This window comes from Dioscorea cayenensis, chromosome 19 (assembly GCF_009730915.1).
Source record: "Dioscorea cayenensis subsp. rotundata cultivar TDr96_F1 chromosome 19, TDr96_F1_v2_PseudoChromosome.rev07_lg8_w22 25.fasta, whole genome shotgun sequence".
Classification (NCBI taxonomy): Eukaryota; Viridiplantae; Streptophyta; class Magnoliopsida; order Dioscoreales; family Dioscoreaceae; genus Dioscorea; species Dioscorea cayenensis.
The window spans coordinates 22,995,495-23,049,152 of NC_052489.1; the positions used below are offsets into that span (position 1 = coordinate 22,995,495).

Here is a 53,658-nt window from a genome sequence, read left to right on the forward strand (position 1 = left end):
ACACAAACTAGGGCCGACATGTGCCCTAGTTTCTCTTCAAAGCCAAACAAGAGAGGGACGACGGCTGGGAGCGGCAGCCGGTCTCGGGGGAGGGAAGCGGTGGCCAAGAGCACAGAGCCACACAAGAGAGAGAGACCCACACGAGAGACATGACATGTGCCCTAATGTTTACTTAATATTTTTTTTAATTAAAAAATTAAAAAAAAAATTCCACGTCACCAGCCACATCAGTCGTGTGGCTGGTGTCGTGTGGTTTCTTCGCTCTATGTAGCATTACTCAATTGTTAAATACAAACATATTATTTGGGTTTGAACCGAAGCTTGTATATTCATATCTATATTTTAAAATTTAACCACCTTGAAACATTTAAATATTTTCTATGTAATGAGATGCTAGTTTGTTATTCCTCTTATAGAACATATGGATTAGTGATTTTCGTTAGTTAGATTTGCCTCTTCGTAATCTAATGAAGCTTTTTGCATATTAACAAAGTAAAAAGAGTTACAATAAAATCAACCCAAAATTCAAAGTCAAAAGAGACAATGAAGAGAATTTTGCCAACCCAGCGATTGACGTTTCAGGGGACCTTCACCTCATGCAGCCCCTTTCCTTTCTTCTCCAACCATATCAACAAAGTTGATGTTATGACATTCCGGGGGTGAATTAAATGAATCTTGACCAGAGGTTAACCTTTATTTATTTATTAGTTAATGTTCTCTATTTAACTCTTGAATAAGTAAAATAATAACCAATTTCACACTCTATCATGTAATCATTGTCAGCACGGAAATAATATATAAGTGCATGTTTTCTAATAATCTTATATCTCAATATATTAATTTTCAATGCTTGATATATATATACACACATACATATATTATTATTGTTGTTGGTTGGCCTGAATAAGCAATTCCCAACTAGCATTAGCATGAACGGAAAAACACCTAGCAAGGCCTGTAAAACAATAAAATACACGGAGAAATCACAATGACTCTAGTATTAGCATGGACCAAAAATACACGGAATAATTCAAAAACTAAACAAACTGATGTAAACCAGTATACAAGCCTTTTGTCTAACATAGAACACAGATGCTTCTTAATGAAAGCTTAAATGAGTCCAAAATCAAAAAGCTACATAGCAATCACTCAAACAAAATCTTCGAACATATTTACAAAGGTGTAGCAGATTAAAGCCCAGTGTTGGGATTGTTTCCGGCAAGGATGAGGGAGATCTCCAGACCTCTGCTGAATGCCTGGTTGAACAGAAGACGGGTTTGGAATGTCGATACAAAAGGGAACCAAGACAATAAAGAGACAGGAATAAATATGAATATCCCCATTATCGCATCATAGAGCCGAGCGAGCGAGCGCACTGACTTCCACAAGTGCAACTTCTTCATGAGAGGCTTCCATGTAACTGCAATCTGATTTTCATGAAAAATTTCACATTATAAACATATAAACACGGTGTAAGAGCAATTTAATATAAGCAAAATGGATAAACATGGATTTGATCACAGTTTTCTTTTTTAATTTATTTTGCTGCTTAAGCCTGAATATGTGTGGTCCATGTAGAAGGGGTTTGATCACAGTATGCACATTTTCGCCATTGATGTTTGAAAGTGACGAAAAAGAAAAGTTAACAGAAGTGACTGAAACTTACGGATAAAATTCCCCATCCAGTGGGTATAAATGCTAGGATACAAGCAAAGACGTCGGGCACAGAAAGAGATGTGACTGCAATTGCTACAGCCAAACCAGCCAATACCAGCAAAAATGACATGCTCTGGATGAGGCGGAGAAGCAACTGGAAGTTTACAGATGCCTTCTGACTGAATGTGAATACCTACACATTTTGAAACACAAATTAAAGCATCCAGTAACATTAGCAAATGCAGTTCTTGGAAAGCAAAGGAGTAGCACACAAACCTGGAACAGAAAAAATAGCACAGCTAACACAATCCAAGATAGGCCATACACCTACAAAGTAAATAAAAACATAAATAATAGCATTAATAATATTGCCTTCATAACATTTCAACAAAAGGCTGATAGTTACAAAAACTTCAGTAAATATATATAATAGCACAGTTAATTGAAGGATTTTATAAGCTGGAGTGAAAGAAGCAAAAAATTAGCTAATATCTACAGGGGTAATAATTCTAACATGACGGACTACACAAAAGAGTTGCTAAAAAATTTGACCAGTCAAAAAAATGGTTTTAAAACAGATTCATCATCATTCATGAGGATCATTTACTTTTACTAACAGTCAACAAGCTCAAAATAATCATATTCCATAAAAAGGTAACTAATTTTTCAATATAACCAAGTCTTCGATCAAGAAAGCTAAACAAACATTTCTTGATTTGTCAAGATTATATACATCTTGTTTGGATCATATAAAAATAACCAAAAATCTACTTCAATAAGGTGTGCTATTGAGACTTTCCATCTGTTTCCACAGCATGAATACTCAAAAATATAATAGCCAGCAGATATGAAAACCAATAATCTACTAATAGCTTATTTTTGGGTAGCAGATGAAGTAAAATTTATGCTTAATATTAAACAAGGAATAAGAAGAAATATAAAAATAAACGAAAGGCCAAAATTATGATCTCTTCCATACAATTGGACAAACATGGTAGAAAGTCAGTACCACAATCCTCCAATTTCAATTACCAAGTGGAATTGTAAATGAAATGTTACTTGTCCTGAGACATCTCCACTTCACATGGGGATTGCAGTTTTTACCATTCTGAATTTTTGGGACATCTCAAGAATATATGGTGGTGAAGTAAACAGAGCTCATTGACTGAATATCCACCCTAACAAGGATGGCAATTTTTATAGGTTTGGTGGGTACACAGTTTATCCAAACTTTAATGGACCAGTTTAAAAAACCCTACTAGGATTTGGGACAGACTCAAAATTTAAAATTAAAACCATAATGAACTTGAGATAGGTTTAGGATTTGACCTTCGAATGCCTAAAACCTAAACAGTGTATATTCCATAAATATCCGGCACAGAAACCATAAAACCCAAGACCACACCTGAAAACCAAATGATATATAATATATATATTTACGTATGTCCATATATTTATACACAATTAGAATGTTTACTTAATTACTGTTATTATTTGAAATTTTTTTAACTCTATTATGTTATCATAATTTAAACAATTTTCCTTTTTCCAATTTCCATATTATTGCTTGAAATTTCTTAAGCCAGCTTTTCTCATACTTAAAATCAAGAAATAAATATATTTTCTCAGCTAGCATGTGGCAACACCTTAGTGGACTTAAAATCTTTTGAGCTCTTTTTTCTATATTTCTCATTGTTATATCCAAGATATCTTCGCTTGAAATTTTAAAGACTAAATTTATTTAGTGAGGTTCTGGTTATTCAAAATAAGTGTGCATAGTCTGTGGATAGATGATTGATTTTTATTTTTATTTTTTCTATTTAAAGCATTGACCAGTTTGGGATGGGTTCAGTGGGGTTGGGAATTTAGATAGAGATTACAAACAAGTTTGGGATAGGTTTGGGTTTGAAAATTTTAAACAGATTTGGGCTTAGGAACTATGTTTTTCACTGGAACCGTACATGACCATCCCCACACCCAACTCTAATTGAAACGGACAGATCTTTAAGAAAAACCTTAATGTATGGAATCAATTTCAGCATAATGAACCAAAGCAGAAAACAAGTAACTTGGGCTTCATTTTTAAGATTATTTTTTCTAACATAAAGGATGACAGTTCAAAACAATCAGATTACTATCTTTCAAGAGAAAAACAAGTATATTTTACCGTTAATGATGTGTCATGTCCACTAGCATGCAGTTTATAAACAATGCCGTACTGGAAGACAAAAAATCTTAAGCTCAAAATGGTCTCCAATATCCTTCCCCGCAATGTATGTATATGCACCTGTAAATGCAATAATTAGTTGAATATTCACAACCAAACAAAACAAAAACTGAAAAGCAATCCACAACCAAAACATGGAAATCATGCAAGATTATTGGTTAAATGAACTAAATTTTGACAATAAAAACCCAAGAACAAAAAGGAAGAACTAGAGTTTTAGAAAATAAAACCGAAAAGGAATGATAAGTTCAGCCATGTAATTCAGACATAATGTCTGTTTGTGCCACAATTTAAGTCTATGTTCTATGTTGAATATAATAGCGAACAAAGCAACTACAAAAAGTGTAGTGGCCAGTAACAAAATTAAGACACCAAAAGAAATAAATGTTGTCAACTTCCGTGCATGTTTGAAACACATCAGTAACAACAGATCTCTTCAGTAGGGACCTTATTGAGCACTGAATGTGTATTTGACTTTTCTAACATGCAAATGTCAAATACTAACCTCTGCAAAGTTCCATATACAAAATATAGGTAAAAATAAAGTTCCAAATTAAAAGAAAAATATTCTGAATAAGATCAACTGAAACAATTCAAGGCATTAAGACTGCCCAGGATTTACATTGCATCAAATGTCAGGACAGTCATAACTGGACCAGTACATAAATTAAAAATAAAAAAATAAAAAAATTAAAAAAATTAAAAAAAATTAAAAATTAAAAAACTCATTTTCCTACTATACATGTTTTAGGCTTGATGAACCAAGAAACAAACTGAAACTCTATCGAAAGCATACAACCAATATTGTGACTAATCATAACAATACAATTTTGAATAGCTTGAGAATAAAATTTTCTTCTTACAGCTACAATTAAAATTACACATTTCAAATCGCATATACTAAATTTAAATGCTGTCAGAATTAACATACACTAACCTCGTGATATACAATTTAGATGAGCTTAATAATCAAAATTTCTTATGAGGCCAAAAATAGACCATCCAATTCTAATCAGGGATACCCAGTTAAAACACTGTCAGAAATGATCTACATCGACCCAAGTGATGTACTTGCAGTAGAACTACAGTAACACATTCAATTGTGCAGCAAAATAAGCAAAATCTCAAACTGTTCAGTTAATGAAGTAAATCCTCATCCAAAGGGAAGCATGCAAAACAAACCCACATGTCAGAGCACGGCACCTTTGATTAGATCAGCAACTAAGACAGCTCACACAACTTCAAAATTCAACACCAGAAAATGTACATATCTTTTTTATGCTTTCAACTCATTAGATATAAAACATATAATCATTCCTTTCCAAGATATGAAGTTAAGATCATGGGGTCTTACCAACTCCTCGTCCCACCAGGCTTCCCAGCTTTCCTCTCCTTTTACTCCAATTCCACCTCTATAAAAAAGCCAATTTGTCCAATCTCTAAAGTCCTCCACTGTCCTGGTCAAATGAAAACCAACTTGGTGAGGATGGTTTGCTGTGGATATGTTTCCAGTGCATAGCACTTCATACACCTCCAAACAAACAAGAAAAACTAGAAGATACTCACTTTTGCCACTCAAAACCAGAGGGGTTGAATAGATATGGAGCAAACAGCCATGAGAGTGCCATAAACCAACTGCTAATTGACAGAAGAATGTAGGACAGGGCACCATTATTATACCCATATGCCAAGTATACAATTAATAAGATCACAACCTCAAACCTACAAATCAAAAAGTCAAAATTTTAATAAGGATTTATTTTCACGTTAGATGCACTTGAATGTTAATGACAAAGACAACAAACCCTTTGACAAAGTGACTGCGGGAATAAAGCCGATAATTCTCTGCAAACTTGATGTGACGGACAACAAATCCTCGGCCAGTCGCTCGATACTGATACACAATTTAGAACAGCAATAATAAATTGATATTCTCAGAAAAGATGTGGGCCTAAGGATGAATAGATAAGAGCAAACTGACCTTTGCGCCGCCATGGAGAATCGTTCTACCAAAGTAATGTGTCTTTGTGCCAAGAGAAAAAGTGAAAAATACAGAACAAAGTTGAAACTGCATCGTTGTAAAACTAACAACAGCCTGCACAATAATCCAACAGTGGAAGAGCACATCAGTAAAGATCTCATAGACCTCTAACATTAACAACCTTGAAAAACTCAGAAAATTAGACAAGGAGAAACTAATGACAGGATAGAAGAGCAGATGACTACATTAGTGACAAAAATTCACACATCTACTAGTTGCTGATGATTTTACTAGTAAGAAGTAAGAACACTTGACAAGCAACAAAGGGTTAAAAATTTCTTGATGATATACAGAATGTTTGGGAACTATCATATGACCAAATTTATTCAGAAATTTGTCCCCTCAACTACAAAATTAAAGACTAGCCAAATTGAAGATAATAATTAGCCTTGCTATGCAGGAACTCCAGAATCTACAATTGTTTAACACCCATGGAAAAACAAGAAATTTGCCAGGGAATCTTTTTGGTTAGTTTAGCATAACCAGACATCAAAATCAAAAACATAAACCAAGAAACAACCATGAATGTCAATCCATATGAAACCTAAAATTGGAAAAAATTTCTTTTCAGAGTGGCTTATATTACTGTTAAGCCCAGTCAAGCATGAGGAAATGGAAAAGCCCTGGATTACAGGTGACATCATACAGATCTGTATTTCCGAGATACACAAGTAATTGTAGATTATATTGGTAAGCATGTATCTCACAATCACCGTAACAAACCACAAGCAACCAAATTCAAAAAATGCAATTATTTCAGGAGAGCTGCTATGAAAACAAAAATTACAGAGCATAAACCTTTTTCATTCTGATAATTATCATTATAAAACCAACACAACAAGATCTGATGATGAGATTACCGTTAGAAATCCCTGTTCCAGGATGAAGCCCAAAATCATAGGAACAGCAGTAAATATACCAATTTGGAAAAGAAATTGTGTATTTAGAGCAGCATCTAAAGCAGTATTATGCATTATATTTGCTCTATCTTGAATGGCCTTCCCAAGTCCAGATAGTGCCTAAAACAAGGAAAATAAACAGTGTCAACAATGTTGGGGATATTAGAAACAAGGACAATTACTGTTCGCCAACACCACTAGAATTTTTGCCAAAGAATACTTACAATGACACCATGATTTTAAAACAAAGAATGCAGAATGCGTACCAGATATGTCTTGCCATAAAGGAATATGTACACAGTCAGCGCCGTTAACTGCATAGAGACAAAACATTAGTAATCTATTGGTCAAAAGCTGGTATTAATTCTTCCCATCATGGATTTCGTAAGACATTAGAACTATTTTCAACATGCATTCAATCAGGACAAAAATATAAACTTTTACATTAGCTAAAAGCCACTTCCAACTTACAAACAGCAGGTATGCAGACAATGTTTGATTAAATTTAAAAAAAAAATTATATAAAACTAAATTAAAAAAATAATTATAGCAGTGCAGTAAAACAATAAAAAAAATATGATCCTATCATGTGTGTGACCAGTAAGCATAACCAAATTTATGAAGCACTAATGTGTCTTCATCAAAATGAAACAGACAATCCATGCATTATCAAATTGATAATAACTTCAAACTAGAACCCCCATGAGGAATTCTAGGTTTAATCTGACAAAATTGGCTACAAGAAGATGACATTTGAAAATTTATTCTCTTCATTCCACACCAACAGAGCTCCAAATTTCCCTTGTGCTTGTTTCAATTTCTAAACATGTTTTTAGTACAAATTTCAATACCCTGAAAAAACAAATCTCATGTTTAATAGAAGTTTATCATAATGTCACTAATCTAGGTATCCTGTCGAATTTAATTAGATCTCTCAATAACCTGCCCTAGTAAAGCTCTTCCTAATCTTGATAGAGGCCATTCCAATACTACTTAATAAAAAATTAAAACATTCAGTCTGTTTCAAAACCATTTAGCTCATTTTAACAAAAACAAACCTGAATTTAAGGTAAATAGGTAACTTTTTTTAAGTGTTAAATGATTCATAAGAACTTCTGTGACCACGTGCATAACAAGTTGCAGATAATATTAAACTCACTCTCAAATTGATCAAATTTTCTCCCCGATTACATAAAATAGTGGTAAGAAAACACATGGTCATGTTGGCTGTGTATGCATACTTAATGGAAATAAGAGGAGAAAAACAAGAGCCGCTATTCTACATCAAACACTATAGCTGAATCTCCTGAATCTCCATGAGTCGTCATTCACCATTTAGACTTCCTTTGCTGCCTGTTGCTTATGGTCATATGCCCTAAAATAATCTGCCTAAGGCTTTATATTTTGGTTTTGGTCTTGCTACAGAAAATTCAGATGATTCATCCAGCCTTTTGTCACGATATCTTCCACTAAATGCAAAACCCATAATTTAGCCACATAACATACAACACAGGGGTGCATGTCACAAACAATGCATGCTTGCAGAAGAAATCAAATACTATAAGAAAGCAATCATACACCATGAGATCAAAGGTGTTCTGTTGACAATATATGTTAACAAAAATACAAAACACAATGGCAACCAGAATACTAATTGCCTGGACTTGGTTGATAACTATTTGAAGTATAAATCGTCCAAGTTCAAATAATAGATTTGTGTGCATCGTGCATGTGCGCACACTGACAAAATTAATTGATTCAAAGATAGCAGCCTGCTAAGGAAAATAAAGTAAATTCATAGTACCATCAGCAACTAGCAAAAACCATACCATGGTACAGAAGTAGAATCCAACTGTTGTAAAGTAGAAAGACATCATCCGAAAAAAATCAAATAGTTGGCCCAGTCGGTAGACATCTCTACTAAGGACTTGCTCGCCATTTCCACCAGCTACTTTGCCTTCAAACAATGCAATCTGATTCAACCCAACATCTTTTCCTTTACCAACCTGTGCATGAATGAGAGAGAAAATAGCATTTGCTGTTATGGCCATGTATTGATAACTTTTGCAACATTAGTGCCTCAAGATTGCTGCAAGAAAGAAAGGCAAATTCCATTGGATGATTGCCAAATCACCATTTCACTTCACAAAAGTGCACTGTAATATTTATTTATTTTTTTTTTTTTTTTGGGACAAGCCACAGATTGAACCTTCGACCTCTGATTTGGGACAGGAATAAAGTACCGATTCTCCTATTACAGGCAGGGGTGGTTTTAAAGTAATTAATCCCAATTACATGGTCTAAAAATTATTACCTGAATATATTCATGATGAGTAATATTGCCTTGGCGTAAAGTTGAATTAAAACCTGCAAGATCATAAGTACAAAATTTTCAACTCCCTAGCTAGCAAAGCAACTCGTAAACTACATTATTACTCATGACAATCTCAATGCTTGAGACATTCAGCTAAAATCAGACAAAATACAAAAAGAAAATCAGGAACTCACACAAGTTTGACAATCTCAGGCTTAAGAAAGCTGAGGAAGAACCTCATTAGAGAAACATAAGCCACTAGCTAAGCCTGACTAGGTCCAAGATCATTTTATAAGTCCACCCAAATGGGAACTTTCATTGTCCAATTTTTACTTTAGACTTCACAAAATAAAAATTAAATATTAGTCATAAAGCTCCAATTTAGATCTGAGACAACCTTAAACTAAATTTGTGTTCAAAACATAAGATGAAAAGGCCCCACAAATGGTAACACAAGAGGCATCATCTTGATAGCATATGTGCTAATTAACTTTCTCCAATGATGGTGCTAGCTTTCCAATGAAAACATAAAATCAGACTAGGAAAGCTGGCTGTGATTAGGATTCAACAATTGTTTAATGAACCAAAATAATGAACACACTGGTTCAAGATATGTGGTTTACAGAGTGTATTTACACAATCTAGGTAATGAAGCATAAGCTGGATCTTTACCAAAGAAAGATCAGTTGAAGAAAACTACGTGCTGATGCACATTCTTAGCCATGAATAAACAAACCATTCTTCTACAAATGCAGAAGGTACCTTATCGTACTACATTTACAGGTATAATAAAAATGTAACAATGTAAAATTGTAATTGATCCTGTACAATTTCATATCATGGCTATAATTTCATTCACAAAAATCATCAATCAAAATTATGAGGGGCATCCCACTCATCAGTATATCCTCAAATCAACATCTATAAGCACACAACCGCTTTAATAAAATCCTAGAATTGTCACTAAACATAATGAAGTGAAACTGCAGATTTAAATAAAACTATTAAGTGTACTTTAAAGAATGCATAAATAAGGGAACAAACCTGCATATATATCTTCACTAATGTTTATAACACGGGATGCTTTGCTGACACCACCTCTTGTTATATGAAAAATTCTATCAAAAACATCTGGATGGCCATAATGCATTCGTACCCTGTGTATGAACAGAGTTAAGCATCAATATGTGAGACCATATAGCCTCTCAGAAATGCTGAATATGCAACTTACTTTAGAGGATTTGCTAGAACACGCTGGCCTAAAGTCACGAAGATTGTTTCTTGGTTACCCATAAATGATGCTAGAGAAGAAACACTGCAAATTGCAAAAGAAAATTGTACATGTACTGCCAGTTTAGCAAAAATCTTTAGAAACTGATGCAAACAGTAACAAAATAGAAAGTGAAATATACCTTCCAGTGAAGACATGCTCTCGGACACCTAAAATAGTTGGCTTGCGAAGACCGTGATCAGAATTGAACTCTTCAAGGAGATTTCTCATCTTTAAAGCTTCTTCAAAATAGTTATCCTTTAAGACAAAGTAGGTGGACAAAAAAAAAAAAAAGAAAAAAGAAAAAGAAATCAGCAGAGCACTCTCCAAAACAAAGGTCAGAAAGTGCTGAATTTAGAATAATTTTTAGGGTAAATTATCTAAATAGTCACCCAACTATTCAATTGCTCCTATTTGAGTCACCGAATTATAAAAAATTTCAATTGGGTACCTTGACTTTAAGTTCCTGTTAAATTGGTCATTCGGGCTAACTCCGTTAACGGTGTGCTGTCATGGTATGCCACGTTATGCCCCCTTGCCATATTAGCATGCCAGGCAGGCAAAGAACCAAATTTAACAAGGGACATTGCTACAACCTATCTAACCAAAAATAAAAAATTAAGAATTCAAATTACCTTCTATTTATATGACGTGAAGAACCAGTTATATGAGTTGACAATCTCTAAGGTAAAGAGAGTTTTTTTATCCATGTGGCATGTTGATGTTGTTGGGACGCAGTGGCTCAGGTCCATAGTCCCACATCGCCTGTGGGAGACGCTTCCCTCTAGTTGATATACTACCACCAAACCTTCCCTCTAACTGCGGTTATGGAGAAGTTAGGGTGGTGGGTCCCTGTCTTAACAGATGTGGCATTGGGAAATGACGTAGTATGCCACGTCAGCACGCCGTTAACGGAGTTAGCCCGGGTGACCCAATTGAACGTGAATCCAAAGTTAGAGTACCCAATTGAAATTTTTTATAATTCAGTGACTCAAATAGGAGTGCCTGAATAGTTGGGTGACTATTCAAATAATTTACCCTAATTTTTAACAGATATATAATGCGCGCACACACTTACATATATATATATATATATATACATATATATCCATTTTCAATAGCTTCCACAAGAACAAATATGTGCATTTTCAAGAAATTATACACAGACCATTGAAATCTAGAAGATAGCCACTGCCCATAATCAAGGCATAGGTTTTGCCAAGGTCCCTCCATGCCATTTAATAAAGGAACTTCAATCTTATTTCCATCAAAAGTACACTTATATACTTCAAATATCATGCAGTCCACAAACCCAAACCCAGAAGAAAAATTGCAGATGTTGGTAGTTTCCGGTCCGGGAGAAGCTTGATCTTTATCACATAATTTTTAAATAAAATATGTTTCACCAATCATGACATATGAAGCTTTTATATTATCCAAATAGTTCATTTCACCTCAGCACAAGAAAACTATCAAGACACCATGTGATTGATGTTCCCCAATAGTTTCAAAACAGGCACATGAGACAGAACATCATCAGAATAGCATAAACTACCAAGAATGTCAGACGCAACAAGAACAAGGGATAAGACAAAGCAGAATACCACATGCCATGGTTAACAAATAAACCTTATAATAACAAGTCAAAAATAAAACTTGCAGCAAGTGGAAATTCACCTGATTCATATCTATAGTTTGGACAGCATTTCCACGTGTAAAAATAATAGCATGGTTTTGATTTTCAGGCTTGCCTTCACCAAGCTTTGGATTGCCAGGTAATTTTATCGAATATATTTCCTAAGAAATCAGAGATCAAGACAATGATTATCAAAAGTATAAAAAGTGGTAAATAATTGCTAAAAACAGACAGACTAAAGGTATTTGAGTGAGAGATGCAGACACAGATACTAACCTGATCTTTTCCATGTATGTCTGCTTTAACAAGTTTTGAATAATATTCGGTGTGATTTATACCGTCCTTCATACTCTCAACAGAATGGATAAAAGCAACTCTAAGAGCTTCATTCCTAGGAAGAAGATAAAACTAACACAATAAGCTACATATACCATCTGTGTAATTCTTCCAAAATGTACGTTTTGTGAGGCCTGCCTATCTGACTAGCCAAACACAAACTTAAATATAGGTACTACGAATTCAGGATCAACTACAGACCGTTGCATAAGTAATGCAATATCAGCAGCCTCTGGCTTCTGCTCTTCCTTTTGTTGACCATAAATCTGGCATGTAACAACATAGCTAAACTTCAAATCAGCCTGAGCTCGAGCTTCAGGAGACAGGTCATAACCTTGAGTGTCAGTCAAAGCACTATCAGCAATAGCAGCTTCGGGATCTGGAATTGCAAATACAAGAGTTACTGCAAAATTTTTTATGTATCAGCGATTAAGCACACAACCTTTTAACAAACCTTCCAAAGAAATCCTTTCCAAATAGCTTTGCAGCATAAGTGCTTTACGATAGTACATCATCCCACGAACTGCGAATTTGTTTCAAATTGGTTATTTGAGTTAAGACACAGAATAAATCATGAGTGCAGAGGGAGAGAGAGAGCGAGAGCATAGCTTTCTTTATTCAAAATTCATTTAAAATTTCAAACCATTACCAAAAGACACCGTTTAGTGAACAATCAACTCAAGGGATTTTCTCTTCTTTCCTTCTCCAATTAAAAACATTAAAAGTACTGAATTAGGGTCCATACACCTCAAAAAGGACTTCATAACTGAATGGGCTCTTTCGTTCTGCTGCAACTCAGGCTTGAACCACAAGGCTAAGGTAATAGCCTACCATGATATTTTTCTTTATGAACTTCAAAAACATAAAATGCTTGAAACAGTTCACATCATAGCCATGATCTAGAAAAATTATCATGTCTCAATTTTAGAAACAAGAAATTCTATCTCCTTATAGTTACAGGATATATTTAACCCCATTCCCCAGATTCAAATTTACTTTAAAAGAAGTTCAAAATGGGGAACCGCCCAATGTTAACTTATTCTCTAACAGATGGTTATAGCTTTTTAATAATTTATTGATGGCTGAGAAAAGTCATTGAAAGCAAATGCTAAAGAAAAACTATTATTTACCATTACAGCAATTAGTAGGACAAGATCCAGGAATGAACCCTCCAGAGAAGAATATGTCCAAAAGCATCAATTTTGGGATTTTCACACAGAAGCACAAGATGTTAAACCATGCCTTGTCACTAAAGAACATAATCCAATGTTATTTCCAAGCAGATTAGACTACAAGTGATCAAAACCAGGACAGCAGAATTAATCACCAATGCCAAACCAATAATATTGCTGCCCGGAAGACATGTTAAAGCTCAATCAAGAAGCCTCATCTGTGTTTTTAACAAAAAAATTATTTCCCATAAAATCCAAGTACTAACATCTCCAGTGTTACTAATAAAAACAAATTGGAAAATTAAATAGTAAATAACCAAGAGGATCAATATGCTAAATCCAAGTCAATATGCAGATAATGAAAAGGTAAACAAATTTTAACCACAGACTCTATCAAAGTAATAACTAGACAAAACAGCCTACTGAAAGTATAATATGAGAAACTAGCATTGGCAATAATTATTACAGTGCTCATGAATTTAAAGATGAATGTTAAAACAGTTGGTCCACAATCAAACATGAAAGACATAAGAATAGCATACCAGTCCGCGCCAAGGTTTGCCCACGATAAGAAGCCCAAAATCGAAGCTCAAGCATATCACTTGGATTACCAAAAAGTTCAGAGTCTCGTGCATCTTCCTTTCTGCCAATGCGGGATAGGAAATTCTGCCATTCATCTGATCATCATGACAACAGCATTTTTGTGATGAAGACTTGGTAAATTTCATCTTTAAAACAATAACAAGTACAAAACATGCTCTGCTTATAAATTGTATTCCTGAACTTTCTAGGATATTTTACAGAAAACAAAAATGAAACAAAGATTGTTGCCAAGTGCTAGTTCAGTCATTCTATTTGTGTTTGGACTGTTGGTCTGCCAAACAAGTATAAAATCTGTCTCGAATCAAAGACGATATGCTTTTTGCTGGGAAACCAAGGCTCCATAGCCTCATGGATATAATTAATGTAAAAAGAAAGTTTTATGTTCCTGTGTCTTCCTCTACGCTCAAAACTTTTGAACACGCCTAATTTTACAGCCACTAGTAAGTCCCCAGATGTTATGATAACAACCTTCACAAACCCAGGGCTTATAGATTCAATCATTCAAGACAGATTCCATAAGCTCATGGTGCAACTACAATCATGTAATTTGCTTTAATAGGTCTTCCAGTAATAAAAGAATAAGGGCAAGTGTCTACGAAAGCAGTTTAGTTCGTACCGGCTGAACTAATCAAAATACATAACTAACAAAAAGAAATAAATAAACAAAATAATAATAATAATAATAATAATATTATTATTATTATTATTATTAAAAGAAGAAGATATGAATTAACAATAAATGAAAAAAAAAAGAAGCACAAACAGCACCTCATTAAAGAGCTTCAGAGAATCTATGAGACCTATAGGCACTCGCGGCCATAACAAACAAATTTTGGGGAAAAAATCGCGGCCACACATGGTCTCTTACTCCATTTACACTAGCGGTTTAATAGTTAAAAAATACATTAGATTTCTGCATATGAAAACCAACCAGGGAAAATCTTCTGAAGGTAAAATAGAGTAGATATCCCATCCTCATTCTTCTTTTGAAGTTCAGAATCACTGTAAAGCACAATCTCAGAGTAGTATGGAGTAAAAACACTGCAACAGAAAATGATAGTGTTAGAAAAAGAATGCTTGTCTACAATGGAACTTTCTCCAAAGTACAAATAGCAAAGTGAAGTTAGAAAATCATATAGAATGGCAGCAGCTGGCACCTGAATGACAACATTTCAGAAACAGGCTTTGTTGCTGGCATTTTCATAAAAAGAGAGTTGGTAAAGAATTGTAATCTCCGTCTCGCCTCCAAGTTCCTAGGAACACTTGCAGCAGATTCTTTAATTGTCAAAAGTGAATGCAATCTCTTGATCAATGCTTTCTGCAAAAGTTAATGCATATATAATATAATTTTAAACCATACTAACCGAACATCAAATTAGTGAAAGATGGGAAATGGGGACTTCGAAAATGCTGAGCTGACACAGAAGACATGAAGAAAAAGGGAATTGCCAACAAAAATTAGTATAATACCAACTCAGGATTTGTAGGCCACTTTAGCTTGGTAAAGAGGCGGCCTTCCGCCTTCGCCTTAAAAATCCTACTCCACTCCTCAAAATTTTCTCTTCAAAAGGTACAAATTTGATTAGCCACTATAGAATGTTACATTGATATACAGATAGAAAACATAAGTTATTCGGAGCAGACCTCATATCGAGAGAAAGAAAATCATGGTGAATCACATCATAAAGATCTTGTAACGCTTTCACAGCTCCTTGAGTTTGTTCAGCAGATTCAGCCCCTTTCTGTAAAACGTAAGAAATATATCATAGAAAATTACTGAACCAAGCCGGTCATCATAAGCACGTCGATCCTGAAAAGTTATTAGGCATCCAAATGGGAACGGGAAGGTTAGCCAAAATTGGTTTAGCATTCCCAAGCATCTGCATGGACAATCAAATTACCATGGCACGGAAAGTCATTCCAACAGCGATAGCATGCAATAAACTTGGATTATCATCATGTGGGTATCTCAATAGTATTTCAAAGAACAAAGGGCCCATTCTTATTTTTAGCATGATTTATTATTATTATTATTTATTTTAATTAATTAAAATGAAATATTACAACTAATTAAATATAACGTAACACATGTTTGTTATATTAATTAATAAATAAATAACGTGTTTTATTGTTATTTAATATTTTTAATATGTTATTTATTTCTTCTAATTGCAATTAACTATTTCAACCAATTAATATAATTTAACAATTATTTGTTTATTAGATAAATAAATAAATAAATAATATGGTTTATTATTATAAAGAAAGGGTATAATAGTCATTTCATTACTAAGGAATCCAAAGCCCCCCAATTTTGGGAGGATTGGAAATGCCCCACATGCATGCATCTCATTCCCATGACAACCTACTATTCACTCCTTTCCTAGGTGCCAAACATGGGTTTAAGCATCATGGGTGCATGCCATTCCCACTCCTAAGGCATGAATCCATGAGCCAAACACCCCCAAAGTGTATCCCAGTCTCGGTGTCAAATCCCCATTCTCTCACTATCCCACTCCCGACATTTTTCTTGTCAACCTTACACATTCCTCTTATGTATGACATCCACTTTCCATTTGTACCTTTTCATACCACATTCTTTTTCTAAATCATGTGAGCTCTCTTATAATTACATCATACCATCTTTCTCTCTCAACCCCATAAACTCTTTTCTTTAATCACCTCATACCAGCTTTTTCTCTCAACCTCAAACAAGGATAGATCTAGCATAGAGCAGTGGGGCCAATTGCCCCCACTAAAACTTGAGAAGCCTATTATGCATTGGGTAAAAAAAATTTTATTTTTTTAGTATGCCCCCACTAAAATTGAAAAATAAAACATACTTATGAGTAATTAGAGAATTTTCAAAGGTAATACGAGAAAACATTATTTTAAAAAGTTTAATTTAACAAAAGCTAATTAAATCTTGTATTGACCTATAATAATAGAGAAATAACTTTTTACTCAAAGGTTTTTATAAAAAAAACAAAACATTCGCCCCCGTTCTTTAATCGTCCAAATCCATCACTTTTGCCCTTTTTCGTCTTTAAGACTTGTACACCTTAGTCCTGAGTCTCCTGACCTTGGTTGTTGGATCCGGTGATTGAACAATAGCCGCATGCTTATTGAGCCTATTAGTTGAAAAAGCTTTTTTCTACTACAAAGATTGTGAAAAATCGCTTGCACAACCAAATAGGAAATTCATGGATGAATGATTGTTTGATTACATATAGGAAAAAAATTATATTTTATAACGATGATAATGAAAAGACCCTGCACTATTTTCAAAGTATCAAAATACATAAAGAGCAATTGTATGTTAAAAATGGAGATAAATCTAATTGCCCATGTGTTTATAGTGAAAAAAAAAAACTTTAATGTTAATGGTCGGTAGCCATTATTCTTGACTATAAGGCCAACCTTGTGTGTAATTAGAGCCACCCATGTGTTATTTTTATCCAAAATCTTAGCCTATAAAAGGGCAAGATCGTTGGATGTTGAAATGTGTGTATTCTTATGAACAAGTAAGGGAGAAATCAAGAGGGATTGAGTGATAGTTCTTGAGTAAAATTATTCAAAAATCCTTGAGTATTCTTTAAGGTGATGCCACACCAAGAGAGTGTGAAGTGTAATTTTGTACTCTTGAACAATTCTTCACTGCAACGATAGTAGGAAATAGGACGTAGCCCATTTAAGGGTGAACATGTATAGATTCTAATGTTTTGTTTCCATTTGTATCTTTTATTTTATTTAATATCATTCTAGTTGTGTGGAATTTAGGTTTCACAACCCGGTAAATTCCTAACAACTGGTACCAAAGCCTAGTTGCTGAGAAGAACTATATCTAATGAAGATGGATCTGCCTTGGGATTTGAAAAATTCCATGGCATAGATTTTGACTTTTGGAAGATGCAGATTGAAGACCATCTATATAGTAAGAAACTGCATCTACCATTGGGAACAAAACAAAAAACTATTAAGGAAGAAGAATGGAAGCTCATTTTCAGGCAAGTGCCAAGGGTTATCCGTCTTACCCTCTCAAAAATTGTTGCTCACAATGTAGTGAAGGAGACAACTATAAGGGTTCTACCTTACACGCTCGGCGAAGGATGGCCGATAAAGCCAAGGTTGGCCAAAATCTAAGTCTAAGTCGATATTGCCTGTCTGATCATTCGATGTGTGGTTGAGGCCACACATTATCAAAGATTCTAGCCAGGAGTGCCGAGCAAGCGGTATGCGGGCGGGGTGCCGCGAGTTACCGAGGACTTGCCGCGCAGTGCGGGTCACGATGCGCGTGCCCGAGGGATCTCAACCGAGTTACCAGGTGATCGTGTGGTCATAGGTCATGGGGCCCAAAATTGGCTAAGTATGGGCCAATTAGCCGGGTCAAGCGTAAGCACACGTAGTACGATCGATCATGGACTCGGTCGATCAGCTTGATCGGGTGGGCAGAACGTGGGCTCTTGCTCAGCTATGAGCCAAAATAGCATGGATGCGCTTGGGTGGTACCAAGAGCCTTTACCAGGAGATTAGCACGGTATAATACCGGACAGGACCGAGAGGGAGCGGCCTGGCATAAGGCTGGCGCACAGTAGCTGATCAGCATTGTTCTAGTGAGTGGTCTATACTGTTCCAAGGGATATGGATGAGCACTGTTGGGCACTGTAGCATTGAGAGTGATGGCGTGTTTTCTTGGACATGACCATTGACTTGGTGTGGGCCTTAGGATTGCTGGATTGCTCTTGGTGTGGGCCTTTGGATTGCTCTTATCCTAGTCGTTCATTGGGTGCGAATGGACTATATATATATATATATCCCTTGTATCTTTTAGTGTCCCGGGGATTAGGTTAGAGTTCTCTTGGTGATGAGCTTGGTTCCTCTTCATCCTTAGGGTTGGATGAAGGTCTTGGCTTTGTTATTATGGTTCATAGTGTAATCTTGGCATCATTTAAAGAGAGTTTATCTTTTCTCTCATTTCCTTGTTTTGTATGTGTGATTGCTTGTATTTTGCATGTGTGTGGCTGGTTCTTGGGCCTAGGCTGGGTTGGTTCCCAGTAAATATAGTCAATTGTCGCATGGTGTGACCAAGGGGTCGCTAGAAGCCGTGACAACAACCACATCAGGCATGATGAAGGCTATGTCTGACATGTACGAAAATCCTTATGCAAACAACAAGAAACATCTTGTCAAGAAACTCTTCAACTTGAAAATGACAAAAGGTGCGTTTTCAATACTATATAGTCAATCAGTTGATATCTGTGGAGATTCGGTTTGATGATGAGATGCGTGCTCTTGCATTACACCTTTGCCTAATAATTGGGAACCAATGAAAGAAGTTATTTCTAACTCTTTAGGCAGTGCTAAGCTAAAATTTGTAGAAATCAAAGATGCAGTTATTGCAAAAGAAATTCACCGAAAAGACTCTGAGGAAGCCACTATTTGTGGCTCTGCTTTAAATATTGATGGAGGCAGAAGCTTTGACAAGAATAACAACAAAGGCAACAGAGGAAGGTCAAAAAACAATAGAAGTAAATTTAGAAATGGTAGACTTCAATGTTGGAACTGTGGTAAAACAGGGTATCTGAAAAGAAATTGCAAAGCCCCTATAAAGAATGATGGCAAGAATCAAGATGTTGTGAATGCTGCAACTAAAGAGGTATAGGATGCTTTCCTGCTATCTGTTAATTGTACTAATGACTCTTGGGTAATTGATTCGGGGGCTTCTTTCCACACTACTGCAAATCGAAACATTTTAGAAAAATGTGAGAGGTAATCATGGAAAGGCGTATTTCGCCGATGAAGAACCTTTGAATATCACTAGCATAGGTGATATCAGCCTAAAGATGGCAAATGGTTCAACTTGGAAGATTCACAAAGGCATGTACCTAAACTAATGAGAAACTTGATTTCTGTTGGACAGTCGGATGATGAAGGTTATGCATTACCCTTCAATGATAGTATCCGGAAGGTTAGTAAAGATGCCATGGTAGTTGCTCATGGAACCAAAGCTAGTTCTCTATGCACTAACTCCAATTGAAGAGACATGGTTGCAGTGGCTGACGTTGCTAGCAAAACAGAACTATGGCACAACAGGTTAGGCCATACGAGTGAAAAAGAAATGAAAATATTACACTCAAATGAGAAGTTACCTGGTTTGAAAATTGTTGAACACAGGTTATATGAAATCTATATCTATGGTAAACAAAAGAATGTGAGCTTTTCAAAAGAAGATGTCAAACCAATGTCTACAAAGTTACAGTTGGTGCATACAAATGTATGGGGCCATTCTGTAGCTGCTTCTCTTGGAGGCTCCAACTACCACATAACCTTAATTGAGGACTCAAGGAGAAAGGTATGAGTCTATTTTTGATTGAGAGAGAATGGCATCTTAGCATTGTCACAGGAAGAATATGTGAAGAAAGTATTAAACAAATTTCACATGGAGAACGCTAAGCTGATGAGTACTCCATTAGCAGAACATTTTAAATTATCTAAGGAATGCTTACCCTCTACTGATTAAGGGGGTGTTTGGTTTGAAGAAAAGGAATGGGAATCACTGCTTACATTAAGGAAGCCTTTGTTAGGATGTGGAGTAATGGGAGTGGAAGAGGCATGGGCATGGAGTGGGAGAGGCATGGGGGGGAATTCCTATGCCTCTCATTTTTTAGGGGAGTGGGAGAGGAGTGAAGAGCTATGATGGGTAAATTACCCATTTACCCTTTCACTTTTTATAATTATAAATCTATTAATCTAAATAATTTATTATAATAATTAGTCCAAAAACACTTAAATACAATATTAATTATAATAAATAAAATGAATAGTATTAAAGTGAACTGTTTTGATTTTAATACTTAATTATTGTAATTAAAGTGAATAATAATTGATATGAATGGTTATTATGACTTAATTTTCTTAATTAAAGTTAAATAATTATTTATTATATTTAATTAATTGTTAATTAATGATATTAACAAATAGTTAAATATCTATTTATATTAATGAATTTATTTTAATACTTAATGATTTAAAAAATAATTTTTACAACCAATTGCTATATATAACAATACTGTGACAGTCAAAGTGCTATACACCTGGCAAGGAATCTTGTCAATCATGCCAGAACAAAGCATATTCTGGTATGGTACCATTACATCAAAACAGTCTTGGAAGATGAAATGTTACTATTGGAAAAAAACCTTAGGAGTCGGAATCCAGCAAATATGCTAACAAAAATTGTTTCTCTCCAGAAGTTGTGAAGTTGTGCGCAACTTCAATAGGTCTTCTCCATTAATAGAGTGTAGTTGTTATCGCTATAGTGAAGACATAATACTTGATTTATCATCAAGTGGAAGATTGTTAAAAATGAAGATAAATCTAATTGCCCATGTGTTCATAATGATCACTCATGTAAATGGTTGCTAGCCATTATTGTTGACTTTGAAGCCAACCTTGTGTGTAATTAGAGCCACCTATGTGTTGTTTTTATCCAAAATCTTAGCCTATAAAAGGGGAAGATATTTGGATGTCGAAGTGTGTATAAGTTCATAAGAGTTCTTATGAACAAGGGAGAAAACAAAGGGAAATGAGTGTGATAGTTCTTGAATAAAATTATTCAAAAATCCTTCGAGTATTCTTGAAGATGTTGACACACCAACAGAAAGTGCGAAGGTGTAATTTTGTACTCTTGAATAATTCTTCATAGTGGATGCTCATGCTACAGCGATAGCATGAAACATGATGTAGCTTATATAAGAATGAACCTGTATAAATTCTGGTGTTTTGTTTCTATTTGACTCTTTTATTTTTGTTAGATTTTATATTTTTGGTACTAGTGGGCCCTATATGGGCTCTATATGGGCTTAGGGGTCTTACACCAAAAAATCTCAAGACTTAGTGGCTCAACCTCTATACCTATATATAAACCCATTACATTTCTATTACACAACCGATGTGGTACTATATTTCCAACACCCTCCCTTAAGTTCAACTCGGTCGAACTTGCACAGACTTGTACACCAGAGGTCTGTTTACATGTAGAGGTGTCAATTCGGGCTGACGGGGCGGACCGACCTGCGGTCCGCCAAAACCCACAATTTGGCGGGGAGGGGAGGGCCGGCCAAATGCCAACCCAACCCGACCCACTTTGGGTTGTGGGTTGGGCAGGCCGGCCCGCCAAAAATATAAAAAATTAAAAAATTAAAAAATAATTATATTTCATAGTTCACATATTTATTTGTATTTTTGACATAATCTTGCCACAATACACAAAAATATTAACAAAATCCAAAAAACTAATCACAAAAGAAAAACGTCAATTACTATTAAAAATCATCAATCCATCAATATTACCTTAATCCTATTAAATTTGTAAAGTTTAACAAAATTTAAAAAATCAAAATGTTAAAAAAATCAATATCTTTCGCATAGAAACCCTTTTAGAAACATGTATTTATCTTTTCTATCTTTGTAATTAATTTAATAATTTTTCATTTTTTAAATATAATTTTTAAATTAAGGGTGGCCGGCTAGCCCGCCGCAACCCGCAGCCCGCCCCGCCCCAACTTGCGGCCCGCACGAGTTGGCCCGTTTTGACCCACCTCCAAACGGGTCTATATAATGCCAACCCAACCCCCTTATTTTAGTTGGCGGGGCGGGCCGGCCCGGCGGGCTTGGCCCAAATTGACAGCTCTATTTACATGGACTTGTACATTACTTGTGTCTCAGAGGTCCTACACACATGGAGGTCGTACACACATGGACTTGTACCACATCGGTGGCTCCACTATATTTCTCTGATACCATGTTAGATTTTATATTTTTGGTACTAGTGGACCCTATATGGGCTCTATATGGGCTTAGGGGGTTTTACACCAAAAAGTCTCAAAACTTAGTGGCTCAACCTCTATACCTATATATAAACCCATTACACTTCTATTACACAACCGATGTGATACTATATTTCCAACAATTTTATTTTATATCGTTCTTGTTAAATGGAATTTAGGTTTCACAACCCGGCAAATTCCTAACATTGTAGTATGTTATTTTTATATGAAAAAAGCTTTTTATTTTTTTATATTTTAAATTAGTTTGTCCACATTGAACAAAAATCATGGATCCGTCCCTAACCTTATACATTTTCTTTCCAGCATATGTCTACTTTAATTCAATCTCAAAACAAAACCTCAATATGTATTGTACATAATGCATATACAACTAATTAAGTTGTTGATGCACAATGCATGCAATAAATTGTCTTTTTTATTGCAAGTTTGACTAACTCAACAAACAGGAAGTTTGTACTGATTAGGGACCACAAATTCTCAGGGAATTATTTGATATCTAACTACGTATTTTCAGTTTCTTTGTACAAACTACTGTTCTCACTGCTATTCATTAGACAAATGAGGGTTTTGAAATTCATCGATTAGTCATAAATTCTTTTACTAATATCATGAAGAAAAAAACATGTAAAAGAAACAGAATTCTCCCAAATGGAAATAAATAAATAAGATTGAATGGTAATCTTACCAGCACTCCAGTTATTGGAGGAATCCTGGAAATCACAAGAGCGAGATTGTTCAACTGAAAGTTCAATTGAATTTCTTTTTTCGTTATACTTTTCCCAATATCGTCATATATCCTCTCCACCCTAAGTGTAAAGAAGCCAAAAACTGCTATTCATCCAAGATAACTACTGGAAAAATAGAATCAGGTGGGGACCAAAAGACTCACCATAGCCGACCTTCATCTTCTAATATTGAAATCAAGAGAAGCTTAGTAGTATGATAACATTCTTCAACAGCATACTTCATGTAATCATCCCTTGAAATTCTTTCCCACAGCTCATCTTGTGAATCTTTGCTTTCAGCTGCAATGTCTTTGGCCAGATATATCTGTTTGAATAAAGGGAAAATAAATGTATCCAATATCTTAGACTCATTTCAAATTACAAGTAAGAACATAGACAAACTTTAACCTTGCTAGCAAGAAGGAACAAAGGCCATTGAACAAGAGGAACATTTCCAGCATTACTTGGCATGAGAAGTAGCTCTGTTTCACTATTTAGAAAAAGGAAGTGAAAACATAGAGAAGCATATGAAAAAAGTGGCAGGATAATATAATATAATATAAACAAGTGCATGTAACATGCTCACAGATTAGTGATGTAATCCTCGTCCCTCAAGCATTTTATGATTTCATTCCAGAAAGGAGCAAATCTAGCAGCATCAAACTTGTTCAACTCAAGGACCTTCAATAGAAAAGGAATAATATAGCATTAATTATGGTAAAAAAAAATAGGTCATCAATTCTTTTGGAAAGCAATTGTAAACCAATTGACCAAACATTCTTTTTCACCCAGCATCAGAACACATATTTCAGTTCTAAATGTGCATTGAAATTTTGAGGTCACAAGTACACTAGCAAGCCAAAGTCAAAGTTGGTTGCACCTAAACTACTGACATATCCTCATATTGGAGGTCTGCCATCAGGACTTCTAAAGAGAATTTGTAAGACACAGCAAAGAAGCCAAAGAAACATGGCACTAACAATCTGAATGGATACCCAACATAACAATGAACCATTGAAAGAGCAGTTAAATATAAAATTTGATATAGGCTTATTATGGAAGGTGTTCCAACAGGCCTCCAAATGCGGGGAAAGTGCCATCATGTAGGACAGTCAGTCCTCCGAAAGTGGTACAGTGCTTCCAAATAAATAAAGTCCAATTGGTAAAAAAAAAAATCCTGTCTTCCTCCTATGATTGAACCTCTCTCATCCTCTTCAAGGAAACCTACCTTAGGTTCTTCCTCTTGGTAGTTCGATCGTCCCTTTACCGGTGTTGGTGGCCCGTCATCAATCAAGATTCTTGAAAATTGGTTTCCAGAGTAATGCATTCGCCAGACTTTCCAAACAATTCCTTTGTGCAACATGTGGCTGAACTAAACCATTCATTACTCCCTCATAAAACTTTTAAGACAGACTAGTCCATATTTTCCATCAAGGTGACATACACTAGTTAAAGGTTAAACCCCCAAACTTCAACTAGATTTCTTCCGCTGCTTTCAATGCACTGAAATTTATTATTTGAAAAAACAAACTAAGACTGTATCACCTATATAACAAAGGGGAGCTATTTTAGCATCTTAAAAATCACAAGTTAGGCTGCAATTTAAGAAGACGGCACACCGACGCCGTTGCAAAGGCTATGATGCAACACATGTTGGAAAACAGTGAAAATTATGCAATAAAGATATATGGCTTCGATGAAAAAAAAAGCACAAGTAGCAGGACACCCAAACTTAAGAAATTTCCAATTGCCTGCTTAAGATGTCATCCTGCATCAAGTAAGACATGGACTTTTCAAGCTGGATAATAAGCCAAATTGTGGACATGTCATACATTGAACAAAATGATATACACACAAATTCAGAGAAAGACTTCAGAAAGATCAAGAGCATAATAAGATATTACATAATATTGTAAATGATAAAGAACTGAAGACCCAAACAAAGCTACCTGATCATTCGAACGTAACATCTGCCTGTTTGAACAATCAAAGAACAAAATTAGATTGCTATGAATTAAAAACTAAAGTAAAAAAAACTAATTCAATAATTAATTAAAGAAAGGCAGGTGAGTTAGATCAGCTTCACAATTTCACTTTTAACCACCTTTTACGAAGAACAGGGTGCAAATTGGTCATAAATGCCTCAGGGAACTTCTCAAAACGTTGGTGAATGGCTTCAACAGACCTGATCTGCAAATCAAGAGAAGAGATGTAAAAAAAAAAACAAGAGAGAGAGATAACACGTAAACCATGAACTCATATACAGAACCAGAAAAACCACATGCTGCAAAAAGGAGCTGAACATAAGGAGGGAATTAAAAATTTATAAAGGCCTGAACACAGACAAGTGACTTCAAATAGACAAGATTTTTAGAGGCCATCATTGCTTCCAGCCAGCAGATTATCTAAGACAAGAGCAGAAACCATGCAGAATAGAATATGCATTAATAAGAACAAGAAAACTTAAATGTTTTAAAGACCTACCTCTCCCAAGCGATCTCTTGCCCCAAGTAAGAACCCATAAATAGAAGATAGTACAGTGTAGAACACATAAATGTCTAGGAGATAAATCTGCAAAACCGGTATTAGATGTATTATTCAAATATTCTAGAGCAGAAAAGCAAGGAAAATATTCTGCAGTTGCACCCACTGTACATATAAAAATTCATTCCAGCAATAATTCAGAGACATTATAACAGAACAGAAAATACAATGATTTCTCTGAGAAAAAAAAACAATATGTAAATAAAATACAGACCATGAAATAAAGGGTGGCTAGTTCACCAACACTTACAGAAAATACAGGTGCCCATAAGCAAAGAATTGTAAGAGCATTGTGGTTATCTGCAGGCAGTCAACAAATGAGTTTTGGCACATCATAACCCTTAAATAGAAAACAAACCTTCAATATAGAAGCTCATCAAGCAAGGGAAGAAGAGAAAAACCATCATTGAAAAAGCCAAGTAAAATTCATCATGAAACAAACTAAATAAAAAGAAGATATATCGTATACAGAAATAACTAAGTATATGACAAGGACCCATGTGTTACTATGTTGCACTACTACAGAATTCGTCATAGACACCTGGCCTTGAGCTCAATCATGATATTCATGAAGCTAAGCTAGAGCCGGCAGTTGAAACAAGGCCCAATTAGCAATAAACTTGCCTTATCAAGCACTCACTCGACTTCATTCATGGACTCGGGTTATGTGGAAGTATGTCCAGATCCTAAAAAATCAAACTATAACTCACTTATTCACCATAATTTTCTCAGCCAATAATGAAAATATGTGACAGTTGTGGTAAATAATACTCAATTGTAGACTTCTTAAAAATTTATTCAATGGGATATCTCATGGATCAACTTCCACAAAAATTCTAGCAAAGGCAACAACTAGCTCACTAGCTATAAGATCTTACAGCAAGGGAACCAAAATGGGATGTGTCACCATTATCAAATTAAACATCATAAGCCAGAAATATGTCATCAAGCTTTAATCCAAAGTATAAAAGAACAAGAAAATGAGGAGAGTAAGTTGTACTGCATGAGACAAGGTCACACCTTTACACTAATAAAACTGCAATATCACAAAGTTAGCACAAATTCTATATGGAAATGCTGAACATAATCACCAAACTAATTTCTACAATAAAGATTTGACAAAATTTGAATGATGCAATAAGAAAATTCTTGACCTAATATTACCAAATTACGTATTTGTCGACAGCAGATCAAATATAATAAAATAAACTCTTTCGAATTATAACTAGTTTCTGCATCCAAATAATAAAATAATCAAAAACTGAAGTTACTGGTTGCCACGCTTCTTTAAGGCACCCACAACCTGCTTATTGGAATGACTGAAATCAACACATGGCTAAATCATGCCACAAAATATTCTGATCAGCAGATGGCTAAATAACATACAAGAAACCCTTTTCACAAGAAATAATAGAGGTTTTGTCCTCAACACAGGCTGCCATTTCTCAAAACTCACAACATACAACAAAAAATTTATACCAATGAAAAAATACCTTTTGAGACTAAATCATGCCACGAATATTCTAATCTGGTTAAGTTAACAATGATCTGTGTTGGTTCAACTAATGGCTTGATCTGCATTATACCATGTCCGTCAGAAAGTTATAAATGAAACAATCAATTAGAAAGACAAGTATTTAAATAATACTTTCCAGAAGAAAATATGCGAATGAAAACTTGCAACCCAGAACAACAAGCCAAAAGAGCACATATCTGCAACATCAGAAAATTTAATGGCATCTTCAGTTTCAAACAAAAGGTCAAAATGCAACATAACTTTAACTGATAAACCACAAGCTCATACCATGAATAGGAACTAAAAACTAGAAATTCAACCACAGAAGATTGTGTCCAGCAAAACACAGTTGACTAAAGCTATTATAACCAAGTAGCTAATAACTCATAATTCCAAAATTCATAAACTACTTCTATCAGATGATAAATATAAATACTACCATCAAGGATTGGTCTAAGTGGTAGAGACTTGGGTTGCTTAAGCAAGAGGTTTCGAGTTCGAATCCTTATGTAAACACCCGCTATGTGAGGTCTAATATGACTCCAGGTACCTCACCCTAGGAAACAGATGGGACAAGGACCAAAAAGAAAAAAAAACACACACACATAGATTTTGCTAACGAAAAAATTAATACAAGCAGGAAATAAAAAATTGAGAATATCAATCATTATTCCACAAGTATATCACCTCAGGGTTTGCTTAATCAGAATAAATATATTTAACACAAAAACAAAAGAGAAACATAAAGCAAAAGCCTAAACCATCAACACTACATATCTATTATCAGAGTAAACTCTGTTTGGCAACTATAAGGTTAGTATGATGAAAGTTGTGATTCAGAAAAAGATAGTTCTAGGAAATACTGCTTAAACTCTTTCATTATCATCAAATTTTGGCAAACAAGGAAAAAAAGAAGAAAAAAGGGTATGTTCAATATTTGACGAGAAGGCCCCCTCATTATCATATCACCAACCACACTTAAAGTATTCACTTCTAAACTCGTAGACCATCAAACCATAAACCTAAAAAAATTCTAACAGTAACTAAGCAAAATATGCTATTAACACCATTCACTCTCATGATCCAACTAATCAAATTTCGCAGATTTGAAACAGAAACAATGTTGACATTATCTCCAAGCATTACCATCTTCAAAAGTATGTTAGCATGATATTGGTGCCTCCACCAATCAACATTCTCATTCATCTTGTAAATGGTCAAGTTAAAACATAACATTCACGCATCTTCAGAACTTCACTTGTAGAATATTTCTACCTATAATGGCAAGACAGTGTATAGCTGCAAATGTTAATGCTTGTCTGCTGGGCTACTGTATTTTATGTTGCAAATCATACATCATCTTAGATAATTAATTAACTTAAAAACGACTACCTCATCAAAAACGGAATAAACTAATGATATCCATTGAATAACAACAAACTTGGGACAAAATGTTATGCGCCATTGATTCCAATAACAGGATTACAGAGAGCATCCTTGGAGGACATATACACAGGTTCAATAAGAACTACGAACAAGTAGCATTGCTAAAGAAAACAAGAAACATGAAAACTTACTTTATATAATCAGTGGTCCTCTCGTACATCCCACGTCCAACATAGTAGTGTTCCTGTGAAAAACCAGAAAAGAATCACAATTTTGAAAATTTTCTAAAAAAAAAAAATAAATAATCACCATGGCACACCCCCAACTAAAAGGAGGATAAAATTAAAAGACAGTAACTCTGAATCTTCAAAACCAGAAATATATAGTATAGAAGGTTAGTAAAAACCTCATGCATCCATTTAATAAGACGAATCATAGACCAACGATCACAAGGCTCTGTTAGTTGGCGGCAGAATGGAATTCGCAATAAGAAGCTAATAAACAGTTGTATTCCAGCATATATGCCAACCACAAAGACATAGATTTTGAATATGGTGGAATTTGTTCCTTCTTGAAGTGCCTTACTGCAAATAAAGCAGCAAGATTTAAAATTATATCAAAAAACTTCAAGAGGAAGCAAAATCGTTTGCAAATCATGTCATGAGTTCAAGAAATAAGAGATTCAAGCAATAGGGGTGAATGATAGAAGGATGCATGTTAGCTCACACATATAGATAGCAAATTGCCCCTGAAGCAAAAGAAAACCAAAGGAAGCGACAAATAATTCGAGTCACGGCTGATCCACGTGAGGTAGAAAATGCACCATACATCATCATTATATCAAGTACACCTACAACAAAAAATAGTTAGCAATTGTTTTAAAGTTTATACTCATGCGTACACCATGAAATAAGTGTACAATCCAATCCAATACAATAAACTAGTCATACAGTCCAAAGAACTTACATACACAAAACTTCATAACAACATATGTTGGACCCAAACTAAGAAGTTCTTTTAATGTCTTCGCATTCAAGTGGCCTTTGTTGAAGGCTATGATGGTTAAACCCTGAAAGATATGGAAAATAAATTTTCATATACCATAAATCTGCCTAGAAATAGGCATAAGGTGTTCAAAAGAGGAAGATAAAATTTTAGAATATTGACTGTAGAAATAGCTGAATTCAAATAACTAGATCTGAGCACTGGTATTAGAAAACAATTTATAGGTCAAGTGGTTTTTCCCTGCCACAAGGCATAAACAGCAAGAAACAAATCCAAGGATGAACCCAATAATAGCAACTGATATAGGTTCAAACATAGCATCCAAGGAACAGGTTCAACACAAGCACAACGCGCACGTACACACAGACACACTCATAGCTCATGAATGGGATTCAGCTTAGTAGCTTAGTACCTACTTAAAAGACAGATAAATTTATTTAGTGTAAGCACCATGTTTATTAAGTCAAGATGTTCACCAAGGAGATGTTGACAAAAGCTAATCATAAAATAGGATCATAGTCCAAAATATTCTAATACATTATGACAATGTAATCGGCTCCAAAAAAACAAATACAGAAAAGAAAAGAAGCAATGAGCAATAAAACAATAGTCAAAACCAGACAGACCTGAAACATCATGAAAAGAAACAGCCAGAGACGGTGAAAGCTATGGTAAAGATGAAGGAAAGTTCGATGCTCCACAAAAGATGTCTTGCCATAATGAACTCTTCTACCAGCAGAAGATGAACCCTGCAAAAGAAAAGGAATAAAAACATTCTATAAAGGAGCAGCAAAATATAAGCTGGATTAAATGAAGAATATACATGTGCACTTCCAAAATAATCTGAAGAAACATATACATATTATTCAAAAGCGAAAACTAAGAAAAAGGAAGATAAAGGTATAAATAGCAGAAAGTGAGTGATAAGTAATAAATTATAGTATATTTCTTATTAGATTTAGGTTTCATTTCTTAGTTGATCATGCATCTTTCCCCATATTTATAGTTCAATTTCACTCTTAGTTCAAGTTACTGCTCTTCATCAGTTTACATGCAGATAAGTGGAGTTTGGTCTTTATTTGAAACACGGGTAACCTATGGTAACTACCACACCCATGGATCGTGATGCGAAAATTTAAAAGACTAAAACCCGAAAAGAAGCACAACCCGCCCGTGCTAACTAACATAGCCATGGATCTTTGCCGCCACGCAACCCTAATTTAACCCTCCTCTATATAAAGCCAATAAAAAGAATTTTAAAATGATCTTTGACTACGAGAACAGGGACATAATTTCTCTAAGGGTTAGAGATCATCTAAAGCTATCAAAGAGAAGAAAGAAAACAAAGATCAAGGGAGAGATTCATCAATCTACAAGAACATCACGCGTGGGATCAAGAGTTTCTTCTTTCTTATTCTTTGATTTATTTCATGTTTAGATCTATGATGGATATGAAACTTTTAGTTTATAAATTGAACATGAGCGAGTAGATCTTTTGTTCTAGGATTGGGATTAGCCCAATGTTTAGATAATTGACGATGTATTGACTTCTTAATGTTTATTTGCTTTTGATTCAATTTCATGGTACTTAATGCTAGTGAATGAATTGGGTCCCTCATATTTGCATGATTTTAGATACCAAAAGAAGCACGGAAAGGTGAACTAAGGTGTTGGAAACCCTAGAATTGAACCTGAAGTCATAGATTATGACTTCTCGAGGATTATTAGATGCCATAAAACTTGAAGGATCAAATTAGATTCGATTACCACAAAAGTAGGAGTTGTCCCAAGTTAAATACCTCGCTATATTCTGAAAGAAAATAGTGAGTATCATAGGGTATTCCACCTTCAAAGCAATTAAACCTAACCAAGAAAGAGTCAATACGAAGTCTTTTATCTATCATTGTGGTGAACCTTAATCCTAGAAGCCCTTGCAATCTGAATTAATATCTCAGCCATTAGTAGCCTTAATTTTGTTAGTTTTAGTTTTCATTGCTAATTATTTCTACAATTCACATACCTATCGATTCGTCTATATAACTCTAATTGTAAGAAATTGGTAATTAGCAACAAAGTCCTTGTGGGAACGATATTTATTCACTACTTAAACAATTCGTGGAACCTTACTACACACTTAAAAGACCAACAACAAATTGAATATAACCTTTTGACCCACATACAGCAATGGTTTCAGTATCAAACCTCACTCAGCAATTTAGAAAGCATCTAGCTAAAATCTTCTATAAATTGTAACACAACAAGAAAACAAACAACAATTAGATTGAATATATTGCATGTATGACTATAAAATAAAGCATCCAAGTTATATATATATATATAAAAAAAAAAAAAAGACTTCAGACAGCCTAGTTTTAGACGGATAAAAAAAATAAATTAAACAAAAATTACACATGCCATACAAAATGCTGTAAGAGCAGATCTCCTAAGCCCGTACCCTGCATATCTTACTGACAGCACCAGAAAGGATAACACTACAAACGGGAACTGAAATATACTTCCAAGTAAAATAAAAACTATGCCCATGTTCTTAAGCAAAAAACCTATCTGTAACAGGAATAGAGTCCAGAGTTCTTCTAAATGAGCCAATGAAAACAGAATGCCAAACCTATGAAAGTAATTAACTTTATGAAAAAACTATTACTTCAATAAATTTCCTCAATACTATCACAGAAGCCCAAGGGAAATAATTTTCATCAACTAGATCTATAATGCCATATTGAATTTGTTTATCTGACCTATCCATGTAAATTGAAAGGCAGAGATATATCCTTCAAGACAATTTAAAAACAACAAAAGTTACAATCAAGGCAAAGTTACTTCTATCCACAAAAGAATCAATTTTTTATTTTTGCATATCCCAAAAGAACAAAGTGAGTGAAGTGCATGCTAATCAAACTTATTGAAACAAATAAATATACTGAGAGGAAAGCAACAATACAACTCTCAAAGATTCTAGAATAAATAATTCAGAAGAGTGTCACAACCAAGGTCAGGTCACCCACAAAAATCAGCAACATATGAAAGTCAATGGCATGGCAAAAGGATACCTGACAAAACTATATGCTTATCTTGATATGAACAAATGATTTTATTGCACTAGATGGACAGAGAATATATAACACAACAACCTCACTCACTTTAACATCATGGGAAGAAAAGCCTGCTGTCTACAACTTAAATTAGTGAGATTGGAGCAACACTAACTCAACACCTGTTTGGGAGGTGTGCATCAACTCAAAGCACAGAATAAATTGCTGAATTAGAATCCTTGCTTAAGCACAACCGATTTAAATAATTTTAACAGATCTATAAAAGGATAGCGATAAGTAGAGAAGTTCTTAAACTATTATCATGTAATAGGCCAATATCAAACAAAAATTGACTCCAAATGAACCCACAGCAGAGCATCCACTCACCTTGGCCTCATTTTTGGGCTTTGCAAAAAAGGGTAAATTCAAGTGCCATGGCCAACCAAGTTGAAAACAATTAAGGGACCTGAAATATAAAGGTTATTACCAAATGTAAAGCAAAGAAAACACCACTAATGACAAAAATTGATCAATCACTTACCAAAAATGCTCATTGAAATCATCATAGTTTCTCCATGCAGAATGAGATGCCCGGCCATTGTTGTTGTTTTCAGCTTCCTACAATGAAGTAATTAGAACAAATCCATCCAAAAACTTCGGCATGCTTCAAAGAATAACAACAAGACGATGTGTCTAAAAAGAGAGCTTCAGAGCACATAGGCAAAGAAACATGCTTCAGGAAGTACAAACCAACCTTAGATTATGAAAAGGCCATATTCCAGTAAAGGTAGGAAAAGAAAAACACAACTCACTCGAGGCATAGATAATCCTTACGGGCATAAAATCAAATGATAAAAGTAGATTTATAACAAACCATCATATAAGCATGCTAATTACAAACAAAACTAGCCTGCAAAATCTGAATTTACAAATTTATAGCAATCATTCTATGCAGAGCCCAATGAAACTACCAAAAAGAAAGTTTTTAGAAAACCACATTCTAACACGAAAATGTAACACGCTTACTATAGTGCACACATCAAACGGAGGTCTCTCTAGTAAGAGAATTTTGAACCATTACGATTACCCATTTGTTGATCACAACAAACAATCATAATAGCCAAATATGTTAAAACTTTAATGCTCACAAATCTGTTGATTTACTGCTATAATAATAACAATGCTAATAATGAGGATGCTGAAGAAACAAATCTGATATCTCTAACTTCTGAAGGGAGCATTTACTCCAGCTTTTAAGTGCATTTTGGGGAAGCCAAAGGCTCTAAAATTGTCATTCAAGTTGGGAGCTGATAAAATCATAAAACAGAAAAAAAAACCTGGACTTATACCGCCTAAAAACGTAATTAATCCATATGGCATTAAGCAATTCATTTCTCCAGAAGAAAGAATTCCAGGCATGACCTTTTTGAGGAAAGGACTACATATAACGAGTGAGAGAAGCGATTATATCGAACATCAAGTCATACCACTGTTCCTCAAAATGTTGGCTAATGCCACAGATAGAAGTGGCAATGACTATTGTTGAAATTTTAATACTCCAAAACAAAGGTACCTAATTGATCCAAGAGGGTGACAGAGTAAAAATTCAACCAAGAGGTTTAGCAGTAAATTATCATACAGGCAGTTATATGAACATCATATGATCAAACTGGCCATTTATAGTTCAAAACCATCACTTCCCAAGCCCATGTTAGTTAGGAAAAATAGAAAAGCTTGTCATAGCCAGTCACCGATGGCATGCCACAGCTGCAAGAACCATTTATTAGCTCAAAACTAGATCCTTTTGAAGGATTAAAACAATTAGCCTAATGATGAATTGCCAAATTGGTTAAAACTGCTCACTAATACAGATTCTAGGATACCTTCCAAAGCCAAAATTGATGTACAAATCAAATTATAGCTCAAATTTGAATTTCTGCAATTTAGGCAAACCAATCTTACCATGCATAATAAATATGCTCTTTTCATTAGGACTAGGAGATATCATATATCCTTATTTCAATACAACCCTATATTGACCCCAGTGGCCTTTGTTTGTTTTGTGAGGAAATAGTGGAGGAAACATTAATTTCAATTTTTCTAAAAACCTTCTTGTCGCACTGTATTCATCTAATACAATTTTCCATAATTCAAACAAGGACTACAAGCACAACTCATACTTCTTTTCAATATTTCATTTCAAAATTTTGGAAAAAGTGAAAGAGCAAGGCCGCTTAGACATAGATGCAGTTCATTATCCTAGATGACCGTGGACAAAATAGATGTCCAAACGCTTTCCACAAACCCTTTCTTCTTTCTTTAAATCTTCTTTAATTCACTTGTGAAAAGTACCAGATCATACCCCAGTGCATGTACAAGAAATCAATCTAACAAAATTAAGAGATTCAGATAAATACAATGATGGCACCTTGTTTGAACAAGTGCTCACTAATCAAGTCAAAGGCAAGGGTTTAAAAGAATGATAAATCTCCGAATCAGAGAATGAAACCCAAAGAGACAATTAGTGCCTTCAAGAAAATGGGCATTGATGAATAAATTATCTTACTTGCATTCAAGCAACCAACAATAGAGCAATAGCGCAACAAACATAGAAACAATAGAAATGTGGTCAGACCAATAATAAATCATCTCTAGCAGGCTTAAAAAGTCACCATGTGGAAGAGTTATATTCAGACTTACCGCTGCTAATGCCTCATATATCGGAGAAATAATTTGGTCAAGGAAAGACACTGAAGACGCCTCATTTTGAGACATACAACTATTGGCTGGCTTTGCAATCTGTTCATGTAGTATCTCCAACAATTCCCTTGCCATCTGCACGAATACTTCAAAGATAAAACACAAAGGATTCCAACAGAATTCAACAACAAAGTCACTTGATGAATTATAACTCAAATAATATGTTAGGAATATGATTTAGATGCAAAAACCTTTTTTCCAAAAACAAAAGCGAACCTTAATGACTTGAGGAGTTGGGGGAAAAAAATATTGTTGGAAATATAGTCCCACATCGGTTGTATGATAGAAGTGTAATGGGTTTATATATAGGTATAGGGGTTGAGCCACTAAGCCTTGAGACTTTTTGGTGTAAGACCCCTAAGCTTATGTAGCACCCATATAGGGCCCACTAGTACAAAATATAAAATCTAACATAGTATCAGAGAAATATAGTGAAGCCCAATATATATATTAAAAAAAATATATATATATAAGACCTCTAAGACACAAGTGGTATACAAGCTCACGAGAGTAGGACCTCTGAGACATAAAGTTGTGTACAAGTCCATGTGAGTAGGACCTCTGAGACACAAGTAGTGTACAAGTCCATGTGTGTAGGACCTCTGTGACACAAAGTAGTGTACAAGTCCTGGTAAAAACAGACCTCTGGTGTATAAATCTGAGTAAGTTCAAACTGACAAAAAAAAAAAAATTGACCCAATTGAACTTAAGAGAGGGTGTTGGAAATATAATCCCACATCGGTTGTGTCATAGAAGTGAAATGGGTTTATATAAAGGTATAGGGGTTGAGCCACTAAGTCTTGAGACTTTTTGGTGTAAAGCCCCTAAGTTTATGTAGCACCCATATAGAGCCCACTAGTACAAAATATAAAATCTAACAAATATATATATAGAGAGCTATATATATACTGGTTCGGGTGGCAATAGCCTATGACTAGGTCAAATCTCAAGATACATGAATCAAGATTAAATAGGCTGCCACACAGGAAATTACCATAAAAATCCCATAAGGTTCTAACAGGTCAAAAAGAAACTAGGTAATAAATCAATTTATGAATCTAATTGAGCTAATATAATGAGGGTCAAATGCCTCCTTAATAAAACCTAGCATGAAAAGTGTGGGTTTTTTTATCATAGATGTATCTATAGAAAACTTGATTATTTCTGTAGATATATCACATCAAGATGAAGAAAAAATATACATCATAATTTTCCTTTTGACTCATTTTAGTCTTTTAGAAAATGCTAAACAAATTCGCAAATCACAATACTTACATGATGAAATATATAGCACAGGCACTCTGGTAGAAATCTAACATTGGCAGCCTCCCCCCAGATAAGAAAGAACAAACAAAGTAATAACAGCTTCTTCTCTTTAGTAGCCGAATCCAAGCTGCATATAGCACAATAGAAATTTGTTTTGACAGAAAAGACAGAGCTATAGAAAATAGACACTTTTATAGATCAATTTCCTACTTGTTCCAAACTGGCTGAAGGGGTAAATAGTTGCACCACTTTATGTAGTTCTCAAGTGACTTATAAAATACAATATGCACTGCTCCCTCATCTATTTTCTGCACAAAAAGGAAAATTTAAGACTTCTTTAGCATAAAATAGATCAGGAAAAGACAAAGTTCAGGCAGTAAATTTAGCATCATCACATATAACAAAACAACAAGGAAAATTTTTCAATGTCTATCGCAAACTAACCAAATCAACCAAAGGCATCTAGAATCACAACATAATATTAAACAATTAGCCAATCTTAAGCAATTTTAGCATCTACACCTTCCTAACCAAAAAGCAACAAGTCTTATGTTATACAATCATTGACCAATAAAATTTTCCGCAATAGGCAGGACATAACTCCACCGACCCCCAGAAAGGGTAAAAATTCTCACAATTGAATTAGTTATATAAAAGGAATCATCAACCTTCAAAATGTACAAAAAAGCCCACATAATAGTATGTACCTAAACCAAAGGAACAAGTTCATTCCTTTGTCACATCATAACAACTATGTGAAACTTACATGCGTCTAATCAATCAATATTCGTAGCCTACATATTATCTTTACAAAACTATAAGCACATTATTGTATTAGATAACCACTTATTTTCCTGTCCACATATAAGTAGGTATGATATTTTAAAATGTAAGTGCCATCTGTAGAGAAATATTGTGTAAAACATGTGAATGTATGTGAATTCAAGGGAGAATTTATGCCAACATATTTGAAGAAAATATTTGACAAGATTTCTATCATGTTAAATGATGCATAATTATAAACAGACAATTTACACTTCAGGCTTGTCCATGCAATCACTTCTATCCAATAGTGGATATCCAAGGCAAGTCAACTAGAGAAGGTGTCAAAATAATCTCCCAAGAAACTAATCTTTAAAGTGTAGCCCATACATGGCATATAAGAATATATATCTTAACTAAAATCAAGTAGCCAAAAACAAGCTTAATGTTCCATAAACTGACTGACTATAGGAACTGTGAAACATCATTTAAGATATAAATAAAAACTTTTCAAGTGGTAGCATCAAAATTGAAAAAAATAAAATAAAATTCATATAACACATACTGGTTCAGTGCCAACAGGATTCCCAAGTCGAGATTGCTCATTTGCAAGAAGGTGAACAATATGTTCCCGTTGGTTGCAGACATTGTCTTTCTAAAAAATAAGATAGGGAAAAACTGAATTCCAAGTATCTTCTCAAAGCTCGTAAAAACTTAAAAGGTATATCACACAAGTAAAACAAAAGCATCACATAATCATTACATGCAAATTTTGTACAAAATGAATTAGCTACAATATTAAGATTGCCACTCAAAATACTATATTTATTGTCTGGGAAAAACTCAACACACACAAAACAAGGTACAGAAATCCAAATTCCATGAGATAACTAATTAGAAACTTCACATACCAATCATATAGAAATGATATTAGGGAGTACATATAATTGATGTTTCAAAGGAAACATTCCATGTATTAGTTCTCATAGTCAGAAGTATACTAGCTTAACTCATGTAGCTGAATTGAGCTAACAAAATATCCAGAACTTTATCTCCTTTCTCCTCATTGCTCAAAAATGTGATCAGCAAAACAAGATATTTGACCAAGTTAATCCTATATGCGAGTTGAAAGCATCCTAATTCCCACCATGAGTTAGAAAAATAGTGATAAAAACAGTATACTATCCAAAAGAAACACAAGAAGAAACAGATCCTATCAAAATTATACAATTTAACCAACACTTACATTATGCAATAAAAATTTATTCCATCAACATCGTACAATTCAATTAACACTTAAGTTGCAGATATGTAATTTGATATGCATCCAATTCATATATTAAAGTTACATTTATACATCCTTTAACATCACATATGTACCAACCTGGAAACCAAAGACATACTGCAAAAAATCAAGCATATCAGCACTCCGTGAAGCGGGAAGGGAAAAATCTCCTGGCAGCTTGGGTAGCTCCCTATGGTACTTTAAAGCCGATACTGCTGCTCTCACCTACAGCTATACTCATTAGACAAATTGACAGAGAAGTCTCACATGACTATCATGATAGGCATGATCTTCTAACAAAACTCAATGATTTACCTCTGGAAATGAGACTATGGCATTTGTTATAGATGGTGCATCCAGTGGAATTATGTTATAAGCAATTACATCCTCAGTCATTGCTGCATCAGATTCCATTACCCGTTTCATCTGAAAGAATAAATAACAAGCATTTCTCAGATGAACAGTAGGAAACACACAAATCTGAAGGTAATAAACAATGAACAAAATACATCAGAGTTCATAAGCCTAGAACAAATCAATGCAAAATTAAGGATGCCAAATATTGGAGAATGAATAGAACAAAACCCATCTAACTTCAAAGCAAAAATTTTCTTCAAGAAAATGGAAACCTCTTCAGAGATCAGCTTATCTGCATCTTCAGGGGCTATTTCTTTTGTAAGTTCTTCTACAACAGTTCCCAGGACCTTTAGAGTCGCAAATACCTTCTTCCTTTTCAAAGTTTTGTCCTCTAACCTGTTTTACGAAAAAAAATGAAGTTGATGAAATTAGTGACCTCTTCTCTAAACCACCAAATGTAGAACAAACATTTCAGAGGAAGAATAAATTCAGTACTTATTTCAAGACATAAAGTATATGCATTGATTACAAAACAATGCATTCAGGTTCTGCCAGTTGCTTGCACATTCATAAGACTTGGCATAAACACTGTACTCATGAATCAAGACCATAACAAGTGCAGCAACGATGAGTACATTTACACCCAAGAGTCAGAAAAAAATTTACTACCAAATGATTCTGTATCAAACTCTACAACAGTTTTATCATTAATACCTATTTTTTTTAGCAAGAGGCTATGATATGATCTATCAGAGGGGGTCAACACATCAAGCAACAACGGCATCACCGAAATGTCTTGTACTACAGGACTGCTCTTTGGAACAAAACTTGAATCTGTTAGAATAATTCAAAATAGTTGCTTGTACTAAAATAGAGCAATCAAACAACCTAACAGAAAATTTACTAAGGTGTGGAAGATGGTCAGTTTTCCTTAATGTTGACTACCACGCTCTTGTAGTACAAAAATGTCAAGCAATATCAACTACTTTTAGGCACTGTAAATAATATCCAATCAGAAGAAATTAACATTAAAAAAAGTACAAAAAGGTCCCTAATGACACCACTTTCCCTAAACAAACAGAAATAAAGAACAAATCTGCAAATATTGTAACAATACACAACAAAAAATGAACACAGCAACAAAAGGAGATTCAAGGTCACAGTGCTAAAACTTAAAAGAGCAGCATATTTTAAAAAGCAATTTAAATGTGTTAGAGTTATGTTATAGTTTAGATTGGTTAATGGGCCACATTGGCTCATACCACAAAACTCCTAATATTTCTCTATATATATCCTTGTACTCGTTTCCTAATGAACATAAAAATTATTTTTCCTATTATCATATAGTACCAGAGCACTGGGTTAAACCCTAGCCGCCGCTGTCACCACTCCAAACCCCAGCCTTCAACCTACCGCCACCTTTACCGCCAGCCGCCGCTCATCTCTCCCCATTCCCATTGGTCTATGGGCACTTGGTGATGTTCCTTAGTTTTCACCAGTGATCCCCTTGTCTTGTTGCTGAAAGATTTGTCTCTTCGTCGTCATATATTCGTCTAATGATTCTTTAATTAAGAATCTCCTCGTTTCCGTTGGTCTACGGGCACTTGGTGATGTTCCTCATCCCTCACCAGTGATGCCTTGTCTCGTTGCTGACGGATTTGTCTCTTCGTCGTAATGTCTTCTCATGATTCTTTAGTTAAAATCTCCCCGTTCCCATTGGTCTATGGGCACTTGGTGATGTTCCTCAACCCTCACCAGTGATACCCTTGTCTCATTACTGAAGGATTTGTTTCTTTGTCGTCATGTCTTCGTCTCATGATTCTTTAGTTAAGAATCTCCATTGTACCTCACAAAAGTTCGATAGGAGGAATTATGTTTTTTTAGGCACAGAATTTTAAACAGTTCCTTATGGCGGATATCTTCACCGAGGGTTTAAATGTTCAAGTCTTTAATAATCTATGTAACAAGCTGAGCATGTTCGATATATATGCTCCAGCTTGAGGGGGAGTGTTAGAATTATGTTATAGTTTAGATTGGTTAATGGGCCATATTTGGCTCATACCACAAAACCCCTAATATTTCTCTACATATATCTTTGTACTTGTTTCCTAATGAATATAAAAATTATTTTTCCTATTCTCACAAAATGGTCAGCAACTACCTCAACTACAGCACCCAAAAATTCCGTAATTAACTGTTAAAGTTATGTTAGTGTAATTAAAAGCGTTATACGCCCTTAAGGTGATGAGAAAGTAAATCACCTTATGCACTAGGCGCTCACCCGAGATGACATGAAGTGCTATAATAAAAAAAATAATAAATAAATAAAGAAACCAACATTGAAATTGCATAAGAATGAACTTTAATTAATATAATAATCATTTACTAAAATATTAAAAGCCTGAAATAAAAACATAAAAATAAAACCACAAAATACAATCTAAGCTTTCAAGTTTAGCATGCAAGACCTAATTTAGAATCTTTCCTAATTAAATTCCTTATCTTTCAAGTGAAATATCTCAAGTTTTCCCCTGGTTTTCTTCTAATGTTATCCTTTTTTTTAAAAGCTTTTTCTTTGTTTTGCTTAGCAGGTACCGTTATTCTCTCCTAAAAAGTCTATATATTTCCTTCTTGCTGCTTTAATTTTGTTTTGAAAAAATGGAAAATCTCTCCTCTTAATTATTATACTTTCTAAGTATAATTATTTATAACCTTATTCTCTCCTGAAAAGTCTTTCTATATTCCTCGTATTGCCTTAATTTTGTTTTGAAAATAGAAAATCTCTCTCCTTAATTATTACATTTTCCAAGTATCATTATTTATAATGTTATTCTCTCCTAGAAAGTCTTTGTATATTCCTTTTGTCACCTTGATTTTGCTTTGGAAAAAATAGAAAACCTCTCTCCTATTAATTATTACACTTTCCAAGAATAATTATTTATATTTCCTTTATAAACTTATATTTATTATTTTGTAATATAATTTACTCAAAAACATTTAAAAAACTGTTAAAAAGACAGAACTAACAAAGGCAGTATTTTTCTAGCTTATTTGCCTTACGCCTGGGCTAAGGCGCTCACTTAAGCAGTGCTTCTTTGATGGCACATCGCCTAGATGGTTATGAGGCACTATAGGCTCGCCTCGTTTGGGAGCCTAGGAAAGTGTTTTTAATAACATTGGAAAATAACATGATGAAGTAATGTAAAAGAATAGTGGAGCTCACTTGCTGCAAACACATATCTACCACCTATAATATTCCAGAGGTATCTACCAGCTACCATCCAATGATATGCCAATCAACTATTATAATAACATTGAAATGTTGATTTCGAATTTGAATCCATGTTAACTTGAATAAATCGCATAACTTGAGGCTACTAATACCAATTTGTTCAAATGCATATAAGCACATAGTCATGGACCAGCTAACCTGCAATTACTTCAAGAAGCTGTTGAGAGTAGCAAATTAGCACCAAAACTTAGTAGGTTACCTATTCCAGTCTGCATGCAGATAAATAACCCAAGAGTAGGTAATTGGCACATAGAAGCATGCCAAAAAGTCGCCAACTTACAAATAATAAAAAAAAATGTACTACCTAAGGTACAAGATGTTATTCAATTTGTGATTCAAACATTTCCACAAGAAAAAGGTAGTATACTAATATTCTGAACAAAATTTCAGGATTGTTTTGTAACTGAAATTGATTGCACTATTGCAGATATTTCTGGATAATACCATTTAATTTTTGGATATTAACCTTTTAGTAATAAGCCAACACTCAGCTTCTTTATATAATAACTAATAAGAAAGCTGAAATAAAGCTTCTCACAAGCTACTCACTATTTGTCAGCCCTCCTTGAGAAAAATGTGCAAGGACATATAGATTCAATAGCACATGGTTGCATAAAACATAACCACTGTGATCCACAAAAAGAAGAAAAAAGGTTCGGAAAAACATACGCTCTGAGGTTTCCACTGAAAACGCCTGATTCTCTAAGTTTCATTTCATCTTCACGCAACTCATCTGCTTTATGCTTCTCTCTATACTTCTTGTAAAATTCCTGCAACCGGGCAATATCTTGGCTGCGATCAATGCTCCCACCATCCCTTTTTGCAAGTTTTTGCTGAAATGTCAGGATAAAAGGGCAACCTATTAACTAAAATAAATAAAAAGGCAGTCGGGAAAAATTATACCAATACACGCATTGCCAAGGAATATATTAAACACTCGAAAATCCACATGATAATGACCATCATTGGCAACACACATATAGATTGGCATTTAATCACAGAAAATCCATAAATTTACCTTGATGACAGACATCAAACCAGTCTTGAACTGAAGGACACCTCTTCCCTCACTATTTGGATCCAAATTTTGCGCTAGTGAGTAAGCATGCTCACATACTGCATTAAGTAAAAAAAATCACAAGTTTCATTCTACTTTGTTTAGCAACATGCTTAATGCTTTGCACTTGCCATGTTACAGACTATGAACTTAGTCAGATAATTAACAAGTTTAGAGCAACCCACAGTTGCTCCCCAAACTCATACATAAATCTTAAACCATTCTCCAGGAGAATATAAAATTAAAGCAAGCATCGTAGGCTGGAGACATGTGTCCACATGCAAACTGTCTCATGCCAAAGGTTCTTTGTGGCTATATGAACTCTATCCAAAAGCTTTTGTTTACTTTAAAAGATGGCTTTGTTTCACTTTGACATTGTCATTGGCTAGAGGTAGAATGAGTCCAAGACTATCCTGCATTATCCTCCTGAAACTCCAAAGAGTACACTCCCATGCTGCGATAACTAAAAGCTACACAAAGTTTTGCGCAAACCCCTTTCTGAATAGAAGAGCTTGAGGGTTAAGGGTTCTGATAAAAGTACTTTTTTTTTCCTTTTCCACTCAATCAAGGCCATCTAAAATGCATCAACTAACATAATCCAGAGTCAAGAGAAACAAACTACGCTAAAAAATGAGAGAAACTCACGGATCCGTGATATGCTAGCATCCTCATCTTGGATCTCATCTGCAGCTCGAAGTATCTCATCGATGTGCAAATTATTTGACAGACACGACGGGACGATCCCCGAGATTCCACCCGCGCGCTGACGATAAGCACCAACACCCAGCCGCTCCCTCTGGAGCGCCGCGCGCACCAGCCTCTCCCAGTTGGCCTCCGGGGCACCCATTGTCCCGATCCAATAATAGCTCAGAAGGAGAACCGCCTAGACTGGAAGCTAAATCCATAGAAACCAACTCATCAGAAAAACCTCTATCAAAACTCAAAAATTCAAGAACACGAACGAGATATACCACTATATCTTGGAATCGATGGAAAACCATATAGGGATTGGAGAAACCCCACAAGACGAGGTAGGAGTTGGATCACAGTAGATCGAAGAATGCGAACAGAGAGGAGGAGAACGAGGAGAAAGGGCGGAGAAAGAGATGGACTTGCTTTTCTTGTTGGGGATTAGGGCCAAGCTCTGGGGGTTTGCTGAAATTTTGAAACATCCTTCGTTGAGAGGAATTCGTTAAGATGTACCTCCGGAACACGTTAAGACCAACTGTAAGTAACGCGTTGAAGAAACGCGGAGGGGTGCCATTGATTAATAATTGTTATTCACAGTCGAAAAAAATCTTTTTTTTAATTTAAATAATTTAATTTCAGATGAAATGATATACTTTTACCACATTACCACAGAAATTATGGTTTTTCTAGAGGTTTAGTTGTTGTATGTTATTCTGAAACAAGGAAAAACCTATCAAAGAAAATAGTAGAATTGAACATGCAATGTATAATTAAAAAAAGGTTATATAGCTTGTAGGCGAGAATGTAATATGTATGTAAATAATAATAAAAAGTACAAAAATAATATTTTCTCAAATATATATGATTGTCACTACAGCAATAACCTAGCGGTAAGTCATTTGACTTCATATGAGAGATAGAGAATTGACTCTCTTTCAATACATGGTTGAGGCAAATTAATAACAAAAAAATGTGTGAGGGGCACCTTGTCCACATTGTTAATATATATATATATATATATAATTCACTTCCAATCATTTCCTACATTGTGTTTGATTAGGGATGTGAAGAAGGCTCACATGCTCATCTTTTGGCTTGAGCTCACTCCATGCTTCAGAATAAAGCCGACCTCAAACTTCCTCACAAATTAATTATTTACCTCTAGAAAGCTAAAAAAAAAGAACAATGTTTTATTCTAAAAAGAAAAAATAGTTATTAATAAGTTAAATTTATGTAAATTGAAAAGTCACTTCAAAACTTTTGGCATAAGTTACAATTAAATTGCTCGGGGTGAAATAAAAATTGGCTTGTTTTCCTAAATAGATTAAACAATTTTATCAAATATATAACCAGAATGAGTTAGCACTCATGTAGCATTCACGCCACTCTCTCTCTCTCTCTCTCTCTCTCTCCCCACCTAATCTTCTACTCCATTATTGGACACGTTGGTAGTGTTTACTTCCCCCATTGGTGAGTTGGTCTATGATCATATACTGGACAGTATCACATTAGAGTTCTACATCTTGATGTGCCTCCACCCCATCAACAACCCCTTGGATGACGATTGACTTCAACATTAAGATAAGGTGGTCATTCATATAACTAAATGACTCTGGAGGACTTCACTACAAGATCATGTTGGTGTAGGCCTCTAACGATGCCGATCATGATCCCTTCCAAGCCCTTTCCTATGTGGACACAAGATTCCCTCCAACCATGGTTAAGGCAAGTGCTTCCCACGAGTCATTATGAAACCTCCCCTAAGTACCCACTTGGTCCTTAACTCAAAGGAGAGCAAGGCCTAAGACATGCACGTGGAGATGTATCCATGCATGAGATAGCAAAGAATCCCCATTAGGCACTCACTAGTGCTACACCAAGCAAAGGCTCCGTACCATTGGGTTAAACAATCTTGTTAGATCCTTTGCTCTAGAAAAGGCTAGCAAGCCACCTCCGATTGCACCCCTAAAGGTTGTGCTCTATTTAACGCTAGGTAGCTACACTGCCTACTGGAAATTGCTTCACATTAAAACGTCAGGTACCCCATTTACAATTACTTTTTTTATTCCCTAACATGACTTTAACCACGAATGATGATGACAATGCATCATCCCTATCCTAGTACTATGACCCCTAGGGAATACATCTCTGAATATAAGGTGCTTTATAGTTGGTCTTAATGGCTTGACCCCACAAGTTCGAGGTGTCGCCTTCAGCCAAAGTACCTTGCACATTTTCCTTTAAGCTCGATGACAACCATTAGATCTTAAACATACATTAGTGGCCCCACAATCCACACATCTTTCCCATAACACGAGTGCTGACATGACATCCTTTAGCTAGGTATGTGACTAATGATGATGAGATGATAGATGTTGGTGTTACACGTTCATTGACCTAGAGAAATGTCACGTTGATAAATGATGCAACCAAAGCTTTGGATCCATAATACCACTTGGTTCCAAGCCACATATGCTAAGTTTAATTGCCAAGGCCACTTCACTTGGGCATGACCCTATTGAATATATTAATTCCAAGCCATGTAATAGCTCAACTAGGCAATCTATGTATTAATATCACCAACCAAAATCTTAGATCCAATGTTAGTGGGCTAGTCAAACATGAGTATGATTTCTATAAACCCATCTCACCTCAAGGATCATGTTGTAATGCTATTGTTGTCACACCCTGACCTGTGGTCCCCAAGACATGACAACCGCCGCGACAACCCGAGAAGAGATACCCCACCACTCAACCCTTGAGTCGTCGCAAGACTAACAAAGATATATGGAATCAACAACCCTGAACAAAATATACAAAACAAAAAGTTCAAAGGTACGCAAGGGAAGCATTGACAACATGACCTGATAGTAGAGTTCAAGAACAGTACTGATCATAAGTACAATAAAGTTTCCAATAAATTAGATAAACATACAAACCATGCCTTTAGTGTTTCAAACACACTATTGGATCCATGCCATAATATAACTTATACATGCTCAAGGATAACATGTATGAACTTGGTACTGAATAAAAACAGACAGTGGATGCCCAGCACACTGCTTCACTACTGCACTACTGCCTGCAAAAGGCTAGGAAGAGGAAAGAAGGGTGAGTAACTAACACACCAATTTGCGTGCGTGTTTCGCAAGTGCATGGGTGTCGAAGTAATAAAATACCTAGTGAGTCGGATAGTCGAATCCACAAGAAACAAAAGTATTAATAGTAACCACTTCTCAATTATCTAATCAAAATCAAGATTATGATAAAACGAACTCAATCACAAGAGTATGAGAATTGCTAGCAAGCAAAGGGAAACTAGAATAAGGGAAGTCTCAATCAATAAAGATGAGGTACCTAGGCAATGCTCCCCCTAGGATCTAACACAAAGCGTAAGATTTACTAAATGTTTCTAAACCGAGTTAAATAAGTCGAGGTAATCCAAGAATAATCAGTCCCTGCCTCCAGGTCACCGATCCTAGTCCCCTACGAGGTCCCGGTGGAGAAATTGCTCATTCTCAACACCTAATACCACATATGACCGCAATAAACTCTAGAGATACCTAAGAGTGCAATTGATTCCTAAAGATAGATCTAACCCTACTTCTAGGTGAAAGATTCCTAACCCCTTACAAGGTCCCGCGGAGAAATCTCTCAATCTCACGCCTCACACCAAATATGGTTGCATAAAGCCTAGGGAATACAGAGATAGGAAGCACTCATCAGAAGGGAGAAGATACACTCCACTATCTCATGACTCACCCTCTCAACCCTCTTCAATCTTAAAGTTCTAACCCTAATGGAGACCTCTTTCTCACCAAGGTAACAAATCAAGCAATACAAATCAATCACAAGGATCAATACGACATACAAGCAATGAGAATAAGATTGAAACTCACATAAACTCGGATTCAATAGAAAACATAAAGTAAATTAATACAAAAATATGATCCTAGGTTTTACATGCCCAAATACCTACTAGGGCTTAGTCCTCCATGGGGCAAATTACAAAACAAAGAATAATGCAATGAAAAGCAATGAAAACCATGGAATAAAACCCCCTTCAAATCGTGATGATGGCCTTGATGGGTTGCTCACCGTCTAGAAGGATCCCTCTCCGAAGCTAGGTTGCCGAAGGCTCCCTTGATGCTATGACGGAGAAAAGATCTATCAAAGTTGGTGAAGAACACCTCCCAAATTCGACAAAGACCTCCTCTTCAAACCTTAACCGCTTCACCCTTCAAATGAAAGCAAAAAGTCTTCAAAGAATAGGGCAAAAGGGTTATTTATAGTCATAAACCGTGTTTGTTATGTGCCTCCACGCGACCGTGTGAGTTTTCACGCGTCCGCGTGAGCTACAGAAATTCCCACGCAACCGCGTGGAATTTTCACGTGATCGCTTGAACACTGTTTTTACTTCAGTACTATTACAGTACTTTGCTACAATATTTTTCATAAACACGGCTCACATACTCTTCTCTTGAGACCACATGGTCGGGCACACGTCCACGTTGTAAGTTATGAGACTTTTCATCGTCGAATCATCATTAGGAAGCTCTTGCATTTTTTACACAAGTAGGGACATGGGAGTGTGACTGCCTATGTGCCCTTCCAACTCACAAATTCGCTTGAATTCTCTTGGAAGTTGGCACACACCTCCATGTACATGAGCTCCTCTTGTATCTTGATCCTTATGTTGTACAAAAACTCCCAAAATATGCCTTCATAACCTATCTTTGCTTCTTTTTTCTTCCTTCAAGGTATTCACACCCTATTTGCACAAATGAACACCAAATACACTTTATGAGACATAAACTATGGTAAAAATGATACTCAATGCATGTAAAACATATAGAGAAATATGTTTACTCAAGCACTTATTAGTAACCTAGGTCACTCAGTAAATGGGTTAGCACAACTCTAGAAGAATATACCAAAATAATAACAGTAATCATAAATACGATATAATAAAAAATAGTGCAAAGAAAGCCTTTTTACCCCAACCAGGGCTTAACAACATCAAATCCACGAAAAACTGAACCCAGTGTCCAAATTATAAAACAAGTTCAACATCAAACCAGGCTTCTATAATACTACAAATAGATCAAAAATGTTCCACACACACACACACACACATATATATAATAAACTATATATAACAAGTCTCAAAATCTATAAAACACAATGCTCACCGCCAATTTAAATTTGTGGGAGATTGCCCTCCTAAGAGTGACAGCCGAGCTTTGTTACCTCACCACAAATTTAATATAACACTACAGAAGAAACACAACATGATCTAGAAACCTCTCTAAACTTTTGTCGTGGCCGAGGCTAGGTTCAGAGCCGTCAAGGTACTTATGTCCTTGACGTTGACCCATCGGTCCACCGTGTGGTGACCCCCGCTTCTCAATGAACATCTAGTCATGGCTCTACACTCCTACCTGAACTAGACCAATAAGTCTACCGGTGTTCCACACCACCTCAACAAGCTGGCCATAGAAACCGCCTATTGCAGTAGGATGTCATCAACTAAATAATACAAACTTGCATTTCACAATGAAGGGTCCATAGCTAGAACAATAATCACAACAAAACAACTGTCATTTCCATACATAGGAAATGAAGAAAACACAAGCATACCCATAGCTTTGTAAAGTCAATAATTTACAACTTTACAAAACATGCATCATCATGAAAATCCTTCATTTTTAAGAACAATACTTGCAACACATGAAGTATGAAATAAATAACTCATTTCAAATCAAACAATCCTCAATTCAAGTATAAAACCAATAAAACTTTACTCAAGCAATATAATATATATATATATATATGTATGTATGTATTCTTCTAATAGATTTATGATTAATTAATTACATTCACTACTTAGATGATTTCACTTCCCGAATGCTAATCATTTGCAGGTTCCTTGCCTCGAGCCAAAGCTTCACCTCCTTGCCAAAGCACAACAAAACACCAACAACAATTAGCACAAAATAAATCAAACCCTATGTTTCTCTAACAAATAACCCTAAATTGATCCTAGGATTGGCTCAAAACTAGGTCTAAAGTTTACCAATGAATTTCTAAGGGTCTAAGCTTCACTCTAATCCAAAGAAACCAGAGAAACAACCAAAGTTTATCTATGCTACAATAATGCCACATTAAAGCCAAGAAATTTCTTTAGTGTTTTGTCTGAGCCGATTTTACTGTAGCAGTACTGTAATACAAATGTTTTCTTTCGATTTACATCACCTAACCAAGAAATTTCTTTATAAATATTCACAAAAATGAATAACAAGGACAAGGGCTTCAATTTGAGCCTACAACCATCCACACAACATACTCAAATCCTAGGTTTTCAAAGAATTCAAAAATGGTGAAATATGAGTAAAATACGAAATAAAAACTTGAATCACAACTCTTAGGATACTCATAAGAATTGGAGGAAGAAGTTTCTAGTTTGGTTCGCCGGAATCGGGCAGCCGGAAAAACTCCAAGGGATAACATCGCCCAAGAGAAAAAAAGAAATGAAGAAGAAGAAAGAAATATAAACTCAGGTCACTACAGTACCGGTCTACTACAGTAGTGGACTGAAAAACTTCAGTGCTAGCTACCTATAGCTACAGTAAAAATTGTTATAACAATTGTACTCAAAGGCTCACTAACAAGCTTACCCCCATCCTAAATGACATCCCTTTTGATTATTAGTAGCATTTCTTCTTGGTATGATCTTTTGTACCTATCAAATGCTTAGACAAGGTAAATATGCTGATGCCTCCCTAGATAAGGACACTATTGACTAGGATGATGAAAACATTAATGCTTTGCTTGTTTGGAAGTTTGGGAAGGTTTTATAAAGTATGGTTAAGTATGGTAAAATATGATAAATGAGGTTGTAAATCATACCTTGTTTGGGACAAAGATAGAGTAAATAAAGGTTTTTAAACCATGTTGTGTTTGGTTTGAAGGTAAAGTAAGGTAAAATTATATATAAAAATTACAAAAATACCCTTTGAATGTTAAAATACATACATATCAAACATAATTTCTTAATAATATATTTTTATTTATTACAATTAAGTTATAACCATAAATGGTAAAACTTTTCAAATACATATTATTGATACAAACCAAAGTTCACATAAAAAAAAAAAAAGAATTCGAACAATTTACACAATTAACATAGACTAATCAACACCAAAGTTCACTTAAAAAAACAAAGAATTTGAACAATTTAAATAATTAACATAGTGTAATCCATATTTAACATCAATTTATCCACAAATAACAAAATAGTCGACATAATGTAACCAACACTTAACATAAATTTGCCCACAAAAAACAATACAGCCCACATAATGCAATCCACACTTAACAACAACTTGTTCACAAATAACAAAGTGGTCCATATAATACAATCCACACTTAACATCAAGTTCTCCACAATGAAAGAAATAGTCCTGTTTTGAGCAATCCACACTTACATAAGATTTCATTCACGAAAATTATTTTCTATAACAAAAAGCCAAGTTCTTACATCACAAAACATTGAGTAACACATATTTGTGACAATGTAGTAACCACCGTAATTACCCTTATAAATTGGAAAAATTTTAAAGCAAATTAAATTCATATACTAATAGCATAAAATAAAATAAATAGAAGAATATGTCAACCAGATAAATTATATAAAATAAATCACTTTAGTGTTCAAATGAAGATAAGAATATCCAAAAGAAAATACTAACTTCCGTTTTAGTCTTGTGATTCATAATGATAACCCATTAACTCCAACAACACCGATTTGCGATGTGAGTCCAGGCATCTAAATATTGTAAAAGGTGTCAAATATCTAAATATTATTTAAGGATATATACAACAAGATAAGCCAATGACAATGTCTTAGGTTGCTTCATACTTCAATAAAATAAACTATAACTGGTAAACTATATCAGGATAATTCCTTGTTAAAAATTGTGCCAATTTCAACAAAGAGAGCATCAAAGTAATAAACTAAGACCATCAATACACAATATATGTCACAATTCCAACACTGCTTACTTACATGCCTACCATCAAACCAAATAAAACATGGTGTCTCAACAAAAAAAAAAAATACATATCCCATATAATTAAAAAATTTAAAAAAGGAAATTATACCCACTGAAATCATCCAACCATTATGCATCAAATAAATTTAATGACCTTGTTTTGGTAACCATATTCCCAAAAAAAAAAAAAATTATGAATTCTTGGTATGGATGATGCTACAGACAAACAAATCCATGCGGTTTTCATCAAACCCCAATTTCAAGCATTGGCAAAGCATTCACAAAAATAAGCCTTGAACAATGTTTTTTTTTTTAAACATACATGATTTTTAAGTACAAATAATATTAATGCAAGCAATTTGCATCATTTCGAATACAATTTTTTTAGCACTCAAACAAAACACTAAGAAATACATCAATACTAGGATACTCTAATAAATTACATCATTCAATATAATGTATCCACATCTCCACCACTATTGCATCCCTAATGATCTCTCCTTGAATAGTTTCTTCGTTATTCTCCCCATTAGCACGATGTTCTTCTCCCGCTTCATCTTGTAGTTCATCATCAACTTGTGCAATTAGTGTCTCATAGGGATCTACTCCCATTAAGTATTTATGCAAAATACAACATGCAAAAATGATTTCTTTATGTGTTTCTAAACCATAATGCGGCTCGGTTAAACTTCCCACTATAGGAAAACGCTTCTTAAAAACACGAAATGTCCAATCAATGGCACAACGCAATGATGCATGATGAAGATTAAATTATTCAAGTGGATTTCGCGGTGGATTTCTTGAATATTCCCGCATCAACAAGATTATATTTGCCTAACAATAAAATGAATGTTGTTGTTATATTGAGCGTATATATGGAATTGTGGACAACGTTATATCATGTTT

General features: G+C 34.9%; 1 protein-coding gene across 2 annotated transcripts; it reads right to left on the reverse strand.

The window, feature by feature from the left end:
• Positions 1–971: 971 nt before the first annotated feature.
• LOC120249489 (callose synthase 9) lies at positions 972–45,167 on the reverse strand. Of its 2 annotated transcripts, XM_039258016.1 has the most exons (52): positions 44,980–45,167; positions 44,654–44,903; positions 43,970–44,067; positions 43,621–43,784; positions 39,932–40,055; positions 39,618–39,728; positions 39,402–39,527; positions 38,583–38,672; positions 37,466–37,563; positions 37,265–37,382; positions 35,930–36,064; positions 33,771–33,847; positions 33,617–33,695; positions 30,806–30,928; positions 30,141–30,243; positions 29,901–30,024; positions 29,581–29,758; positions 29,366–29,418; positions 27,925–27,985; positions 27,766–27,847; positions 26,523–26,572; positions 26,213–26,299; positions 25,833–25,918; positions 25,678–25,702; positions 24,315–24,409; positions 24,137–24,218; positions 23,893–24,053; positions 23,689–23,809; positions 15,799–15,896; positions 15,625–15,715; positions 15,312–15,472; positions 15,086–15,195; positions 14,094–14,228; positions 12,834–12,902; positions 12,581–12,758; positions 12,320–12,434; positions 12,085–12,204; positions 10,550–10,665; positions 10,369–10,452; positions 10,182–10,294; positions 9,138–9,190; positions 8,653–8,829; positions 7,090–7,137; positions 6,785–6,943; positions 5,865–5,978; positions 5,689–5,777; positions 5,450–5,605; positions 5,238–5,340; positions 3,824–3,943; positions 1,933–1,983; positions 1,667–1,849; positions 972–1,427 (listed from the first exon to the last, which is right to left on the reverse strand). In XM_039258016.1, the coding sequence occupies exons 2-52, from the start codon at positions 44,853–44,855 to the stop codon at positions 1,191–1,193; spliced, it is 5,733 nt and encodes a 1,910-aa protein (XP_039113950.1). In that variant the 5' UTR covers positions 44,856–44,903; positions 44,980–45,167; the 3' UTR covers positions 972–1,190. The 2 variants fall into 2 exon arrangements, with proteins under 2 accessions (XP_039113950.1, XP_039113951.1); XM_039258017.1 differs by lacking the exons at positions 43,621–43,784; positions 43,970–44,067; positions 44,654–44,903; positions 44,980–45,167 and adding an exon at positions 43,090–43,141 and having other exon boundaries at positions 1,191–1,427.
• Between the last annotated feature and the right edge of the window lie 8,491 nt (positions 45,168–53,658).

Bases quoted from the DNA above. Each gene is read 5' to 3' on its own strand.
- LOC120249489 (XM_039258016.1), bottom strand. From the start codon at position 44,855: ATGGGTGCCCCGGAGGCCAACTGGGAGAGGCTGGTGCGCGCGGCGCTC. The intron at 37,564-38,582 runs GTATGTGTTATA...CTTTTTGTGCAG, and splicing joins ATCCTGTTGGCACTGAACCA to AAAATAGATGAGGGAGCAGT. The intron at 25,919-26,212 runs GTAGGTCTTTAA...CTTGATTTGCAG, and splicing joins CAAGAGATCGCTTGGGAGAG to ATCAGGTCTGTTGAAGCCAT.